The 72,089-nt window shown below is 42.2% G+C and overlaps 3 protein-coding genes across 5 annotated transcripts in view; 2 read left to right on the top strand and 1 right to left on the bottom strand.

Annotated features, from left to right (window-relative positions):
• The first annotated feature begins 24,330 nt into the window (after positions 1–24,330).
• On the top strand, positions 24,331–32,413 carry LOC144718874 (uncharacterized). Its single transcript, XM_078594455.1, has 7 exons — positions 24,331–24,422; positions 25,107–25,219; positions 26,219–26,309; positions 26,936–27,029; positions 27,179–27,332; positions 29,955–30,132; positions 31,719–32,413. Exons 1-7 carry the CDS (start codon positions 24,397–24,399, stop codon positions 31,885–31,887), a joined length of 825 nt encoding a protein of 274 aa, XP_078450581.1. The 5' UTR covers positions 24,331–24,396; the 3' UTR covers positions 31,888–32,413.
• Positions 32,414–32,674: 261 nt separating this feature from the next.
• Positions 32,675–55,886, top strand: LOC144718873 (uncharacterized). 2 transcript variants are annotated; one of them, XM_078594453.1, is made up of 13 exons: positions 32,675–32,841; positions 33,672–33,794; positions 34,875–35,030; positions 36,147–36,200; positions 38,077–38,249; positions 44,419–44,495; positions 45,154–45,264; positions 46,699–46,773; positions 46,892–46,990; positions 48,381–48,490; positions 50,343–50,414; positions 53,595–53,649; positions 55,272–55,886. In XM_078594453.1, exons 1-13 carry the CDS (start codon positions 32,786–32,788, stop codon positions 55,356–55,358), a joined length of 1,248 nt encoding a protein of 415 aa, XP_078450579.1. In that variant the 5' UTR covers positions 32,675–32,785; the 3' UTR covers positions 55,359–55,886. The 2 variants fall into 2 exon arrangements, with proteins under 2 accessions (XP_078450579.1, XP_078450578.1); XM_078594452.1 differs by having other exon boundaries at positions 32,678–32,841; positions 50,292–50,414.
• A 5,976-nt stretch (positions 55,887–61,862) lies between these two features.
• LOC144718875 (uncharacterized) overlaps positions 61,863–72,089 on the bottom strand; it is a 14,901-nt gene continuing 4,674 nt past the window's right edge. The window contains exons 2-6 of one of the 2 annotated variants that reach the window (XM_078594456.1): positions 67,749–67,882; positions 66,889–66,957; positions 66,381–66,524; positions 64,579–65,551; positions 61,863–64,462 (exon numbers count right to left, since the gene is read on the bottom strand). In XM_078594456.1, coding sequence (XP_078450582.1) covers positions 64,263–64,462; positions 64,579–65,551; positions 66,381–66,524; positions 66,889–66,957; positions 67,749–67,882 — 1,520 coding nt within the window. In that variant the 3' untranslated portion in view covers positions 61,863–64,262. Of the gene's footprint in view, positions 65,552–66,380; positions 66,525–66,888; positions 66,958–67,748; positions 67,883–72,089 lie in introns of both variants that reach the window. The other variant, XM_078594457.1, reaches the window with a different exon arrangement.

Below are 72,089 nucleotides of genomic sequence, written 5' to 3' on the forward strand. Positions count from 1 at the left end.
TCCTTCATCCAGAGGTGGATTGATCATGGCTGACCATGATGATGTGAAAACCCGATCACACCATAACAATGTGTTGTGTTGTGAGCATTTTTAATCAATCGAAAAATAATGCAAATTACTAGAATTGATGAAAAGTAGGAATTAACGGTCACAATCTTGAATATTCCAGAGAATGAGGCCTATGTGCTGCTTTGCCTTGCACTACACTTTATTAATCGATACTCTTGTTTCTCGTTTCAGGTAACACAGCAGATACACAACAGAGGCAAAGACTCTGTTTATTTCATTCAGAAGTTACAAAACCTGAGTCTTCTCACGTTTCGTTCCATGTAATTATTTTAGAGATAATTATCAATGTTCACAGGGGTAAAAAAAATCTATCTTTCTATGGAATTCCACAAACTGCTCCTCATCGATTGATGTCACCAAAACATTTAATGCCTTTCAATGTGGATTATTACATGGGTAAAACCACAATAAAGAAATAAACTCTACTCTGTGTGGTGCCCAACCCCTGCACTCAAAATGGTGCCAGGAATCTGGGCAAAGCCTTTAAAGCATTGCTGCTATTCTTCAAATAGCAGCTAAATGTTTTGCTCTTTGAATCCGAGTGCTAGATCAGCTAATAATTTACATTATTTTAACTTGTTGCTCTGTTTCGTATGTGAAGCTTCTCGTGATGAATTCTGTAAAGATAACAACCTTGTTTTTGCGTGTGATTCATGAGTCATTAGGCTCATTTTTATACTCCACAGATATTGACATTTTGTATGTATATTTATCATGAAAACAGGATGGCACCAACACTGCAATAGTTTGTAAGCGTTAGTGCTTTGGAAACTGGGTCACCATTGTAAAGAATTGGATTTTAATTCAGTTTTAATTGGCATTGCAGCCTGCTTAAATAAAGTATTAGAAAACGTGAAATGTGCCACGTGTTTTTTATTAAAGTCAAAATGCCATAATTCCCTTCCCTTTCCATCGCGTGCCAATTTGAAAAACCGGCGGTAAGTAAAGCTGAAATGTAATTACATGCTTACCAGCCCCACAAATAGCAATTGTTTAATTTTGCACCAAATATGAACCATTTATATCTTTCAACTTGTAACTTCACAAAAGTATCAAATACATGGTTTATGCCGTGAATATCCCATTTGAGCGTGGGAATAGTTTCGTACGTTTAGACATTTTATATTATAGAATCATACATTTGTAACATTACATTGAGCGATTCAACATGAAGTGACTGCAAGCTCGTCATTCTCACGCTTTCATTGAAAAGCCCCGCATGAAGTTACCTTGCTCACACTACAGACGGGCGCCACCACACTTCAAGACACCCAGACCAGAAGTACAGGTTACAGCACAACTCGAGTTGCAGGTTAAGGCCGTGTTTCTTTTCTTTTCTGAATGTACCCAAAGCAGCTGCGCAAGCACTCTGTCTTGAAGGTGCCATGTGTTACCATGGCTACTGCCTAGAGCAGTGATTCTCGACCCAGGGGGTACACGGACCCCTGGGGGTATGTGGTAATCTCCCATCGGGTACGTGGAATTATATCAGACGTGAGAGTAATTAGTGAATAATCATGTATGCATCTGTCAATATAAAATAACTACGGTACAATTTAAATACATATGGTAAACTAGAGCGATACAAAATACCGTTCTAAACTCATTGATGGTAAAAAAAATGTAGGTTTCCAAGAGTAACCAGCGAGCGTGAACAAATCACGCCGTGGATGCAGAGCACCCGTTGATTTTGTATTCGCTTGCTGGCCAGTGTAGGATACCTAACAAAATGGATAATTGGTTAAAATATTGATGTTCATTCTAGATTTGAAGCTTTCGTGACTGCAAGGATTCATATTCTTAGGTTTTTTCGGTAAAGTCACGTAGGTAACCTACGTGATTTTACCGAAAAAACCTAAGAATATATTGATGTTCATTATTCATAAAATGTATTTCTCAGAAGCATGTTGGGTCAGGCAAGGGGCTACTCGCTTGAAACAAAATTCAACAAGGGGTACAGTAGCCAAAACAGGCTTATTTAATACAAAATTAAATTTCCTTCAGGGTGAAACAGTGGCATAGTTATCAGCGCAATGCGCTACACAGCTGGCAACTCGAGTTAGATTTCGAGCCAAGGCTAAACGCACTGACAAGTGACATCTGAAGTGCTGCTAACCTGCCCCCTCCCATTCAACCGACACAACGTTGGGAAGCCATCATTCAACAGTGGATTGACGAAGGCCAATACAGTACTGTGCATTCTAATTTTTTTATTATAAATATACAATTCTTTTAGGGAAGCTGCTGTGGTGGCTACCAGATTGGATTTGCAATGCAGAGGTCACTGGTTCGATCTCCCCCACGGCAGTTGAAACAATGGACAAGTTCCTCTGTCCAACCAAGCAGTGTTTAAATGAGAACGCCACACTCGATTGGCCGGTCACATACGGTGGGGTAAAGTGTCGGAACTCCCACCTCTAACAAGACATTTGGCCAACGTGGAAGAGTAGGCCAAATAGCCTCTAGAGGGGCTCTCATGAGCTCCATTTAGTGCAGGCCCTTTCACCAGCATGTATGTTGAACCGTGCATAGCCAACTACGCTAACTGGAGGTGCGGGTAAAGGACAACAAACTAAACACAAAAAGCAGTCCTAAAGAAATTAGGTTTCAAACTAGATTTAAAAGTGCATAGCTCCAGTGTCTCCCTAATATTGGAACGAAGAGCATTCCAGACGGCCGCAGAAGCACATCTGAAAGGGCGCGATGCAGTGACCGTCTTTGTCCGATGGCTAGCCAAACGCCGCTGCGAGGATGAGCAGAGTTTGCGTGATGGTTTATGCTCCTTGACGAGATCAGCAAGGTATTGTGGTTCATTTGTGGCAAGCACTTTGTGTGGCACAAGCAAGTAATGGCAGTGCTGCACCTTTACCTTTGCCAATTATTGTGGGTGTCCTTGCAGCACTCAAACGAGCCCCCAGCACCATTCACTCAGAGCAGCCCCAGCACGAGACGCCGTCGGCGTGGGTTAAATTGAGCTATCCACCACCTTAATTTTCACAGTACAGTATTTTCTAATTTCGCATCAGACTGTAATTTTCTCTCGCTGCAGGGAAAGGTGGCTCTTGCCGTGAGTCATCATCGGTCGACAAAGCAGCCTACGCAAATGCAAATGTCTGAGTCTGTACCGATGAAACGATTTTCATTTCACTATAGTCAAATCGCCATCATCCGTCATGAGCAATCCACTGCTGAATGATGATGACCTCCTCAAGCTACCACCAATTCCTGAGATCCTGCAATGTTTTACTATCATAACAAAAGTGTAATATAAAAAAAATTAATGCTTGTGCCATGCTACTTTCAACTGCTATTGGATCTAGCAGCATGCGAGATACAGTAACATGTTGATGCATAACACACGATGAAGGCACTTGATTTTAGACAGCAGGAGGTTGATCCATTTATCGACACCCCACTTATTTCTGACGCTCCTCTCAACAGGTAATTAGCTGCAGTCGACAACGCTTTCTCTATATCAAAGTATATAACAATACATCCTCTCTATTGAGATTAGATGATAGACATTGTAGAGACTTTGAAATACAACTTTGTTTCTTATTCTCTATACTGTACAGTAGTATCCCCCCCACACACACCATATTTCCTGAGTAGGATATCTATTAATGGATCGCCCTGCACAACGAGGACCCACTGAGACCACTGGGAAGGGGAGTGGCTCACTTGACAGGTGCCATGGTGCCTGGTATTTCTTCGGGGCCCAGTGGGATACTTTAGGGGCCTGGAATGGTGTTCTGGGGGGTGGTGGGGTGGACTGGAGGGTGGAGAAAGAGTCCCCTTTACATAATTTTTTTTGCCCCCCCCCCCACCAGGTCTGGTTTCTGTTCGCTGTGGGTCTGAGTGGTTCTGATGTTTGGAATGTTGTAAATACAATGGTAACCTACGTAGAAACGCAAAGACGAAACTCAACAACGGTAACACGTGTTGCTTTGCAGAGAGTAAATACGTAGCACGGTGCTGTGGGCTCCAGTGCATGCTCTTCTTGATTTCAGTTATTTAGAGGATAATAGCACACAAAGTACAGTTCGCGCAACGTACGCATTACAAGGGTAATTTTCTAGAACCAAAAGTGTACTGACCATCTTAAGTTAATTGTAAAGTAAAGGCTCAACGTTGTGTAATACTACTTTTATATGGAATAGGCCTACAAATATGCTCAGAAATCTATGTGAAATAAATAAAATATACAATCATGATTATCACAGTATAACATACACATCTTACAACTTTAGCATTTCATTTCTAGTCATTGCTATGATCTTGGGAGTTGTCTCTAATACACAAAAATATAGACTTAACCTTTTGTACTTAATGCACAGAGACCGATATATCGGCCTCACCTGGTATACAGGAGGGTCGTGGGTTCGATCCTGACCCTGATGCCTGTTGTATATTTGAAGTTTGCATTTTCTCCTCATGGTCGTGTGGATTTTTCTCCGGGGCCTCCGGTTTTTCCTCCACATTTAGAAGCATGAATTTAGAGTATTTGGCTGCTATAAATTTCCACATCATAAGCCACTTCGTTGAGCTATCATTTGTGGCTAGCTCACTTCTGAAAATAACTATATAGCTCAGTGGGCCTTACTTGGTCAAATAAAAAAATGTTTAGTTTAACATCGCTTTCTTAGGCAAGTTTTGCTGCTGATGAGCACCTTTACTTACGGATTGAACATTAAATGCCAGGACTGGAATAATCCGCGGCAATATGTGGGGGGGATCATATCATGGATCTTACAATCCACGTCACACCACGGTGGTTAGACTGGAAATCTGGAAATGTGTGTTTGCACTGGCGCAGTGTGCCACGGATTTCAGGAGGAAACGGCTGCACCGTTAGTCCACAAAAGATTGCGTGTTTCTACAGTATTTCCACACACATGTTAAAGATTTTCCTTCAGACAAAAGTGTATTGTGTGCACCTTCCATCTATTTTGTCTTATGTTCTCTCTTTCCACACACACACCTGTTAAAGGTTTATTTGCCTCCATTTCCATGTCACATAAAAGTATGTTGTGTTGTGTAACCGTGAAGCGGTTATTGGTATTGCGTCTCACTTATGGAACACAGGCCAACAGAAAACCTGCATTGGGCCTAAAACAGAATCCATGTGTGGGCCCCTAAGCTTCCTCAGAACAACCCCAATTCCCTGCCTCCTACCAACCCCCCTCAAAATCATCTACAATCCCCCAGGCCTCTACTTTCCACTCTTAAAACTCATTAAAGATTATTAAAAATCTGAGCCCACTCAGAAGGCCTGTCAACCTGGAACATACAGTTTCAGTTATTTTGCATGTATATAACATTCTCTACACTGTGTCACATGCATTGAATCACATTTAAAACTGTATTAAGTTAACTATTTTCGTAAAGATTTGGAAGGATTTACAGTAAATCATCTTCCAATTGCCTACTTACGGGCTTGTTATATTGTTTTGTGTTCCAAGTTCTCAATGCAACCGTGTAGAGTGTGTGTACCTCATTCAATAGTTAGCAGTGCATGTTTTGCAACAAATCTCAGAGTTGGAAATAAACATCTTGTCAATCAATGTTACTTTGTTGAAACAGGTTTAACATATTGCCAGTTAGTGAAGCTAATTTTAGATATTTTGAGGTGTTTTACAGCTTCGCCACGTAAATCATTTTCCTTCAATCTCTGATTCCATTGTGGAATTCTTTCTCAATCAGGTGTTTAACTAAAGGTAAGGCCCAATGAACTATATAGCTCTTTTTCAGAAGCAACCTGGCCATAAAGGATCGCTCAACAAAGTGGCTTATCATGTGGAAATGTATTGCAGCCAAATATTATAAACACATGTTTCTACATGTGCAGGGGGAAACCGGAGGACCCGGAGAAAAATCCATGTGACCACAGGTAAAACATGCAAACTGAAAATATACAGGCGTCAGGGTCGGGATCGAACCCACGATACATAGCGGGCGAGATATTTAACATCTCACCACCGTGGCACCCCGATGTTTAATTATTTCACTGATTTTAAATTTTATCGACACTGTGCAAGATTGCGATTAAGTTGGGTTACATTATTTATGTACCTTGATGTGATCTGCTATTATTGCACCTCAATAATAGTATCTACCAATGGGGTGGAGCAGTGGCGCATTTGTTCTCACACTGCACTATAAACCTGGCAGTCATGGATTCAAGACCAAGACCCATAGGCCAAGACCGAGGCCTAAATACCTTTAGGTTGAGGCCCTTGTCAAGGTCAGGTCAAGGATGAGAGCTGAGGCAATGTCTCTGAGCTGGTCTCAAGGCCGAGGACTTGGCTCGAGAACCCGAGACTGGGACCTGGCAATTTGAGTTAAATTTCTGGTCACAGGTAACATGTGATATCTGAGTGATCCTCGGCGCCCCCTTTACTAATCTGCACTTACAAGTGTGGTGAAGTATGGTCAAGAAATCCCAACGACTGACATGGCATGTTGACCCCTCATGCAGCACTGTATTAACAAAGGGTTGTAAATAATTACAGTATTGCTATTATTATCTAAATTACAATACAGCATTACCTTCAAAGGAACATTAAATGGCAATTATCCATTTAGTGTATTATCACTGTTAATTACTCTGCATCGGATATCTTCCTTTTTCTGAGCACTGCTAATTTCCTAGACGTATTTATTTAGAAGAATATTACTCTAGAGGCCATCTAATTTGTGCATAGAATAGAGGTCAACAAACCACTCTCTTCCCTTTTTAGCAACAGTCAACTGCACTGTAATAAAGTAGCATTTGTAAGCACTACTACAACACACTAGAACAATTCTTTGGAATTTATTTGACTATTTGGATGGAAATTGCCTATTGTTGAAGTAATTTTTACGTCCATAGTGCAGTTTAGTATATCCTCAAAGTACAATTAAAGCAACGTATCTCCTTACTCAAACGAAATGTAATACTGTGGTGCCACGGCCTCGAAGCCACTCTGCAAGCGCCACGACCCCCCCTGGCCCCCACACTGAGTACACACACGCAGCGTACACACGTAGTGTCCTGGTGGGGGATTGCTTGGCACAACGGGTTTTAATCCGAAGGGTCCCTATGAGGAATGTCCCACGGTTTCCCGGTACCAGAGGATTGGCTGACCCTCGCAGGACAATTTACATCGCGGGGCCCCTGAGTTGGCTTAATAGTGTGTGGGCGCAAAGATGTTTACCAGGCCAGCCGCGATGAGTCCTTCACGAAAACGGGAGAAGCTGGAGTGGAATAAGCGAGAACGGCAGACCATGAGGTCAGGGGTGCGCAGCGCCACGACCCCCCCGACCCCCCTACCGACCCCCCCTACCAAATATATATTCGCAGGGTATATATTCACCAGTCGGGCGTTATTCCGAATTAACGAGGGTGAGCAATGCATTCCTGAGTACGGACGGGCAGACAATGGATCGCAGAAGTACCGGCTGCGACGCTCCATGTAAGGGCAAAAAAGGGGGAAAAGCGGAGCTGGTACCACAGGTCGGCACACGATTGGCCGCGCGGTACAACACGACCCCAGGCCTTTGAAGTCAGTGGGGATTAAAGGGGAACTCGGGACCGTTCGAACAGGGATCTTCAACATCTTGCCCCCCCCCCCCTGCTGTCCTGCCTTCTCGAGCCGCTCGCAGCACCCGTGTGACGCCAGCGAGTATCGCTACGATGCAGTGATAGGCAAGGCGTTTTCGTCCTCTTCCCTCCGCCTCTCACAGCGTCCGTGTGACGCCGTGAGTACAGCTACGAGTTATGTGGTAGGGCGTTTGAGTGACTGGGGACTTAGGCAGCAGTATCCTCCCCCCCGAGTAGTGCGTGGTTTGTGCCGAGAATAAAAGTTAGCACAGAGCATAGGTGTGGTGTCTGTGATTTCTGTGTGGAGCGACTGCGTGGGGGAACGCGCGGCGAGAGTGATCGCGGAGCCGCAGTATGCGCGCGCGTTAAGAGGCAATAACTCGCAGGTACGAGCGCGTTCGCGGCCCCCTTGTGTTAGTGATAGCTGCGGTGTGCACGGGCGTGTGGTATAACTCCATGTGGCTCCACAGCCAGCAGCACGAGTATGTCCCTCGGAGAGGGCACGAGCCCGGCGGGTGCCAACCGACGCGGTGGAGGAGGGATCGGAAAGGGGGCGGTCGTCACGCCCCACTTGCCGAGCGAGGGCGGTGGGGTGAACGTCGTGCCCCACATTACTGTGCAGTACTGTTTTGTAATTATTAGCACAGTGGGTAATGTATATGGTGGATGTCAAACTCGTCAAAATGTAAATAAACAAAGTCAGTTCGTGTTACTTCGCTGGAGTACAACCTCCCCATAGATCAACTAAGTGCCGGATTAAGCTAGTGCGGGACCTGTAGCATATGTTATGAAAGGGCCCTACATTTTTAAAAAACACATAAATATTAAAACACAAATTTTGTACTTGCATAGTAAAGTAATTGTATGTTTTCATTTGATATACAGCCAGATAATACGACAAATCTATAACCTTAAACACCCAGCCGTTCATAACAGTTGAAGGCAATATAGTATTTAGTGCGGGGCCCTTGAAAGTGCGGGGCCCGTAGCATATGCTACTTTTGCTACTAGGATAATCCGGCACTGGGTCAATTATTGGATCTCCATCAGGCAGACGTTGGGATGCTGCCAGGCTGTGTAATGGTTAGGACACTGAACTTGCAATCCCAGATGTCACCCGTTTTGATTCAGTCTTGTGGGATTGGCAGTTGAAACAGTGGTGCAAGTTTCTTAATAACTCTAGATTTGAAGCTTTCGTGACTGCAAGGATTCATACTCTTAGGTTTACTCAGTAAAGGCACGTAGGTAAAAAATAATAGAAATAAAATAATAATAAATGAAAATAAATCAATTAAATCACGACGTTTCGGAGACAACACAAGTCTCCGTCTTCAGGTGGGACCGTAACAGCTAAATTTACTATTCACTTGATACAGAAAATTTGGCTGTGACAGTCCCACCTGAAGACAGAGACTTGTGTTGCCTCAGAAACGTCGTGATTTAATTGATTTATTTGCATTTATTATTATTTTATTTCTATTATTTTTTACATACATGACTTTACCGAAAAAACCTAAGAGTATTTCTTAATAACCTCCAACGAGAATATATGGATAGACCCTAGCAGATCGGTATAAGTTGCCTGTGGTGGGGTAATGTGTCGGTACCACTTCCAAGACGTCTGGCCAGTGTGGAAGTAGTGGTCGAAAAACCCGATGGAGGGGCTCTCTAGAACTCCCTCTTAGTGTAGGTCCTTCCGACAGCAATGCCGTGAGAAAGCAATTGCAGGGCTGTACTTATACCTTTTTCTTTTTTGGATTGTGAGTTTTCAGAACCTAGATTGATGACACTGTATATAGCTAAACATGAAAGAGACATCACTGTACCTTAGAGTACTTGTTTTATTGTTCGCTGCTAAGTTACACATTTACTCAAAGTGTACAACGTCAGCTTCACAATTTATGCCCTCACTTTTTCCACAGCACATCAGATGCTTCACACCTTGTACACTTTTCTCCACTTCATTCTCTGCCGTCCATATCTCGAATATCCATATATCCTACCAATGCCACCAACTTTTCACGTATTCATAAGCATTCTCTACACACACAGACATGCTTGCAATGCTCACTGTCCTGTCCACTTTCCTCACATGTCAAACATTAATTCCCTTAAGCCATCCAGTCCACTTTTCACACATTTGACTGTGTCACCACCCAAATCATTATACGCTCCACACACTACACTGCTCCCAACCAATTCACACCTTTCCCTCACTCGTGTCACAGGTTAAATGTTTTCAGTAGATTAAACTGGAATGTACATATTCTTTATGTATTGCACTGTACTGTATATGTTACGGCACAGAATACAATGTTCACATTTGAAATATCACATTTGGAATATCATTAAATCTGGAGGATTGCTTAATCTCGTTGCTATGCGATCAATGTCATCCTGGGAAGGAAGTATGCTGTCAGCATGGCCATCACGTATTTTATCTTTATGTCATGCGCCACAGATTATATATGATGTTAAAATTACAGCGGGAAGAGCGGTGCCACAGTGGTTAGAGCACTGCTATCACCCGAAGGCCTGTGTGCTTCCCCTTCACCAACTCGCACTGACCAGTGTGGTGATGTTTGGTCAAATAAACTCTCATGAACAACCGAGCAGTGGATTGTGAAAGGGCTGTAAATATAATAATAAACATAGATTAAGAATAATGTTACAATGTTACCACGTAAGCACTCTCACAGAGACACACGTTATAGGCAAGGTTACCCAGTGGTCAAGATAAAAACAAAGTACTTGGGTAAATAGACACGTTTGGCATTTTGTAGTGCAATGATAATTTGGTTGCCCAAATGGGAATCAGATGCCAATTATGTGCGTTTGCCTGGTTTACGTAAGATCACCCAAAAAAATACCGCATGGTTACAGCTGTTCATATGTGAATTTATAGATTCTCTACTCATATAAAGTGTGACAATGAAAGTAATGATGTACTGTATTATGTAAGTATCCCTAAGTATGTAATCAATGTATACAAGGCCAGCTAACCATTCAATAGCATTTACAACGCAAGTGCAGTAGCGTCAGTGCATGTTTGCTGCTTGTTATTGTGGTGCCACGGCCACGGAGCAACTCTGCAAGCGCCGTGACTCCCCCCTGCCCCCACCCTGAGCACACACACACACGCAGCACACACACGTAGTGTCTCGGCCGGGGATCGCCTGGCACAACAGGTTTTCATCCGAAGGGTCCCTAGGAGGGAAGTCCCGCGGTTTCCCGGTGCCAGCAGATTGGCCGACCCTCCCAGGAATAATCACATTGCGATGCCCCTAAATTGGCTTAAAATTGTATGGGCGCACAAAGGTTCACCGGGCCAGCCGCAATGAGTCACACACGACATCGGGGAAGGGGTTGGGGTGAAATATTAAGCAAACAGAGCAAACGATAAGGCCAGGGGATTCCAGCGCCACAGACCAAGTACACACTAGCCGGGTGTGTATTCGCTACGGACGGCCTTCCAGATTGAACAGGCTGAGTCAGGAATTAATGAGGACGGGTGCAGAGACAATGGGCCGCAAAAAAACGTAATGTAACGCTCCATGTAAGGGCAGAGAAATGTTTGAAATATCACAGGTAGGCGTACGATTGGCTGTGCCGAATAACGTAACCCTGGACTTTTTTTAAGTCAAGGGGCCTAAAAAGGGGAGCCAAAAACCGTTCAGGACAGATCTCATCTTCAACAGCTTGGTCGCCAAGACCCCCCCTGCCGTCCTGCCTCCTCGAGCCACTCACAGCATCCGCGTGATGCCAGCGAGTGCTGCTACGAGGCAGGCAGGGGCGGTTTCTTCATTAGGGCGATTGGGCGACGCACCACCAATGTAATTCAACCACAGAGCTATGCTAGCCGTTACTGTGCCTCTGGATATAGTCCAATCAGCGTCATGTCATGTTCTGTGGAGTACCGCCTCTTTTTGGGAGATTTCACTCCGGCTGAGAATCGCCCAGAGTGGTCCCATAGACTTACATTCAAAGATGTTTTTTTTCGAACGGGGGGCGCTGCAATGCATTCTCTATGGCTTCCGGGAGGGCTCGCACTAACGTGCTTACGTCATCATACGTAAGCACGTTTCATCCAACAATATTATTTGTCGCCACCTAGTGGAATCTTTAATAAAAGAAACTTCAGTGGATTTTATTAATAGTGAGTATAGAAACAAACAAGATGTATTGTAAGAGTCACTTTATTTTTCATTAATATTAAAGAAGTGAAGTTGCCTTTACATGCTTAAGCTGTTAATTTATCCTTTGCATGGGTGGACCTTATCCTTATAAATCATCCAGACATTTTCCCCCCCTGAGAGATTTTGCAGGAGCCGCCACTGGAGGCAGGGATAGGCAAGGTTTTTTCGTCATCCTCCCTCCGACTCTCACAGCGTCCATGCGACGCCGTGAGGACAGCTGCGAGGTACGTAATAGGGCGTGTGAGTATCAGGGTTTTGCGCCGTGAATAAACGTTAGCACAGAGCATCGGTGCAGTGTGATTTGTGTTTGTGTGTAGAACGGCTGCGTGGGCGGACGCACGGCGAGAGTGAGGGCTAAGCCGCAGCACAAGCGCTCGTTAATATAATTGCCTGCAGGTGTGCGCGCGTTCGCACCGCCGCTGTAGTGTTAGCTGTGGTGTGTGCACATGTTCGGTGTGTGTGTTCGGATATAATCGCTCGCAGGTGTGGGCGCTGTCGGACTGCTGTGCGCTGCGTTAGCGTGAGTGGTGGTGTGCACACAAGAGTGATCACGGAGCCGCAGCGTGCGCGCGTGTTAGAATAAAATCGCCAGCAGAAGTGCGCACGTTCGCGCGGCCGCGTTAGCGTTGGTGTGTGCGCGTGGTAGGACGTAATCGCCGGCAGGGGCGCGCGCGCATGCTCACCACCGCGTTAGCCTTAGGGGTGGTGTGTACGAGTGAGTGAGGACTAACCCTGTACGGCGGTAAGCCAGTGGTTCAGCCATGTCTCTCCGAGAGGGCGCTAGCGCAGGAGGGCCGATCACCCGATTGGCGGGAGCTGAGCAAGGTGGTGGAGGAGCAGAGCCGGCCCAGCCACTAAGCGACCCTTGCAATTGCAAAGGGCCCCGTGGCCAGCAGAGGGCTCCCTAGAGTCACTGCTAGCTAGTGGGTGAAAAAAATCATACATCAAAGGGGCCTCTAACCAAATTTTGCTTAGGGCCCCCAAAGGTCTAGGGCCGGTTCTGTGGAGGAGGGAGTGGAGGGGGCCAATGTAGCGCCCCACCTGCCCAGCGAAGGCGGTGAGGCGGACGTCGACCCCCACATTATATTTAACATAAATGTAATTCACCATTGGAACCTCATTTGCCAGTAAAAAATATGATAATTGGTTTTTTACCCTTCTATCTGGCAACAAAACTGACACCATATTCTCAGGTTTTTTCGGTAAAGTCACGTGACTTTACCGAAAAAACCTGAGAATATGAATCATTGCAGTCACGAAAGCTTCAAATCTAGAAAACTGACACCTTTTTTTTTACAAGGAGTCATGTTTGCATAGACCACAATACCTGCAGTCATAATGCAAACAAAAAACATAACTCTGATAATGTATGCACTATAACAGAAGCATTATTTTTACGAAGTGTTTTGCACTTTTATTAGTAATTTATTACTGCCAGCCTTGTGTTTGGGATACAGTGTAAAAGTTTTGGTGCTACTGTTCTGTAATGTTTTGCACACTGGACTTGCAATCCAGAGGTCACTAGTTTCATTCGATCACCCAGCAATATCAAACGAAGAGAAAGGTCCGACTGTTGGGGAAAGTGCTGTTAGCGAGCACTTATGAAGGTCGGCACGGCACACGAGGAGGTGGGTGGCTAACACTACGCCTGGCCACCTTTGTCTCTCTTCAGGCGATGTTTAAACACCGCACTACGTACTCATTTGAAGCTGAGTAAACCTGGCGGAGGCCCAGCAATATCAATAGGTACACCACAGTCAATCTGTAGGTCGCATGTGGTATGTTAAAGTATGCATTCTCTCATATATTTAAAGACGTCTGGGCAGTTTGGAAGAGTAAGAAAAATGCCATCCAGAGTGGCTCTCACGAGCACCCCACTCGTGAAGGCAGTGGTGTGAGCAAGTAAGTGCCTTTACCTGCAGTGTAGCTGTAAGGGTTTTAGAGTATTTGAGCATGCAGCACGTAAAGAACTACGTTGTATTAAATTAGTTCACGGACTCCCCTGCACTCACACTTTATATTGCTTCCTTATTGGCGTCAACGTGAACGCGTCCTTATTGTTACAGTGCAATCTCTGTTTGTGCAGTCTGTGTGCACATCTTACGGTGACTGCCACAGCTGTTTTCCGATCCACGGAACATCATTGAGGGCTGATGGCAGGCTACGTAGAGTGTGTCATGGGGTGGGGTGGGTTGTAACTGTGGAAGTCGTCATGCATGGTTCAAGCAGTTCAAATCACTCATTTAGAGCTGTAGACCAACGTCCATGGGTCACTGACCAAACACTGTTGATGTCACGTCATATACGGTAACTTGGCAGTCTCTGTGGAATTAATTAGAATAACTCTGGTCTCGATGGGTGTAACTATTCACCCCTATACACCACCTCCCTGGCGATTCAATGCATTTTCACAATTCAGGGTTGCAATTAAATTTGTGGATTTTTTTTTTTTACAATGTAGTGAATGGTCATCATGTGTAAGTGTACGGTATTCCCTCGTTATTCGAAAGGTATACGCTCTGGAGATGCATGTGAGTGGATAATGATATTGGCCTATGAAAACCTATTTTTGTAATGCATTATCTTTCTCTCTCACCACTTTATCTCGTCACTTTATCTCATCACTATATCGCTCATCACTTTTTCTCTCTCTCTCGATGCAGTCGTGTAGAGTTCCAGATGCGATTAGCGGATATCCAAAATCGCGGATATCAAATTCATGAATAACGAGGGAATACTGTAATGCGCCAGTGTAGCCCATTGACATTTCTTGTGAGCTCTCCAACCTTGTTAAATTTTTTAAGTATGTTTTACGACAACAAAACGTGCGCCCGATACAACGCGCTGAAAAATTAGGGACCTCGTTTCAAGGGCAAGATGAAGATTTTAATGGGGAGGGAAAACAGGCGGGGGGGGGGTGAGAAATAACCGGCGTACTAAGGGAAAGCCGGGATAGGGGGGAAGAAGATGGGAGGAGCGTAGAACAAAGAAAAACCCTAAGAATCAAAGCAACATACAAGCTGCTCTTCCATCATTCCTAATTCCGCTCCCGGTTGATCCCTCAGGGGCTCTGTCCCTCTTTTTCCCATCCCTATTTCCTGACCTCGTCCGGCCTGGTCATTTAAGACTGTATAGGAAAGGAGATAGCCTGGCTTAGAACTCCCATTCCCTCCCTTTAAGATTGTGGCTTCAGTGCTCCATGCCCACCTGTGCTAGGAAGGTAATCATGCCACTGTTTTCATGAAGGGGATTGTTGGTCCTTCCAATTGACCAATATGGTCTCCCTGGCTATGATGAGTAAGGATTGGAGTCGGGCATGCTGATATCTCGTAAAGGTATCCGGGTTTCAGGCCCCACAGAGTCTCGTCGACCAACGGAAAGAGGTTAGTGCCACATATGTCGTTGAAAAACCCGTATAAAATGTATACAGTTTTGCAACTTCCAGACATAGCTAGTCAAGCGTGGAAGAAAGTTTGGACCATGTCCAGTTGGGCGCCTTGGACAGTCTGGGGAAACCTCCATAATTTTTTCTCCAACTTTTGTTGAACGCACAGGATGTTTTGGTTGGAGAGCTGAAGAGAAAGATTAATGGTTTGTATTGGCACATTACACCTACACAGGATGACCGTGTCATCTCCCAACTGCCAAACGACCAATACTCCAGCAAATGGATTTCAAGTTTAGTTCGCTAATCATGATACCACAGGGTATATTCGTTGAAAATAACTGATTCTTACACGTGCTTTGATGCATTTAGTGTGAACTTAATAATCAATATTAATCAATTCATTAATCAATTCATTGATTGATTAATCATTACAATCCTACTGATCTCCAATCATTTCCCATTTCATCCATTAGTCCATCACCCATAAAAAAATTAAGATGTATTGTATTGACGTGAAGGACTGCCACATCATACATGAAGTCACTGACTCACTTGGTGTGCAGTTCTAAAGGTCACGTAATTCTCAGAATCAACAGGAGGTTGTGAATTTAAAATGAAAGAAGTGTTGTTGGTCAGTCACGTTTATAAGTGTTCAAATATATGCAACGACTGTGAAATGCTTTAAAGTGAATTCTGGACACAAATATAAACTGATGGTTACACGTGGTTTGGAGTTCTGAAACAATGTGTGTATTGTGTTGTAAAGCTATCTGTAAATAGAATAAAAGGGGCCGTCCATAAATGACGTCACGCGATTTTAGACGATTTTTGACCCCCCCCCCCCATCGTCACACGGTGTCACAAAAAGTCAGACCCCCCCCTCTCAAATATGACGTCACAAAGCTCTGCCCCCCCGCCCCCCAAAATAAAACATGCTTCAAATCGCTTTAAACTATTGTCATTGTAGTGCGTATTTAATGTGGCTGTGACATCATATTTCTCACCCCCCCCCCCCTCGTCACACATCGTCACAATGTCTGACCCCCCCCCCCCTAGGTGCGTGACGTCATTTATGGACGGATGGATCAATTCTGTGCGTGATAGATTCAAATTGTGGTGAGGTATACCTGATCTTATTCTTTGCCCCCGGTTTGTGAAATCTTGGCTGACTGCATAATGTTCCACCGAGTCGAATGCCTCTTCACTTGACATAATTTGAAAACAGTAGTGCATCAATAATTATCCGGTGGCTTCAGGGGGGAAGGGGTGGCGGACTTTCAAAAGCGCTGGATAATCACATCATTATTTAAAATAGCTTATTTTTGGACATTCTTGGATAACGTGTTTTAGGTGTTGTGTGTTTTTTTAGTGTTTTAGATTTGTTTACTTATGAAATTGGCATAAATAAGCATACAAATCGACACAAATAAATATCCCACTGTACAAAAGTACTGTATTTACTATACCGTACTTTACCACTCCAATCTCGAAGACTCTGCATGGGGTGATGATGTACATACTTGGCTCTTAGTTTAACAACCATGTATTTGATGATCGCTGGACTGATGTTTTTCCGGGTTCGCCGGATCGGCCTGGGATCACCGGATAATGTTGGAAAGCCGTATAATCAAGCCCCGGATAAATAATCTATGGTCTATTGTATATATGTGGTCAATGGTGGAAAATCCTTTCCTAAACCCATCTTACTCAAGTGGTTTGATGGCCTCCACACTGTCAATTACGTTTAATTCACCATCTTGAATAGATGGGTCTGTAATTGTTAGGGTCAAGTTTGTCTCCTTTTTGAATAGAAGAATTATTGATGCACCATTGCATGATTGAAGCATTTCATTTATGTGCAAACATTTAGTAAATAGGTCCACAAACATATTTAGAAATTCTAAATACCATTTACTAGGATTGAACAGCAACACTGAGATTACATGAAGAAATTAAAAAAACTTTATCAGAAGGGGCGTCAGACAACTAGACACACTTTGATCAAATTAATTCACAGTGAAATTACAAGATCTTTCCAAATAGTGTATATTGGAAAATAAAGTAATACATATAATGGAGAAAATCTTAACAATCTCAGATTTCCTTTAAACTTAGTCACTATGGCAACAGCTGGAAATAAATTACAGGCAAAGACTGATGATCTCAATAAAGAGGATTGCGAGGTTGTGCTCAAGATAAATGAGCAAAACAAAAGTCACATGCCAAACGCTCACGAACCATTTTTTTATTTTTTGAAGGGACACAATTGGTAAACACAGAGAGGATATAACTAACACAATTATTGAAGGTGGTTTGGGATCAAAATGATGAAATTATTGGACTGAGAGCAGGTGTTCGTGCACTCAGATAACTTAACTTAATTATAAAAAGCAAAATACCGTGTGACATGTGTCTGGAGAATAAAGTTTTCCATCAGTGCATATCACCTGCTATGACCTATGCGTTGGAAAAACAACAAAGGAACTGGAGAAACAAAAATCGCAACACTGTGCAAAGAACACTTGAGAGGCACGTGCTTGAATTCATACTCAAAGATAGTAAGAGGGAGCTTGTGGATTGGTTAAGAGGGAAATTTGAGACGTGATATTTATTCGCCACCACCCAACACAGCCAATTAGTAAGGTTTGTCAAGTTAACAAAACGTGCCAATTAGTTACTACTTCAGCACACTGCTGTGTTGGAGAGTAAACCCACAACAATTAAAATTATATTTTGGCGATCTAACCCAACAAAAAACGCTATTATGGATAATATTGGTTGCGAAAGCCTAGGCGTTATACTGATCATATTGACTGTTAAGAAAAGTAAGTGGCCTTAGGACACATTGCTAGAAGGAATGATGGCTAATATCTGAGAGTGGTTCATGCTGCCACATTGGAATGCATGCTGCATTCCTGGTTGTTTTTCGTTTTTGCTCTGTGAGATAAAGAGATTTTCTTTTTTTAAGTCTCCATGCACACATTTTTAAAATAACCCTTTTATATGGTATTTGCATCAAACACTTAAAGAATAAAATACATAAATCTTGACTTAAAGATTCCGTGACTGCAGGAATTAATATTCTTTGGGTCTTTCGGTAAAGTCACGTAGATAGGTTCAAAGAAAATAATAAAAAAATAACAAAATACTACGACGTTTCGATCGCAACACAAGCGTTAGTCATCTTCCTGATGACTTCCTGATGACGAACGCTTGTGTTGCGATCGAAACGTCGCAGCTTTATTTTATTATTTTTGTTATTTTCTTTAAACCTATCTACCTGACTTTACCGAAAGACCCAAAGAAGATAAATAAAATAAATGTAAGTACATTTCAGCAAAAATGTATATGTTTTAATGATTGCTATATTTTATCTGAACTGCTAGGTACTAGTGAATTTTGATCAAGCTCACCAAAGTTGAGAGTTTAATGTAACATGGAAAATATATAATGTACATTTGATGGGTGATGCGGTAAAATATGAACGACTACCAATGCCACTATAATTAGACACAAATCAGGAATCCAACTCACTTTTTTTATTTGAATAAGTGCTGTTTATTCATTTTAATTTTGTTTAAAATGTTATTACTACTAGTATGTCCTTTCAAATACACATTGTCTTTACAAAACAGCAAACCCTTTATGTTTTGTCAGGATGAAGTGAATAGATCTTAAGTAAAACAAAAGCTTCATGTTATTGTCCAATCAATTTCGGTTCTACTCAGGACTGTTAAAGATTTCGTTCATCAAAGTACACAATGCCAGTCGTGGATGTAAAAGAGAAAAACAATAATTTGTTAGTTACTCAGTTTATTCAAATAAAAACGGTAATTTTCATTCCAATAAGTTGAGGTATATCTCCTACTTCATATTAGAAACCCAACGATAGCAGTATCCAATTAAAGACCTCGTGGACCTCTGTGCACTTAGTCGTCTGCCCAAGGGCCTGCTCGATATTGCTGCAGTGTGGAAATTACACTGACCTTAATCAAGTTTGGATGTCTGGTCTATTTATGTAACGTTACTCTTCTGGTCCATGTTATAAAGTAATGCTTTAACATCGCTATTTAAACCAAGATTACCTGGCTGTAAATGTTATGTACATTTTATTTTACAGAAACAAGCAATGCAATGTTAATGTACTGAAATGTAAATCCACTGCGAGATGAAGTCCTCCACATGCCACGGTGGTCACTGTACTTCAGAAGGGGGGTGTCCAAAACCGGTTCACATATCGGCCACTGATGTTTGCCAAATTCATCACTGGTGTTACATTGCGCGAACCACGGCATCACCACTCCACTCCACATTATAATGCACTGGCCAAAAAGGACTGCCGATGCCTGTATCTGCCATCACCACTGCAGTTTTATTCAATTACATTGTCTAGAGTAGACTGTTTATTAAATTGTCCTCTTTTTTGAGCATTGCTTTAATCCTGCCTTATTTCCGCATTGTGTGCTATCCCACGGGCTGTGAAGGGGAGAGGCTGCTCTTTTCAGCTGTCACTTGTGGGTGAGAGGTGAGCTGCAATAGTAATTGGATGTCCGTGCAGTTGACCACCAAAACAAGCTTCTGAAGTACTATCACAAGAGGACAAACATGTCAGTGCAGAAAGTGGCTTGAAAAGCGGATGGGGATGGAAGGGTCCTCTGAGCCCAAGAGACCTGTTGGGGCTGTCTGCTCTATAACATGTAATTATATAAGATACGCAATCTACATGAGAAAATACGAGTAAAAATTGCACTGTTGGTGTGGTACTTACCACTGTATATACGGCATATATGGGTGTCTCGGTGGCAAGATGTTAACTACCTCGCCTGGTATACAGTAGGTTGTGGGTTTCTGTATATTTGGAGTTTGCATGTTTGCCTCATTGTCGTGTGAATTTTTTTTTATCCGGGTCCTCCAGTTTTTCCCTCCACATTTATAAACATGCGTTGAGAGTATTTGGCTGCTATCAATTTCCACATGATAAGCCTTCTTTGAGCTATCATTTGTGGCCAGGTCGCTTCTGAAAAAGAGCTCTATAGCTCAGTGGATTTTACCTGGTAAAATAAAAAATAGTTTCATATGAAGCAGAACTATTATGTCGAGTATAATGACATTGATCAGTCCGCTGCTGAATAAAGTCACTCACAGGGGTTGTTTGAACATACTTCAAGCTGGTCAGTACGGGTTGGTGAAGGCGGTGAGGGGATTCAGGCTCAGTTCAAATATCATACACTCGCCACTGCGAAGAACTGTGACTGGGAATCGACCTAAATTGGCCAGCTTCATCGTGAAGTGTGTTAACTACTATAAAAGCACTCCACCCTATAAAAAAAAATGTTGAACTCTTATAACTTTCCACGATACATTTCTAATACTTCTGTAAAATAATTAAACATCGTAAAGCCCTTTAATTTACATATTTATGAGATTAAAGTAGAAATAATGTTCTTCCATTTGTAGTGAGTCATTCAGGGACACTATTTAGGAGGCAACAACGTTTATTCTACACTTTACGCAACACCGTTACACATGGGACTAAATACACCTATTCCCACTCTTGTTACTCATAGGACCACAATACACCTATTTCTCTTGCATTCGAGATAACTATAATCGGGTCAGAGATGCCACGTGCTGCCTGACCCACGATGTCAAAGACGGGGACGAAGACATAGCACTTGGGTTCCACTTCACCTGCAGACAGCCTGGATCTGTGATCAGGGCCTCCCTTTTTAAATCCTTTATATTAAGTTCACTTGCTTGCGCGCTTACGACCGTGCAAATCTTTTGGTCGTTTTTTAACCCACTTCCCGTGATCCAATCGAGCTGACATTTTGCACACAGACTCGTTGTGCTTGACAATTTATTTTCGTGAAAATTTTTTTCCATAACTTTACACTTTTTAGGAATTTTTTAAAATATTTAATTACCAATTGCTTAATGGTGGCAGGCAATCATCTGACCCATAGGTGGCAGCCATCTCAAGCCAGAGGACGAGAGGACTCTAGCCGCCACGCATATAAAGGATGTATAGTGAAAAACTTTGTTTTTACGGGTTAATTTTTATCTCACTCACCACGGCCTGGCTCCACCCTCGGCCACGCCCTCCGTCCAGAATATTCCCGACGGCTCCAGGCTACACCGCACCTGTTCCCTCTCTGGCTCCGTCCTTAACCACGCCTCTTTCGGGAACTCTCCAGACGTTCTCAGCTACTCCCCCCGTGCCCCCTCGTTCGCCTTTGGCCCACATTACTCACCCCGGCCCATCACGTGCTTAACCCGGTGCCGGGGTGACTCGTCCTCACATGGCCCCAACTACCAGCCGCCCCCCACCACACTCTCCCAGTGGCCCCCTCTGGTGATTCCCTGGGGCGCTGGTGGAGGCTGCAATCCCCTACTCTGTCGGTAGGACTCATCAGACAAGCACCCAGTACCATGCCCCTAGTGGCCCACTGAATGTGTTGGCCTTTGCGCCTGTTTCAACGGCACTTAGTGCTACGCGCCGTAGTGATCAATTCAACGTCACTACACATTTATAGAGAAAAACGCATTGAGGAAATACTGACACCTAATGGGCAATGTGTGTCAACAACATAAAACAAGCAGTCGTGGCAATGTGAAATTTACGAGTTCAAAGCGCAGTCAGGGTTCGACTCAGACTATCATTCCTTTCAGATACTTTATACATGTACGATTGTTTTTGGTAAACAGTGGTTATACTATGCAAACGCTGCTCCCTGTAAGTTAAATTTCGATTTAAAGCTTTCGTGACTGCAGGGATTCATCTTCTTGGTTCTTTCGGTAAAGTCACGTAGAAGGGAAGTAATAAAATAATAAAAATAAAACATCATGAGAAACATCGTGAGAATTGTTTTTTTTATTATGTTTTATTTTTATTATTTTATTACTTCCCTTCTACGTGACTTTACCGAAAGAACCAAGAAGATGAATCCCTGTAAGTTGATAACAGAATTTCACAGTGAACGTTAACCATGATCTTTCCGACTCTTGATCCTGAGATGCAACAATATTTCTATCACTCCATCTTTTCAGTTTGCATCCTCTTGCACACGTTCCATTCCTTTGTAACTCTTTCACTTGATCATTGGCTATCAACCCTTCTCGTGACGCGTCCTACCCAACCCACTTGTCATAACAGTTTTAATGAGAGTTGGCAGTGCTCCGGCCATCTGGCTCTGGCTCCAGAATGGCTCCAATAGTTCAGCTCCGGGCTGGTTCCACAGCTGAGGAAGACCTCTCTGCTCCATCTGCAGCTCCAGGCTGGCTCCAGCAGCCCCTGCTCCAGCTCTGGAGCTACTCAATTCCAGCTACTTTTACCCGGCTCAAATTCTGGAGCCTTAGGAACCCATAGTCGGCCATATATTTTCTTGACAGTAACAGCATCGTCCTCTTGCAGTTTAAAAACAAAACATTGTACATAGTGTAACCATGTGATTGTTTAATTTAGAATCACGCAAGGGCGTCTTTGGGAGGTGTGTGCATGGCGTCTGACCTTCACGGTGGCCAGAAAGGCGTTTTCAACAGCGCAGTTGTTTATTGTCAAGGTGTTTTCTTTAATCAATTTGTAGTTTAAGTTGTTGAAAGCAAGTAGTTTAAGTTGTTGAAAGCAACACAACTTTACATGCAAATGTCCCTTATATTGGCGCCTCGGAATGTCCTGTTCAAGTTCAAATGGTGCCCGTTATAAATGAACCGTATTGATGAGACATTTGGCTTTGATTGAAAACTTGCGTGACTGCAGGAATTCATATTCTTTGGTTCTTTCGGTAAAGTCCAGCTCCAGGTATGAAAGCAACTCCTAAAATAATGGTGTTGTACTGCCCTCTGCTGCCGACCACGTAGCTCTGCAGCAAGAAACCCTGAAATATCCTGCGAGCAGGTTATCTTGCACAAACTATGAAACTATAAACAATTTTTTATTTTTACCAGGTAAGTCCCACTGAGATATCTATCTTTTTTTCAGAAGCAACCTGGCCAACAAATGATAGCTCAACGAAGTGGCTTATCATGTGGAAGTCTGTAACAGCCAAATACTGTGAACGCTCGTTTCTAAATGTGGAGGGAAACCCGGAGGACCCGGAGAAAAATCCATGCGACCACGGGGAGAACATGCAAACTCCAAATATACAGCAGGCTTCAGGGTCGGGACTGACCCCACCACCTCCTGTATACCTGGCGAGGTAGTTAACATCTCGCCACCGTGTTTAGCTTCCGAAATTGAATGAGATCGGGAACATTCACACATGATTTGGTCACAGGCTAATAATAAATCATCATAATGTCCTTTAATTAAATTATGCTGAAGGGATTACAGAGCATTTTTTTTATGATGGAGGGTATTTTCTTGATCATTTTATCTTCTTCGTATAGCTGATGTTGACGTAGAGCAACAACTATAATTTTATATTGAGGTGGTTGAGCCGGATAACGTATCTCATCTTATATTGATTTATGTAGTGCCTTATTCCAAGGTGCTTTGCAACAATTATGGAAAAATAGTACATAAAATGATAGGGCTTGAAATAAAGAGTGGGGTCATTAAAGGTGATGGTGTAGTTATGGTGATAGAAGGAGGGGTTGGGGTATAAATGGTGGGGCTGGGTGGGGAGGGAGGGGAGGGTGGGGAGGGGCTGGGAGGGGCTGGGAGGGGAGGGTGGGGTGGGGAGGGGCTAGGTGGGGAGGGTGGGGGGTGGGGCTGGGTGGGGAGGGGCTGGGTGGGGAGGGGCTGGGTGGGGAGGGGCTGGTCACCCCTTGGTGCTCTTATAAAACTCAACGTTGAACCTACTCACGCCTGACCCTGGCCATTGACCGAGCAACCCAACGTCCCTACCAGCTCCCTCCGCAGGAATGTGTTATATCTACGCGATCTAACCCAAACCCAACTTCAATAATGACGTTCAAGTTTGCTGTGCGTGACGTCCCCGCCCATTGACTTTCGTTCCCTTCCTCTCTCTGCCTCTCGGCGCGCCGATTGGTCAATAAACTAAAGCCCCGCCCCCCCACCGGCGCTGCTTGCCCTCCGATTCGCCAGTGGAGAGCGACCGCGCGCTGATTGGCTGTCGCGCGCTTCCCGTTAAAATTCAAATCCCCCCCCCCCGCACTCGCGTCTCGATCCGTAGAGAGCGAGGAATTGGGGCAACAAAATGAGCGCTGCGGGACAAGAGCGCGAGTAAGCGAGTTTCCCGCGACCAGCGTTTCGGTGTTTCTATCCCCTTCCTCTGGTCTCTTCCCCCATCACGTTTACCCACCTCTCGTTGTTCATGGCGTGTGTAAAATGCTGTCTTTGCATTGTGCTGTGTAACGTTTGAATGGAATCGCTCGCCCGTGTTCACGGTGGGGGACGGGGGGTGATGCAAGATGACGCCATCTTAGGATGTTGTTTTTGGGAGCGAGGTTGCATTACTGATGTTAAAACATATCATGGTTGCTGATTCGTAATTGCGATTGTTCGTAAGTCTAGGACCGTGGTGAGCTGAGATCGATCTCGCCCGGGATGAGGTCGCGCGTTAGATCCCAAAAACCCTGACGTCCGATTTCCCCCTCCACATTTAGAATTAACATGCGTGTTTGACAAATGATCGGACACTTTTGTTGAGATATCATTTGTGGCCAGGTCGTTTCTGAAAAACTAGCTATATAGCTCAGTGGGCTTTACCTGGTAAATAAAAAAAAGTGTTTCGTTTAGAGTTGAGATGCTATTTAAAGCCAAATTGCATCGTTTCGTTATTGTATGTTTGTGATGTATCAGTAGCTTTGCCTTAGATCCTACACAATACACATCCACATGTTGACTGCCACACAAAGCAAGAGTGTGCATGCTGATAGTTGTGGATGTCGTGATTTGTGTTCACAGAACTCTTACCAAAGCGGTGTCCTTGATGCCGAACAACTTGGGCGATGAGTCTGTGATCATAATCAGCGATGTTGATGATTTTAACCAAAGCAGCAACGACTTGTCCACACGGTGTAAGTTGCGGTGTGACTATAAGTGATGCTATCCGTGTAATTGGATGTGTCATTGTGTCTTGGGCACTTGCAGGATGGTATGATTGCTCTGGTTGCTGCATTATATTTCATGATGCGATATAATATTAAAGTTATAAAATGCTTAACTGTAAACGTTTGCAAGAACTTAAACATTGTTTCTTTATGAAGTGTCGTTTTTTTATTTTCTGAATTTTATATAAATAGAGAACTTAGAAGTTGGTAAACTGCAGTGAACGCAACAAGCTTTCCATAGGTATTTTAATCGTTACAGCTGACATCACTTATAATGAACATGCTACACAGGACATGATTATATAGTAAAATATAATGCATGCAGTAACACCCCAATGTATGCCCTTTCACTTTACGTACTTTAGCTGAAACGTACTCAATGACTGGCGGACTATGCTGTTCAAAACTAACGTTAGACTTCGTATTTATTTTATTGCCGATTTTCAACTGAATTTTAAGTCAAAGGGGACATTAATTGCACCCCCCCCCCAATGTAAATAGTTTAAAGGCTCGGTTTAACACGGTAGGCTTTCGACCAATATCCATAATAGAGGGTTTTTTTGGATAGAGCACTGAAATATCAACGTGTCGTTAAACTTGTTCAGCACACTGGTGTGTTGGAGAGTAAACTTGAATTGTGAATGTTGTGGCTTTACTCTACAACACACCATTGTGCTGAACGAATTGGCATGTTTTGTTTACGTGGCAAATCTTACTAAATGGCTGTCGGGTAGTAGTGGGTTTAACGACATTTATATTTACGCGATCTAACCGGAAACGAACCTCTTATTGATAATTCAAAGCTTCTACCCCTGGCTTTTAAACAATGGAATATTGAACACAGTGCATTTTTAACACAGGTAATCAATGTCATAGCATTGACAAACCGCCAATAATTTCAACTATTGCTTAAAAGTTTTGTGAAATATACTGGTTTTTTTCTTGGTCTTCACATGTGTATATCAGCTGATGCAGACGACAGCATCATTGTCACCTTCAGCAAGAAGGCTGAAGTCTTGCCTCATGCCCGCAGCGACTGCACATCCAATATTTTCGGGTGCTCTACATACACTTTAATCCATTTTTGTCTTGAGTAACTCAAAATAAATAATAATTCGCGTCCGTTGTGGCGTATACAAATAACGTTTTCTTTTTTTAATAGACAGACAATAGATATTTACGATATCTTGTGTCTCCATGTAAAAAATTGAAGACATATCTTACATAACCGATCAGCTGCAAAGCCTTCTGTTTCATCAGCTTGCATGGAGCAATGCTGGTTAACTGCTGATCATATTGGCAAGGACCCATCCCCCAGTTATAGGCAAAAAACATAACTAAAAATACAAACAACTTAAAATAAACATTCCTGTCATGGAGAATATTAAATAAAATAAAAATGCAGACCGTGTCTCATTTTTTGCATATCCAGCTCTCAACATAAAAAAATGTCTTTCTGACAACCCATCAGCCGCACGGCTTTATGGGAGTGCATCATTTTAACAGCAAGAGCTGAATCGGACTTAAAACAATTAAATTTGAAAAATATTGGTGCATGGAAAAAGATTTGGTTTATGTAAAAAAAATTGCGTTCATCACGATTGTACCAGTGAAAAATTATGTGGAAATATTTTTTCTCTGAAATGCTGAACAATTATAGAACGTGTATTTTTGTATTTGCAGGCCTGCAGAAAATGAACTTTCTTGCCCATTGAGCATGAACAGTGCATTCTGTGAACAGTGTTACTGCTACGTTTGCGATGGCCTGGCTTCACAGGTATTTGGGCGTGCATTTGTTGGGCCTGCACTAACATAAGCAATTAAATGAGTTGCCTGCAAAATTTTATTATTTCCCATTTGTATCCCAGTCCACGTTGTTGGTGCACAGGTTGTGAAATTAATTATTACAAATTTGCCCTTTTTAAGTGCAAGTATTGGACAACACTTGGAATGTTCCACTGCAATGCACACAACAAGAGCAGTTTCTGGAAGAAAGCGCGGAATGCGGCTTCTAATGGCGGCATCCTTGCAATGTTCAACCTCAACTCCGAGCTGATTGATGCTGACATAAAAAATGCAGGTTTGTACTTGTAATACATCTAGGTAACACTTCACGTAACATTTTATTACTTCCCTAATTTGTGTTATACCAAACTTTACGCACACTCGTTTTGCCACTGAACTTGCTGCCTTGACTAGAGACTAGTGCAGCAGTTCTCTAACTGTCGATCATACCCCTGGGTAGGCCTCGGTAAGGTAATTTACCCTTTTTACCGGGTAAAAGGGTAAAAATGTCGACATGCCAAGGGGTAAGGTAAAGGCTAGGGTAAAGGTAGCTCGGAAGAATTACCCGGTAGGGTAAAGGTAGCACGAAGTATTACCCGGTAAATACAGTACCTAGTTTACCACTAAAACCTCCATGGCGCAGTCCGTGGCCTCCATTTAATGTGTAATATTAAAACAAACTTTATTAAAAACACGCTTTTATAAAATTTGCCAGTAATGACAGAACTCCACGACTCCAGGAAGTGGCCCCGAAGCTTGCCATAACTAAAGGGGCCGTGGACAATTACAGCCAACGTCAGTAGACCGTGGACAATTAGACCCAAGCCGAAACATAACATGTAAAAAAGGATTTTATAATTGAATATAGTGTTGTCATCAGTGACATAAGTATACCAAGTTTGCAGTCGATACCACATTAGGAAGTGGGTAAAAATTTAGTTGCAAGATTTGAGGATACGACGACGACAACAAAGACGACAACGACGACAACAATGACAACAACAACAAGCTTGTAAAATTGGAATCCTCGAGAGTATTCTATATGAATAAAGCGTTCTACCTAACATTTACCGTTATAAACCTTGTTCATGTGTAGTTCCCTAGTAATTACCCTGTAATTGGGTAATTTAGATGGGGTAAGGGTAAAAGGTAGGCTCGTTGCTTTTTACCTTACCTGCTAAAGGGTAAAAGGTAGGGTAGAGTGGTGGTATTGTGGTAAGGTAAAAGGTAGGGTAAAAATAGGCTCGTTGTTTTTAACTTTTACCTTGCCTTGCCGAGGCCTACCCCTGGGTGCACTGGCGGAGCCAGGGGGGGGGGGGTTGGGTGGCACCGTGCCTCGGGATTTCGATCAGATAATTGGGGTTTATTAGTAATAAATCGTTATTTTGCGTCCCCCACTGCCACTGTGTAGCATATTATTGTGTGCCAGGGATTCTGAGATGGTAGGACAATAGTCTCAGTCCAAAATTGACAATAAGTAATGGCAAAGCAAGTGATTCACAGAATTGTGCGCAGTTGCGTATACAGTACGCGACTTCCCTGAAGGCATAACTTCAGCGAGCGCGATGCCGATCACACACGGTTCGAATTCGACCCTCGATCAATGGTTGCGCTATCGCCGCACACGCGTCTAATAAAATGCAAGGGACAAGTCCTTACTTACTAACAACTCCTATCATTTTTCATTGCTGAAGGGGTTGCCCCCTCTACCTGAAAATCCTGGCTCTGCCATTGCCTGGGTGGCATTACATTCTTGAGGGGGGAGGGGCATGCTGCAATATGGTTACTGTTCAATTGGGAGAAGTTTTACAATTATTTATTATCGAAGTTTAATTGAGCCTTCACTTAAAATGTTCAATCTGGTACTATGATTGGAGTCTCAATACAAAGGGTGTTTTGGTAGGGTAATACTGGTAGGAACGAAGTGGACCAGACCACCAATAGATTATATCGTCCGTCCATCCGTCCGTCCGTGTATCAACATCGCCCCCTACTGCAAACACTTGGCAGGACCCTACAAAAACCTTTTGACTCAGTGGGGCTTTCCTGGCTTAACAAGTGTAATAATACATTATGTTTATATTCTTTGGTTATTCGTTCCTACCAGCCCACCCCGCAGGGTCCTGTTTTTTATACATTTTCATGACTTTAGTAGTCAAATATTCAACAATGCCCATCCTATACGGTACATGGTTGCACACAATCTTTAGAATCTGTCACTTGATTCAGTCAGATCAGGTCAGATGAAGTAGCCCAATACATTTCGTTAAAATGAAATAAATCTAAATAACACATTTCCATATTTAATGCATTTGCAATAACACGAGCATAGTGTATTGCTTTTGATATTTTAAATACTCTGCCTGTTTATTACATACTAGCCTTTTCCCATCCAAGGATGGGTGTATTGCAGTAAATCTGAAACTTGCAAGCGAAAATCAGACAGCGACGTGATATTCATTGCATCCATTCGTGTGCAATTTGTAATGCCCCGGTTACACTTATTTCATTTAAAGGTTATAATCCCTTGTTCATCATGACGTCCTTTTTACTTCTACGTCTCAATAGCGTTACGGAGATCGCGTGACGTGAGGGTTCTGCCTTTATTTGAGGGTTGTAAGTTGACGCTGAGGAGGGGGGAGGAGGTGCCTCGGTCCCCCATGTGGCATGACGTCACCCGCTAATTATTATTAATGGAGGGGGGGGGTCCATTGAGGACGTCACCTGCTCATGATTATTAATGGTGGGGTGGGGGGGTCTCCATGCGGAGTGACGAACACCCGCTCATGATTATTAATGATGGGGCTCTCAGCACAGTAGGAAATATTTTTTTCCCCTTCTGAAAAGGGGATTTGGTCATGTTGGTACCGAGTTGGATTTGTTACTGATCTGTGAGCGATATGTCTGGTGCATGCAGAAAAGCTCCTGGAGACGTTCCTCGTGATCTTGAAGCCTTTGTATTGCCAGTACTTTATCGGTACACGAGAGCCAGGAAATGCATGTACCTGCACTTGCCACGATGGCGAAGCCAGCAATCTTCCCGTATCACCCTGCCAATTCTGCAATTTGCACCACTTCACTCTCAAGGAGCATTTGTAAGATAATACACATTTAAAAAAATATGATTTAATGAGTTTAACCTTTGTAAAATTTAAAAGAGCATATGTATAACACTGCTAAAATATATTTTTGGAATATGCATGTACAGCTGGTTCGGAATTAATTTTAACCAGCATCCTCATCGGATGTGTTATATTCTCCCCGTACTTTTAAAATGTCTCATGATTCTGTGATATGACAATCCATCTCACTCCTACATATAAACTGATCAAATAGCACCTTGGATTAGCACGGTTGGCTACGTACAGGGCGAAAGAACTTCAACATACATCACTCCATGGCTGTTGTCGTTTGAGGTGCATTCTACTTTTTGTCAAGCAGGCATCATCCCTTTTAGCAATATCTCATACCTGTTAACCCCTTATCAGTGCCTGTCTTATTCCAGACCAATTCGGTCCTTATTCGTCACCCCGTACCCTCATACATCTCAACGTTCATCCTACAAAGTCCCCATTACAAGAGAGAAACGCAAAAAAATGGACAAAAATTTGCTTTTAATCACGTTCCCGTACAAGAATACGTGTAAACCGTATGGGTTAGGTATGCAATATGGTCCGGTCTACTTTTATTCATAATCCGTATGGCGTCTGACTTGCATTTGTTCCAATATTTATGTGCCATTAGCCATTGGTATAATTAAGTCGTCCTTTTAACAGAACTAGAAGTATGTTTATCTAGGAATAGTTTACCTATATTCTGATTAGTTTTACATTCAATGTTTTTATATTTAACATTACAAGTGTACATACAACATTTATTTTATTCTACAGATCTTCCATACAAAAGGGATATGATTATTGTCTCTTACATGCTTAAATATAATTTTAAAAAATTGTTTCAAACAATAATAAAAATGGCAAAATTGATAATACCTTCAGAAAGTACATTTTATTTTAGAAGTCTGTTTGTCCAGGAACCGTTAACCTAATTTCTTATTAATTTAACATAATGTTTTTATATTTAGCTTTAAAAGCACGCATGAAACATTTATTTTCGTTCTATAGATCTTCCATGCAAAAGCAATATGAATAGTGTCTCTTCCATGCTTAAATCTAATTCTAATTATACTTTTTTTTAGAAACATTTTTTTAGATAAATGTATAAAATGTATAATAGATGCAAAATAGATGACACCCTTAAAAAAACACTTCATATTCATGTTTTAGAATAATGCAATTGTAGATGAGGAATGTCCTTAATTAGGTTTTTGTTTGGAAGTGTACATGTACAGCCTCTTTATCAATCCTCTGCTGGATGAGGGCCTCCCCCCGCTTAATGTGGACCAAGGAGCATTTTTTTAATACTTTTAGCCATGCTGGTCAGTGTGCGTTGACAAAAGCAGGGAGCAAAGACGTGGAAACACAGCAATGTTGCCTCACAACCGAGCCCCCACAGCCCAATGACAATCTGACAACCTGTTTTGTGCATATCAAGACTCAAACCCTGCTTACCTTCCGATAACTGATGAGATTAAGTGCATTCCGGGTGACTTGATTGTATCGGCTTGTCATATGTATACATTAATATATTTGTCAAAATATGCCTTGTTATCTGGCTGCAGTTACCAGCCTGTGTTTTCTGCAGTGGAGTCCTTCCTCAACGTCTTGGGTTCTCTCGGCCCCAGCGGGCAGCTGCTGGCCATGCTGGGGGTCGCAAAAGAGATCATGCTGCACACGGAAATGCCGATGTATGTAGCCTTGCTGCAGTCATGGACATTAACGTTTTTTTAAGTTTTCGAGCATGGAATAGATTACCCCCCCCACAATTTAATAAATTGTCAAAGTGCGATTTAAAGAATAAAATTAGTTTTTAAACATTGTAGTGAATGTAACGCTTCCTGTGGCTGCATAATTTAAATAATGCAATTGCATGCAGTATTCAAATGGGATATAAGTGATCCTTAACCCGATTTGATGCATGCACCTTGAGCATAAGAATATTTTTTTTATAAATTAATCCATTGTTGCCTGCAAAGTGATGGAACATTAAATCCAGCTCTTAAAGGATAGGTTCACGAGTTAACACTTACTATTATTTCTGACTTCAATACTTTGGCTGCAATAAATGTATCGTAACCTAATGTTCTCTACATCTAAGATTATAAAAAATATATTTTAAGTATCAGGGATGTGGATTATCTCTTAATTGTCCCAAGACCTTATGAGTTGCTCATTAATATTAATGGTTTAATATGCTGGATGAAAAGTATGCTACAAAATTACTTGTAATAAATCATTTTGTGGTATCAATAATGAATAATATGGTTTGGTTGTAAATTCCAATCAATTGGTTTTGTATAATTTTGCACAATTGTCTGTTCATTTGTAAAATGGGTGAATTTCAACACTGTTTAGTCACTGGGAATGCGCTCTTCAAAAAACAACCAAGGAAGCCTCATGCGTCCCATCAAGTTGCTCAGTCTGTGACTAAAAAAAGAAATGGAAAAATGTAATGTGTAATCGGTGACAAATTAAGCAAAGATCGTTTCAGTTCATGTAAAAACGTGATCTATTTTATGTGTTGGTGCTCTACATGTGTACATCGGTAGCATTTGCGATGATGTATTTAATTTTACACGTATATTAAAATAATCATTGGCAGTATTGTTGCTCTAGGACTTCTTCTCGCATGGGGTTAAGCTGGAAAAATTTGTTAATACCAGCTGTCGTGCACTTGATGGAAATGTAAGTTTGATTATTTGCTTTCATTTTAAAGTCTACGTAACATAACTGGGGCCTTCACCAACACACACTGACCAGTAGTGAATTATAATCAAATAACCCCCACGACCTGTACGGTGTGCATAGGCCCTCTTCAGTATTTTCACCAGTGCTATTCAATTACATAATTCAATAAATATGTATTAAATTAACAACCTCCTGGGGTATATAATGATCTTGTCTATGACATACCTAAAATATGTATTCATTTTAAATGGTTGTCTTACATAAGATACATAATAATACTGATATGGAAGTCGTTTGGGTTTTGTGCTGTTATTTTGCATGCATTAAATAAGTCTGGCTTAATACAGTTTAAATATTTGCTTTTGGCTGTTTGCTTTAATGTTATGCAGGCCTTATTATTTTACAATACTGTATAATAAACAAATAAGTCACCTTAAATGTTTCAAGTGTTTCCTTTGGAATAAAAATGTACATCGATACCTTACCCACATATGCAATAAGCCCAATGTTTAAAATGGATCTGTTTAAACAACGATTTACCAGTGAGATGAATTGGCTCAATGAAATGCTTGTTCTTTTTGAATTAGAATGTCTGAACAGAGGTGAAATTTATTTGAAATATTAATGGACATTAACATATTTCTTCCGTAAACATATTTCATCCACTGACTATTATGTTTCATGTGTCGACGGTGAACTAGGAAATATTTGTCTATTCTACCTACATCTTTCCACAGGGAATTTATTCAAAATGACAAAAATTAGCTTAATAAAGTATTATCTGTACTAACGCTCTGCATTGTAACAATTGTATTATTGTTAAATAGGATCCAGTTAAAGGCCCGCATGATACAGGTTGAGCATAAGCTGCCACCTGCGTTACTGAAGGGGCTGAAGATCTTCTTCTCTGGCCTGTTCTTCCCAATCCACTGTCTTCGCTTTTTGAACAGGTGAGATGGGTCGGCACTGCAATGAGACACACACTGGTCTCGGTCTAACATGGCAAACAATAACTGTTACCACCATGGCAGATACAACCCATTTTTATAATTCTAAATGTGTCAACCTGCCCAGTAGTTCGACATACCCATTTACAATCAGCTATATTATGAACAAAAGTATTTTTTTTCTTAAAACATTATCATTCAGATGTGACCTGATGCCTGAGATGGCTGAGACTGTCTGGGGCACATCTCATGCTCTGCTAGAATAATAGGTTAGAATCTTGACAACCATTTGTAATTAAACTGGTTTTATTTTCTCAACCAAGTTTTCACTTAATATGGATCACATTTCTATTTTGATTGAAATGTAAACAATACCTCTACAGCAGAGCATGGAGAAGGTTCAGAGAAAGAGGCACGTTCAGGGATTTTAGAGAGTGAGGGTTTTCAGTTTTTGTTATATAACCTTGGCTGTTCTCAACATTCGGTGATAAAAAAAATAACCTGGAGGAATTCTAAAGCTAAAATTGTATTCTTATGACATGACAACAATTTATAATGAGCCAAACTACTTTGATATCTCATCTGAAACAATTCTACCAGTGATCCAACGATATGTCATTTTGGATTTTTTTTGCTGGTCTGGTTGGGAGAATTAATATTTTGACTTAAATAGCTTTGATCCCTTTATCCATAAGCGTGCATAAGCAATATAATTTGTCTCGATTTCCGTGTCAAGTTTCATGGGTTTTCTGTTTTACCAAGTGAGAACTTGCCAAAACAAGATAGTTTTTTGCAACAAGTTATGATATAGTAGGTCAAGTTAATATATTTTTGCTTTACGTGGGGCCTTTTTGGCAAAAATCTGCCACCCAAAGTACCATCACACCTATAAACATAAACAATGTTGTCCTGTTTATAGCTGTTCATAACTAAACTTCGATTGATACATTATTATATGAGTAGGACAAGTGAGGCAGTATGCTGACATTGCTTATTTTATCTATTTTATGTAATGTGCACATTTGTTAATTGCATGTGTCTTTGATTTGTGGCATAGAATTTTGACTCTTTTTCGCTTGCCAGCATGTTTATCATTGGCTGGGATGAACCCATGATCTCGTCTGTGATGAGGGGACAGAACATTTCTGGCATATTCTACATAAAAGGAAAGCGGCAACTCCTACATGAAGACTTTGACGTGGTGGTGGCTCGCAAAAATAAGCTGGTGCAGGAAGAAAAGTAAGTCGTTTTTGTTTCATTCAAATGCACACTACTGTAATTGTGTGTAATTATGAGACTTTTTCGATTTAAAGCTTTCGTGACTGCAGGGATTCATATTATTGGTTCTTTCGGTAAAGTCATGTAGAAGGGAAATAGTTAAATTAAAAAAATTAAACAATAAAATTATCACGACGTTTCGATTGCAACACAAGCAATCATCATCAGGTGTGAAAACCCACAGCAAGACATTTTTTGGAAAAAAAAAAGTCTTAAATTATTTTTTCTTAAAAATAAATATTTTTCTTTTAAAAAAATTCTTGCTGTGGTCTTCACACCTGATGATGATTGCTTCTGTTGCAATCGAAACGTCGTGAGAATTGTATTGTTTATTTTTTTATTGCCCTTCTACGTGACTTTACCGAAAGAACCAATAATTATTGAGGCTGTCGAAAAACTACGTATTAAGTTTGAAGGCTGGTTGAATTCAATTTGGGGCAGTAGGAAAACGCTGGCATGACCTGCACAAAGCACTTGGGATGACCTTTGCACCTGTTTATCTGAAGTAAACCTTAACCACAACAAACACGTTAAATTAAAGTAAATGCCTGTGTATATTACAATTGCTATTTAATAGCATAATCATATTTAATAGCCATTGTAAACAGTCAATGTATACATTTGTAATGCTTAAAATATGCTAATCCACATAATTTCCCAAAGAGTGAAAGCTAGTGAGTTCACGATGCACAATAAATGCCCATGGGCACAAGCCAGTGAATGTGGGTGCATTTTTGAATATGCTAACTTCATCCATGAGACTAATGTTAATTTGAACCTTTTGGGTCACATGCTTAATGGGGTCCTGTGCAGCCTGGTTCTTCATTGAACAGTCACTTGATTAAAATGGCTACTCTCAGCGATTTTAATAAAATAAGAGTATTTTTTTTCAATGATGTGAAATGTGACTAGTTTACCGGTGTGTATACTTATCTATGTTTTTAACCTGGGTGAAATGTTATCATGTGCTTTTGGTTTCTTTGATTTCTCTTGCATCAAAAACGAATTTTTATTTTTAAGGTTAAATATGTTTGTGATATTTAAGAGAGCTAATTGCCTTTTTGATCCTGTGCCCAGGTACCAGGAACTCATTAGATACCTCAAGGTTGTGCTTACGAACAACATGAATGGGTAAGGGAATGCATTGAACAATAATTTGTATAAACATTCTAAGGTTCAATGTGTTTATACATTCTGTTCGTTTGTCTCAGGGCGTCACAATAACGTTTATAAACATGATCTACTGTGCATTTTAGATAAGTGCTGATTTTACATTCATTCTCTATACAAGACCAGTCAAATTGTTCCAAAAAAAGGGGCACAAAGCGAAACTTCTTGAGATGGCTGCCTCCCAGTAGCGCATAGAGTACAATAACACCTCTATTTCTGGAGCTACCTGCCTAGATTGAAACTTCCTATTTTGAATAACTTATAATATTTGTACTATGAGGATGTATTTCCAAACTTCGTAACTTACCATTTCACACTATAAACACTGCATAACTTTCCATACATATTATAAACAGACAATACATAAATATAATATACATGACATAAATCAAAGAAACGGTGTACTGTACAGGCATGTCTCCCTTATTGAGCACTCTTTATACAAGAATTCGCTATCACAAGCAATTTCATTTTAGACTCATTTGTTCGCAAAATGTTCGTTTTTCGAACATTATGGTCGTGTGGGGGGGGGGGGGCTCATGGTTGCCACTAATGAGTGGGTGGCAGAAGGGGGTGGATAGTTGAGTGGGGAGCGGTGGTGTAACAACCACAGCCTGCAGCGTCCTCAAACATCCACAGCCTGCGGCGCCCCCCAACAACCACAGCGTGCGGCGGCCCCAAACAGACTGGTCAAGTAAATCCATACGATCCACTCGCACAGTGTGCGGTGGGCATTCATCCAGCAGTGGATTTAAGCACAAAAAAAACTGCAGTACTAATTCTAGATTTGAAGCTTTCGTGACTGCAAGGATTCATATTCTTAGGTTTTTTCGGTAAAGTCACGTAGGTAAAACATTAAAATTAATAAAAATAAAAAAAAAATCACGACGTTTCGGAGGCAACACAAGCTTCCGTCTTCAGGTGGAACCGTCACAGCCACGACAGCTGTATCAAGTAAATGAGAGATTGCAAGAGCTACCACCTGAAGACGGAAGCTTGTGTTGCCTCCGAAACGTCGTGATTTTTATTTTATTTTACTTTTATTAATTTAAATGTTTTACCTACGTGACTTTACCGAAAAAACCTAAGAATATACAGTACTAATGTAATGGACAGAGCACGGCTCTGCCTCAGGGCAGCAGTGGATAGAGCGCGGCTCTCCCTCAGGGCAGCAGCGGACCGAGCACGGCTCTGCCTCAGGGCAGCAGTGGAGAGAGGTGCGTCTGGCTCCCTCACGGCAGCAGTGGAGAGCAGGGGGGTCCCTCGGCAGCAGTGGAGAGCAGGGGGGTCCCTCAGGGCAGCAGTGGACGGAGCACGGATCTGCCTCACTCTCACTCACCCGTCTCCTCACTCTCACACACCCGTCTGTTGCTCGCAGTCACGTGACGCACTTCAAACAATTCGTGCCGCGTTAATCACAGGCACAGAATAAAATAAATAATGACAGATCTGGGTTATTATATATTAGGATGTTTTCGACAAGCATGGTGCAATTTAAAAAAATAACCTGCTTGTAGGTAATTTTTTTGGTTAAATGTATTTGATGAGTATGCATGAATTTTATTTTGAACTCTGGTTGTTTTTATGCCATTGATTGTCAACTAACTGGAATTAAAACTCGCAACTATACTTTATGATTGTACAGGTTTTAACAGTTAATAAAAACAGTTTTAATTGACGAGCATTTATACTCGTTGGAGTAACTAGACTAAAGTAAAATTTGTTTAAAGGGGGAAAATGTTATTACTGTGTTAAGTGACCATGCGGGGGTGTACAAATGGATATATCTTCCTTATTTGCTTAACTCATCTCCTTGTACCCTCTGCCTGTGATGCAGATTGCATAAGCTACAGTATGAGATCCCAGTGTACCTTTGCAAAATTAACAAGATGTTTGATGCCTTGCGGTGGATGGCATCATCCCCAAAGTGCACCAGCAATCTTCCTCCCACTGTCATCAAGACAATGATCGTTAATGCCTCCGAACTCATCCATGACACAGCGGCTCCAGGTACCCTTGGTTAATGTTTGCTCCTTTGCACAATTGTATCGTTTCTGTATTAGCCGAGTTGCTATCACAAGTGAAGCATGAGCACACTGGGCTAGCAATCCAGAAGTCGCTGGTTCAGTCTTCAAGTGCGACCATTAAAATAATGGGGCAGGGTTTTATTATTGCGGTTTTGTGTGTGTGCGACAAATTAATTTGGAGTGCAATTTGAAATTCATGGGGTTGTATTTTTAATGTTTGCAGCCGTAGCACGCATGAGAGTGGCGCAGATTTTAAGACCGCGAAAGATCCCCACACGCACCTCTCCCTCATTCTGTCTTCGTCTGCCACTGTTTACACTCGTGCTTTCCTTTACAGTTTTTTGGACTTGCGTACTGTGCAGTATAATATTCCTTTATATATTGACTAGCAGAAGTACCCGGCGTTGCCCGGGTGAAAAATATATTTCTTAATAACCTTACATATATACACACCCTCACCACTCACCCTCACCATTCACCCTCACCACTCTCCCTCACCACTCTCCCTGACCACTCATCCTCACCAATCACACCCTCACCAATCACCACTCACCCTCACCACTCACCCTCACCATTCACCCTCACCACTCTCCCTCACCACTCTCCCTCACCACTCATCCTCACCAATCACACCCTCACCAATCACCACTCACCCTCACCACTCACCCTCACCATTCACCCTCACCACTCTCCCTCACCACTCTCCCTCACCACTCATCCTCACCAATCACACCCTCACCAATCACACCCTCACCAATCACCACTCACCCTCAACACTCACCCTCACCACTCACCCTCACCACTCAACCTCCCTTCACCACTCACTAATCACCACTCACAATCGCCACTCACAACCGCCCTCACCATTATATTTTTGCCCCAGTCAACGCCGGATATTTCCCATTCGTAGCAGTTTATATCAACTCTATAACCAACTTATATTAAACAGGAAGCGCGATCCTAAAGTAATTTACAACCTTCGATTAGTCCTTTGTGCGATTCAAAGAATCGATTCCTGGCATGTTGGGGTTTACATTTTGAATGATAGAGTTTCATTTTCATTGGTATGTTATGTTTTAATGTTTTCAGGAGTTTTTAATTACATTTTTGCCCCGGTCAACGCCGGATATTTCCCGTTCGTAGCAGTTTATATCGACTTTAACCAACTTATAGTAAACGGGAATTGTCCGAATCTAAAGGAATCTACAACCTTCGATTCCTTTGCACGATTCAGAGAATCGATTCTTGGCGCGTCGGGTTTAAAAGTAATTACACAGTTGTATTTTCATTGGTATGTAATGTTTTAAAGTTTTCAGAAGATTTTAAATGTATTTTCCCCCCGGGCAACGCCGGGTATATCGAGTTTATACCACAAAGTCGTCGCTTGACACGGGTGGGGTGTCGAGGCCTAGTACCGTGCAGAGCCTCCGGCCTCGCCTAGATTGCCTACCCAGCTGAGGCTGGGTACTGGGGCCGTTACCCCCCCCCCCCCGCGCTACAATAATACTGTCTAATTGCACACATTGGGGTGGGGGGGGGGAGTGAAGAGGACGTGAAACTTTGATGAATTTACCTCAGAGTCGCGTGTTAATGCGTGCGCATATTTTTAACGGGAATTCAAAATGGCGTCCACCCCGCAGCGAAGGCGTCGCTTGCCGTTGCCAGGGGCAACCGCCGTGGGCCGCGCCGGTCGTCGGCCAACGGGCCAATCGCAGCGCTAGGAAAACCAAACGTACCAATCGTGTCTCGCAAATCCCTCACATTTCGTCCAATGAAACTGCGTATGGTCCGGCGACACACAGACACACACACAGACAGACAGACAGATTTGCGATTTTATATATATAGATATTTGCATTTGACATGTATTTATGTTAATTCTTTTAAAAGGTTAATTTTATAACAATCATACTATATAATGGTGGTTTTCGACCTTTTTTGACTACTGTACCCATTATTGAATTTTGTTTCAACTGACTACTCCTTGCATGACCCAACATGGTTCTGAGAAATAAATGTATGAATAATGAATGTCAGTATTTTAACCAATTAACCATTTTGTGAGGCATCCTAACTAGCTATCAACTGCAAGTGAATAAAAAATGCAATGGACGCTCTGCATGCACAACGTAATTTGCTCGCACTTGCTGGTTACTCTTGGAAACCCAAATTGTCTATGATCAATCGGTCTAGAAAGGTATTTTATATCATTCTAGGTTACCATATGGATTAATATTTTATTGTCGTTTATCTTGGCGTATTCTTACATTATTATTTGCCAATGATTCTAATGTTACCAATATAGGTAATTTTTGGTCTGTCTGCGTGTCTGTCTATATGCGCGGGTACCTTGAGACGTTTTTAACTGACAAACTGTGGGGTTTACATATCAAAAAAGTACACTGATACCACGCCGTATGGCCCGGGACGAAAAAGCTCTTTGTATTTCACATCTGTCAAGTTTAAAGTAGTTAAATTAACAATGCATTCCCTTTTATAAGCACGGGGTGGTGCCAGAGCACGCATCTGCGCATGTGTAGTGGGTTTGTATGGAGACGGAGTCTTCTTAGGAGGCAACACGTATCCTAATATAAACACCCAGGTCTGTCATTCTGTCATTGTGACTAACACGGCACGGATTGGTTGAAGTGCGTCACGTGACCGGGACCAAGCAGCCAACCAGAGGTGTGCCCCTCACAAACATGTACGCCCCTGAACAGGCACGTGTGGGATGACGTCCCCGACGCGCATGTATGGGCGGTGACGTCAGCTCTCTTTCACAACGCCTCAGCCGCGTTCGTGTGTAAAGACGTCACGCCTCCAACCACGACACGCGCACAGCCTGCGGTGGGCCTTCATCCAGCAGTGCATTTGAACACAAAAAATTAACCCGTAAAAACAAAGTTTTTCACTATATATCCTTTATATGCGTGGCGGCTAGAGTCCTCTCGTCCTCTGGCTTGAGATGGCTGCCACCTATGGGTCAGATGATTGTCTGACAGCATTAAGCAATTGGTAATTAAATATTTTTAAAAAATTCCCTAAACAGTGTAAAATTTTGGAAAAAAAATTTCACGAAAATTAATTGTCACGCACAACGAGTCTGTGGAAAATGTCAGCTCGATTGGATCACGGGAAGTGGGTTAAAAAACGACCGAAAGATTTGCACGGTCCTAAGCAAGCACGCAAGCAAGCAAGTGAACTTAATATAAAGGATTTAAAAAGTACAGCACTCATGCACAGTGCTGACTTTTTCCATTATGAAAGTCAAATAATATAACAAACACACAGTTCTGTGTGTCATTCTGTCTGTCATTGTCACTAACGCGTAAACTTGCCAAAATATTTATATAGAAGAAACTAGGTTGTTTATAACAGTAATAACGGTAACACCAGGTCCCTAACACGATGGGGTATTGGCCCCTTCTACCCACAACCTAAGGAGGTACAGCCTCCAGGCTAACGTGCCCTAACCACTGGGACTAACCACTCTTCGGCCTTCCGGCTAGCGGGACCGAGGGGAGGCTGACCCGACCCAGCCAAGGTCCTCGGGTCTCGACCGCTGGCCCACACAGACCTGGCCCTGAGAAGGACGTCGGGTCGGGGGATCCTCGGGGTCCTAGGCTATTGACCACTGGCCTCACTGAGCCCCGGCCCTTATAAGGGCGACGGGGCTTGGGGTCCAGGGTCCTATCTTCAGGTGGGCTTCTGGGTCCTTCGGTTTGAGACGGATTGACTCGAGCCGCTTTGGGGTCCGGCTTTTATGGGGCTCCCAGGGTCACTCCTCCCCTGGTCTCGCCCATCATCTGGAACCTCCTGGAGGGACCTGGATTGTTGCGCAATCCCCCCCAGCCCCCCACCCGGGGGCCTGGGGTGTCCTCCGGTTCACAACCGTCCCCCCAGGTTGCCTGACCCACGAGTCCTACTTGGCACAGGCCGAACTCGCTATTGCCCCCTGTTGGCCCCTGACTGGAGGGACCTGCTCAACCATAGTGGTGGCGGCGTACTACGCCCAACAATTACCCACCAAACATGCGCGAGAAAGCCGGGTCCGTGGTGGTCGTTGCCCTAGCAATGCATACACGCAATCGGTGTGGGGGGAATTCTCATTTGCGTAAAAAATACATAAGGCGGAGGTAAATAGTTGACAGTGTGATATCCTCGTCTCAATATGTGCACTTATAGTCCGTAGATAATATTATTGTAGGGCAGGGCGATGGTGGGGTGGGTAGCAGCCCAGCCTGCAAAGGTGCCACCTCGGCTAGCTGGACAATCTAGGCAAGGCCGGGGAGCTCTGCACGGGACTAGGCTTCACCACTACACTCTGTGAAGTTAGTGTTATAGAGTTGATATCTAGTATAGAGTCGGTTTCTATGACTAGAGTAGGTACATACTACTGTAGAGTTTGTAGTTACTGCTACTATAGAGCGGGCATGGGGGGGGTATAGCAGCCCCACCCCAGCCAGCCAAGGTGCCACCTTGGCCGGCTGGGCAATCTAGGCAAGGCCAGGGGCTCTCCGCGGGACTAGGCCTCACCACGCCACTCTGTACTTATTATAGAGTCGATATATACTATTATAGAGTTGGTAGATACTACTGTAGAGTCAGGAGATGCTACTGCAGAGTCAGTAGATGCTACTGTAGAGTCAGTAGATGCTGCTATAAAGTAAGCAGATACTGCTATAGGGTTGGTCGTTACGACTATAGTCAGTGGATACTACTATAGTCATTAGATACTACTTTAGAGTCAGTATTCACTACTATAGAGTTAGTTGATACTACTATAGGGTCAGTAGATACTATTATAGAGTCAGAAGTTACTACTATAGAGTTAGTTACTACTGTAGTGTTCTTCACGGAGGTGCACACTTTGACTTGGAGGCAACACGTTTATTACAAGACCCCAACAGGGCTACTACATGAACGTACACACGCTAACTAGACCCCAACAGGGTCATTACAGTAGCATTCTTGTGACAGTGGCTGGCGCGAACACCATAGTGACACCATTAACGTCACTACGCTACTCTAGTCAGGGGATACTACTGTAGTGAGTTCAACTGAGTCGCACACTTAGACTTGAAGGCAGCGCATTTATTTAGTTCCAACACACGGGGTAAACCTTCCCCTTAAGACGATAACAACCTAGGGTGGTGACCACCTGGCTAACTACACTAGTTAAGGTAACTGGTAACTACGGACCAGGGACCAACAGCATACTGCCCGGGTCCACGTGCTGGAATACTCGGAGGACGGAGATCGTAGACGAAGGGTTTCCTTACCGGGATGAACAACCTCGATCCCTCGCGGGACTTGACTTATATTCTTTGCGGTGAGGCCGTTTCTGCCTTTGGCCACGCCCTCCTTCCAGAACTATCGGGAAGAACCTGGGATCCAATCACGTGACCCTCCTAGCCCCCTCTTGGGGGCCCCCCTGTCATCTCAACCAGTTACGTGTCCTCCCGAGACAACCAGAGTGCCATGGCCTCACATGACCTTCCCCTTAGGTCGGCACACACACACCGTGCCCCTCTAGGGCCGGTACTGCACCCACAGCATGGTGAAATCCAGCGATGTCACTCCACTACTGTAGAGTTTGGTAGATACTGTTATGTAGTCAGATACTACTACAGTCAGTATATACTGCTGTTGAGTTGGTATATACTACTATAGAGTCAGCAGATATTACTTTAAAGTTAAAAGTTACTACTATAGTCAGTTGATACTACTATAGTTATTAGATACTACTGTAGAGTCGGTATATACTACTATAGAGTTGGTTGATTCCACTGTAATGTAGCTCTCAGACACCGTCTTGTCTTCTGTATATTTATTATGAATGAAGTCCACTGACAACTCAACAAGTAACCGCGAGTGACTCTGTACACTTGGGTAGTGAGACAACTCTATTCAGAGACAGCATAGCTTCTTGTCTCAAGACAACTCGCAGACGATGGAGACGACCTGATCCAAGGTGACGACGACGGTTTCCCACAGCAAACAGCCCACAGCTCCGGCTCGCGCTGGTTCTTATCCTCGCTCGGTCCGGCCACGCCCTTATTCCCGAATTATCCTCGCCGCTCCTTACAACATTCGATGTCCTTCTGATTTTTTGTGTATGCCAGCAATCTGTTTTATCCATGCCTTCACAGCATCCCGTGAGAAGGCATCTTTGTTTCTCAGTCTCGCACTGAGAATAATTTTTCTCAATGAAGAACTCAAAAATGACGTGAGTCCTAAAATATACGTAATTTCTCTTCGCGGAACTGTTCATTCATTCATCAATGCCTATTCTGGATAGCAATTTCAATTCATACTTTAAATACAGCTTGACCTGATACAAACTTGAATATAAATATTTTATTTAAATTCAAATTTCCATAACTAAGCCATGTTTTTGGACATGTTTCCAGGCATTATCGGTTTTTGCACGTTTATTATAGGTGGTGTGCATGTTTGGACATTCCTGCTGATTACATAAATGCAGTGATTTTTGTGAACAAGTTTAACGAAGTATCTTGAGATTCTCAAGCCAAACACATGCTGTTAGCGAGTAAGCTAAAGATCAGCTTTTACATCCAGAAATGTATTCCTTTTATTCAAGTGCTGTGAAGTTGCGCTGCCCCCCCCTCTGCTCACATAAACAGTGGTTTGTTGAATTACTCTTTGCCTTAGCAGGAGGCTGCCATTATAAGGCATTTATCTTATCACCTCACAGTGATATGTGAAGCTGTAAATATACAATGCATTACTGGGTTATGATGAAACACTGGCCAATGCAATATGACAGTTTTGTGTACAGAGCTTTGTTTCCCAGTTAAGTATATGACTAGCATTAACGTTACCTGTTGAGTGCTTTACTGCATGTCTCTATTTTCCCCATACAGATTAACTCCCTGGTAGTGCTGGTCAAGTTGCTGTGTACCCCTCCAACCCCAGCAGGTACTCAATGTGCACACATTCAAGCCCTCGGATGTCCACCACCAGAGCTGTTTGAGGCAAGTCACACCTATCCGTGTCAATTCGTACCCAAGCAAGGTCATGACTAATCGCGGTCACAGTTCCTTCTCACTCGTGTAGATTTTGAGTGGAATATGATTTCAGTAGTTTAGAAGATATGTCCAATCTGCCTGTTTACTGTGCCACTTTTCAATTATCCTGGCTGCTGACACTCACATGCCATAATAAATTCTACCTGCAGCTGTTGCACACTCGGCACCCAATCTCCTGAGTCTGCTTCTATAGTTTTTGCCCCCCATTGGTTGTATTTCATGTCAGTGTTGGCAATCCTCCAGGTGCGCACCCCAATGCCTTTCTGTTTGTCTCTTTCTATCTTCCTTTACATTATCTTGCATCATGGTTCTCCAACTATTTTCCAGCAAACCACAATAAATTGGCATGTGCTGGCAGTACATGCGGTGTCATTAATAAGGTCATGACATCCTAATGTCTACATTTTACCATGAACATGTACCTCCACTCCAAGTTCTTCATCTGTCTCTTATTTATCTTGCTTTTGTTTCCCTATATCTGTATCCCTTTGTCTCGGTGCGCTATATCTCCCGGCAGTCTACTTCAAAAGTTAAACACCCCTCAATTGTGCAATCTCTGCAGTGCCTTTCATTGTATTTTTGTTCACAAATGTGGTAGGGGTTTATGCAGCTGTTTTGTATGACTCCAGCTTGTCTTCCATGGCTTATCACCGATTTAGTAATGTACTCAATACCGCATTTTGTATACTGCCTGATCTCTGTTAACTCCGCATTATGGAAAAATCGCGTTATAATATATATAATAATATTGAGTAAAGCACAGCCCACAATAACACGTGAGATGCTTATGCAGGCTGAACAAAGACGGGCGCGTGGGTAGCATCCAGCAGCATCCCGCTTTGTGTGATAGTACGCCGAGGCAATTGTACAACCGCTTATTCCTACTCGCGTGACGTAGGTCTGTTCACTCAATCACGTTATATCCATTTCACATCCGCGTTATTAAAAACATTTTCCCTAATCTATTCATCGCGTTATATCCAATTCGCGATATGAAAACATGCTTTATAAAAGAACAGACTATTTATGTTCTCCTTATTGTTTTATCATAATTACGTGCAATTGATGCAAGTTTACTCTTTTACACTAAGCATGGTTGCTTCAGTTGTTAAGAAGACCATGCACATTTGCTGCAGAATTTTACAAAAGTTATCATGCAAAATGGGGAGGGTATCCCCAATGCGGTTTGCCCAGAAAATGTATTACTATTTTATTTTGAAAGTCATTGCTGCATTCATGGTTAATCAGCATTTTAGCTCATTAAAGGTAATTTACCAGTGTGAATTGTAATGTACTGTTGTAAGTTTGATCTGCAATGGCAAGGGCAGTTGGTGAGTGAATTGTTCTGATGTTGTTCTCTCCCCTAATACATGCATGCAGAAGTCCCATGCTATTGAAGGCCTGAATGAAGGAAATACACACATCCCCTCCATCCCAAATGCCTTCTCATCACTGGTAGAAATTTTACCTTTACTTATACAGTTTCAGATTTTACTGCCCAAAAGTACATTTTCCTCCTGAATATATATTCTGCATTGATATTAATCACGTACATTCGATCCTCATTTGGCAGGCTGGCTGCGTTATCATCGCTACACACGTTATTGTCCAGAACTTCTCCTTGCAACTGTTGAGGCCTGACAACTTTTGGAACCTGTTGCTAGCCTATGGGGTATGTTTTTTCTGAATACTCTTGAGCATATTCATTGAGCCAAAGCACTGATAATGTTTCTTTTGAATAACCACAATCCTATTTTCATCATGCTATTTTGTTGATGTAATTTTGCTAAGATGGCAGCAGAATACTATTTGTATCTACAAGTTTATCTAGAAAGATTTGTTTGTTGCACACGGAGTAGAATCCTGGGTGACTCAGAATATTGAGGTCGAGCAATTACAGCAAAACATCAGCAGAAGTTTAACATTTCAGAAAACCAATGTTAGCCATTAAAGGCAAGAAATACTTGTGATTATAAAAAAAAATAGCAACTGTATTGATGGTAGAAACATCGGTGACAATCACTCGTCTCATAACTCGTTTTTTGGAGGGCACTGCCAAATGTTTACAGGGGGTGATAAATACTAACGTTTATTTAATTGCATAATTTACAGATCATTTTTAATATTTAGACTGCCAGCACACAACGGCCCTACAGTTGCAAACAACCTCGTGGGATCTTTAGCGTCCAGTGTAGAATAGACGGCGCATACTATTGTCATGGTCAATACGCCCACAGTATTGATCAGGGTGGCCTCTGAATTCAGACAGTGATCATCTGCAACAAGTTTCAATTGTGCTACCGCTAGGCCATGTCATTATAATGATGTAGTTTGGTGCTTTTGCTCACTTCTATAACATTGACAAGGATGTAAATAAATAAGTCAATTGTTTATTTTCAATTTAACCATTATGGTAATTGATCTTATCGTTATACTAGCCTTTGTAGACTGAAAAATCATTAAACCTAAGTAGAAATTGATGTAGTTATCCAAGTGCTCACAAACCAAAGCCTTAGATAATAAGCAAGATATATTCTTGGAATTGCATTGAGATAAACACGGAGTAGAGAACATGTACTGTTCAATAACATCTAACGGTTAAAAAAAAGGTAGGCCTGGGCAGCACACGTCACTAGAAAGATTGATCGATCAAGAATAATAATGGAGTGGCAGCAAAGGAATTCAACTTGTCTGAGAGCACATCTATCGAGGAGATGTCACTTTAAAATCACCTTATGTGCAGGTGGTGGGTGGACTATTACATTGCAGGATAGTTATCGATGATGGCGGCTTGGGTACACCTTAATCCATGAAGCAGTGGATTGACCATGGTTGATGAAAATTATGGTGAAAAATTTAAACTTAGATGGGATTTCTAATAGCTTTCCTGGGAACATAAGCTACTTCGTTGCATGACCTAGAACTGGCATGCAGAATACCTATCAACTAAGAATTGTGTCTTTGGGATATAACTTAGAAAACCTGAGCTGGTTCTGAAATTGCAGTGTTGTGACTTGTAATAAGTAAAAAGAATAATGAAGAAACTTGTTATATTTCCACAGCCAAACATGTGGGCAGTGGAGTTTCTGCTTTCCTCCATCCGACATTGCCTCAAGTGGACCTTTGTTGATGATATGAAAAACTTCGCCTACCATGAGGGGATAGTCGAGAGGTGATGCTCATTCCATTGCACATTGGGCTGACTTTGTGCTGTTGTGGTGCTTTATGGATTAAAGCGTATATATATGCAGAGTGCTTATGTAAATATTGTCTCCACATGTAAATATAAACTATGATCGTTCTCCACAACAATGTAAATTACTTCGCATACAATATAGATTTTTTTTAAGTGAGCATGGCTCTATTATTTATATGGAGTGCTTTTGACAAAGCAGGTATCCCCTACTATAACTTTACACATTGTTGTTTTCCGCATGTATGTTGCTGATGAATCAGGGAACATTTGTTTATAAGTTTAATGTTACGCATGTGCCTTTCTTGAAAAAAAATGACAAACATTTTTCATGCAATCTAGATTTTAAGCTTTCGTGACTGCAGGTTCTTTCGGTAAAGTCACGTAGGTAGGAAATTAAAATAAATTGCGACGTTTCGATTGCAACACAAGCAATCATCATCAGGTGGGAAAAAACACAGCAAGAACATTTTTTTGCTGTGATTTATTTTATACCTACGTGACTTTACCGAAAGAACCAAAGAGTTTTTTTCGTGCAATTTTAAACTCGGAATCCACGCGGTGGAAAGGTATTATTTTGTGATGTAATACTGTATTGTACACGCATAGCATTTCCCAGGAACGCATTTGTGCATCCATAATATATAGTGCGGGATTCCTGTAATATCCGTTTTACAACTTTGACTGACGATGAGACTGAGAAAGTCAAAACAAGTCCATAGTGCTGCTAGATTATTTTTGCCTGGAAAGCCAATAGGCCGATTGACTAAAACATGTTTTGACATTGCTTGAACTTGCTAATGTGCTTTTCTAACGTGCTCTGTTCTGTTTACCTGCAACCATTCTGGACCATGCCGGTTGAAGTCATAATTTGCCACATACAGTCCTGTAAATCATGCCAAATTAAGCTACGCAGAATTTTTTTTCACGTAAAATGTTATCGTCATTTTGTGTTTGTAAATGTGTCCAGCAGCTATAATTGTCAACCGAATACTATTCAAAAATACAATTATATTCATCTTCTTGGTTCTTTCGGTAAAGTCACCTAGAAGGGAAGTAATAAAATAATAAAAATAAAACAATAAAATAATTCTCACGACGTTTCGGCCACAACGCAAGCAGCCGTCCTCAGGTGAAGAACAGGTCTGTCGGAAAGACAGCGTATGAATGAACACCACCACGCTTGGCAGCGTATATTTTAAGCTGAGTTGGAGGGGAAAGAGCGCCTTGACAAAGGAATTTGCATATCAAGAGGAATTTAGCATATTTATGGAAAATGCAGATATGGGATTAGTCACTACTTTTGGAATGCGTAGGAGGTGGGCGGGGGGTTTCAAAGTCATATTATGCCCGTGCATTATGCAGTATGCAGGATTAGCAGCAACAAAGGGAGGGAGTAGGGTTAGCTTAATAAAGGGAAGGAATGTTAATAGTATGGAGCTGCAGCAGCTAAACCACCACGTAAAAAACTAAAATATAAACTACATCTGTGTCATAAAGATACTAAATATACTCTCCAATAAGCTGAGCTACTAACAGTACGTGACTTTATCGAAAGAACCAAGAAGATGAATCCCTGCAGTCACGAAAGCTTTAAATCGAAAAATGCAATTATATTGTACATCTATCCACATAATGATCCTGAAAGTGAATTATTTTGGACCAGTTTCTAAAAAGAAAAAAAGATTGGGTACATTTCTTCTGCTAAATAATTAATCTTTGGGGAAAAAGTCCAATGTTTCGCACCTGAACTCTGCTTCATCTGCTGGATTGCTGACAGGTTGGCTGTGCAGCACCGTCAACAAATTTGTGCTCTGACTGACTTGTTCAGGAAGGTCGACCATGCAGAGTTCAACCACCTTGGCATTTACTTTTCAAGCCTACTCTTCTTCTTCATAATGAGGTAAGTGGTACTGAAGCAGTTTTTTGCACAAAAACCGGTGGTGAGAAAGACAATGTTTTACTTGTACCATTGTCTTTCACGCCATCATGTATACGCTTATGAAAGAGCCTCTGCATGACGTCATATGTCGCCATCATGCGATGCATAAATTGCGTGAACTCCTGTTTATCAGTTGATTTTATTACACCGTCTCTGGTAGATACCTACTCAGGCGTGTTCCCTCTTCTGACTGCCACTCTTATGAGTCTTGACTTGTGGCCATCCATTCTAGGGACGTGTCCTACTCAAGCCCACTTAACTGTTCTCAAGTCAATGTGTTTTATTTTATTACCATGTGATCTCAAGTGTAATTCCAAGCATGCACTTCTCCACAATTGGGAAGTGTTCCTGATCCGTATGTCATAGCAGTGCACCAACTAAAAACATTCTACTGTAGGCATATAGGTATATGTTGTTTTTAAACACTTTATAACTGAGGTTGAATTATTACATTTGTTTACTCTTTCTCAAGATGATCTGGTAAAGTTGATTTAATATGAATTGCATTTTATTTTTAATTTTGCCCTCCTGTTAGAAATCCTCCTTTTAGATAACCAGGGTTGTGGTACTGCAGTCAGAGTGAACCTTATGGTGTGACCCTGGGGTCCCGAATAAACGGAAGTAAAAAATTTAATATATTTATTTTTGGCGACTCCGTCCCACCGCGCACATAAACGCCGCGACCCACCGGGCGCGGATCATTCTGTTGTCATGTCATCCAAGCGCAGCGAGGACAAATGCGCAGAAGAAACAAAACTTTGATTAGTGTATCGTGTAGAGCTCGTCGAGAGGAATAGATTGCCGTATCGTTCGCCTTCAACAGACATGAAATTACGTCGCAATGCAGTTTTTGCGAGAGCCAGGGGCTTATGGGACCCGCCATGAGGTTCAAATGCTCGGTTAATCAAATCGTTATCAGAGGTTGACTCCACCAAATGTTCCATCCATGGTTCATGATTTTACATTGTAAACATTTATGCAAAGTGACAATGGAAATCCTATGGAGGTGTACTCCCCATCAAGCAGATTTTCCACTACTGGTTCAGGACCTCCCATGGAGAAGAGCACCACTTCACACTCATATCAGTAGGAGGATATTGGCTCTTTGAGTTTCACAGTAAATAACTGGTGGCCAAACCTCAACTCACAACCTGCATGGGCTGCTGAGCATTTCAAGTGCAGCTCGATGGAGATGCAGCATTTGTTTTTACTTTTCAATGCAACCTAATTAGAAACGGGAAGAATCTACATAAAGGGAGCGGCAACCTGAAGACTTGCCCCTGGCAGTGAAGGCAAACATGAGATCTCCCATGGTACTGCCACATTTCTAAATTCAAAAACTACACAGCCAGCTTAGCCCCCAGTGAATTGGCCGTGTGGTCACCGTTTGGCTCTTGTAGCTCTCGGCTGTATGAAGATATGGTTTGCGATTCATAGTGTCAGAAAGTGTGGCCACCCGTTATGTATAAGATTAAAAATATTTAAATTGGACAATTGTTAAAATAATCAAAAGACATCACAAATTAAAATTCTCAAAAAGCAACTACAATACTTAAGCGTTTTTTTATATTAAACTAGAAGTCAGTCCTCAAAATTATGGATTTTACAAAGCACATGATAGATTTAAGGTCCAGGTATTGAATTTCACAATGCAAACAAGTACAGTTGTGAGATTTTTTCAATATTTGCAGATAAATATCTCTCATTCAGCCCTCATTCAATCATTTCTACATGTAATTGATTCTCATTATTACCTTAATTACTTATACTTATCAATCTTAATGTACTCAAACCTCTCATTCACTCCTCATTCATGCATTCATTTATTCTCATTCAATAATTCACATCTCATTCATTCTCATTCCTACCTCAATCACTCATTCCTCGCATTAATTCTTACCTCATTCAGGCACTCATTCCTATATTACCTTGTACAGTGTTTCTCATTCTTACCTTATTCAATCAATAATTTTTATCCAGTACCACCCACCAGGATTACTGAGGCTCTCCTATGACTTCCTGGCCCAGCTGTTGCTATGAACACCATTGCTAGGGACACCGTTGCTTGGGAAACTGTTGTTAGGGACGTTTGTCACGAGGCTGACTGTTGGTCCTCGCAGCCAGGACAGACATTTGCTTTCATAATGCACAAGCTCGTTAGCATAGCGGGGTTTTCTGTTTTGTAGTCCACTTTGTGCTTTTGTTTTTGGTTCATAATTCGGCACGTGCAACCAACGGGTTTTCGAACGATACCAAATTTGGGGCCCGTAGCAGCTAAGAAAAAAAAGTGGATTTGTATCAAGTTTTAAAAGTTTGTACAAACTAACAAGGGGTGAGATTGTATTCACATAGAAGATAGTTACTCAGAATATATGCCTCGTATATAAATTGTTCTCCCCGTTATATCATAAGTTTCCATCACTCGTGTCCATTATCCACGTATCCATAACCCTTGTGCTCTCCATTACCTTATTCGCGCATTTTTTTATTAATTTTGGATATCATGTTTTCTTATCTTTTATAAAAAAAAAAAATTCACGTCAATTTAACGCATCTTATCTGGATTTTGCCCAGTAAGTATCATCTATTTTTAATAGTCTGTGATTAAATGTTTATAATTGTTATAAATGTAAAGTTGCACATGTTAAATATGAAATATTAATCATAATACAGTTAATGGTTTTTATAACCCATCCATGAAATGTGTATGACGTCTTGGTGTTCATATTCTTTGGGTCTTTCCGTAAAGGCACGTAAATAGAAAAGATATATAAAAATAATAACAATATCACGCACGACGTTTCGATCGCATCACAAGCAATCGTCATCACGTGAAAAAATATAGCGGGAGAGCTGCAGGGGCAGGACGTTATAAACGGTTGATGGGTGTAGCCCAAGGGTAAGTGGGCAGAGCTAGAGATGAAATTTGCATATAAATGCAAGATCTGAGAGCTGAGCCATACCCACGACGACGAACCTGTGTGGGTGGCCATTGTATTGTGAGAGATTAGAATGTCAATGTAAGAAATTTGCATGTAAATGTAAAATCGGAGAGCTCGCCCAAGAGCCAGTCTTGATGTTACATTGCATTTCTGTTCCTGAATGTTTGGGGGCTTTCTAAAATGTTTTCTCTTTTAAAAGGAACACTTCCACTGAACTAGAAAAGGAAAATGTCAAAAAATGGATGGTGTCCACGGTAATATGCAAAAAAAATCACTGTTTTGCCTATTATATTTAAGAAAAACTAAGGAAATAAAAGCGGGGTTTTTTTGACAGTTAACAGAGAAGGGAAGGTTGTAAAATGCTTTAATTCCAATTACAAATTTACTGCATTGTCCATTTTAATTGTTAGGACTACATGTAATTCTGTTGATGATTGTGTTATTAGGAGCTCAATTCTTGCTACTTTGTACTTAACACATTTCAGGCCAGTAAATTATGAGTGGTGCATCTTTCACTTTTATGTGCCCTGTTACAATATAACAGAGTTTTAAACCAGTGCAGTACTTCCAACTCTCACTGCTGGCAGTGGGTGTCAAATATGATTTACAAATAGCCCTGGCTTGCCACATGAACACACCTTGTCACTGAAATAAAAGTCCGTTACAGAGAGATGTGGTTGCATTTAGTTAGATGCTTTATATAACCAACTTGTATTTGTATTAATTTTGTTTTGAGTCACGGCATAATCGTATAATATAACTCAATGGCCACAGTTGGAAGGTTGTCACAGTTCATATGGTTCAAGTGGCAATCCTTTCAGTGCTATTGAAATTGGAATATTTATTTCTGAAGCCAATTTCAGATGTGTCAAGCTTGGGTGGGGTCATGGGTAATTTTAGGCAAAATTTAGCTTGGTCCAGTTTGAGAATGGTACCGTATCTTATGATCCACACATAAACATCATTTATCTGACATGAGCAACATTCTACATAGTTTCTAAGTACATATTTATCACTAAAAGGCATGTAATGATTCAACCCTCTTCAAATGAGTTGTTACAATTCAGGATTGCCATTCATCCTAATAATCCATTGCTTTTAGTCTTGTATTATCTTTCTTATGTTATACCTTGTTTTGTACGTGGTCTAAGATGCAATTCACATATAATTTGAATTAAAAGTACAGTGAATAGTCTCATGCAGCAATCCCTCGCCAACCGCGGAAGTAGGTTTCCTGGAAAAGGTCACGGTAGGCATATCCTCGGTTGGTAAAGTATCATAATAAAATATAAACATTAAATTAACTTTCTATTCTTTAATATTGGGGGTAGAAGTTAATGATTATGACAATGAGATGATGGGGGAAGGGTGGTTAGAAGGAGGTGCTCAGTCCACAACAAATAGAAGCAAAATATGTGGTTGCGATAATCACAACAAATCGGATGGCTGATAAGCTACCACACAGCGCCACGGATTGCCCGGTGGCTCAGGGGAGAACCGCGGCCCCGCAAAATTTGTAGATGCATGTTGTGGATATTCAAAATTGCCAGGCCGCGTTTGGCGAGGGATTGCTGTACAGATAATGCACCGTGTGTACATGAATTCCGCAGTTGGCAAGTCCACAGTTGCCGAGGGATTGCTGTACACGCCATTCTATGAAAGTATCATGAGCATACGAATCTATTTAAATAAACAAATTGTTCCATACCTAAGCATTAGATTCTGCAGTGTAAAGACAAAATGTGTATTCAAATACAAAAAAGACAGGATTTTTTTTTTATCCTGTGGGTAATTAATCGATAAGTAAGAGATGTGACTTGCCTTCCCTGCCGTTGAAATAATGGACTGTTTTGTGTCCCTGTGTGTCTGCATCCAGGTGATTCCAACGTTGGTTCGTTTAAATACGCAAGAGAGCATTGAGCTGCAAAAAGCAGTTTGGCATTTTTTAAACCAACCCAGCTAATGAACGAATAATGAATGCTGCACCAATCATCGCACTTCCAAACCATGTGAACATTTTGGTGTTTTGTTAGATTTTTGTATTGCAACAAATGGTTTGGTAAACAAACGTGGTATAGTTCCACCCAATGACTTGTTCGGTTGTAGTTTGCAGCACGTGATTTATTTTTATACTGTTGACTTTCACATGTTTGCCATAATTGTTACGTAACTTTAACAGTGTTTCTGTGGTTTACATGTTTCCCAGATGTTTGATTTTTTTTCCCCAAAAATTCTTAATTGTGACCACAATATTGTCAAGTTATTGGACTTCTGCTTTTCTTCTTTACTTTGGAGTGTGTGCATTGCTTAGAATTAAGGTAAATGTGACATAACCAGCCACCCTCTCAGCCATATTCTGTGCTAACTGTGGTGGCTTATCTTGCCGAGGACGTGGCAAATAAAATAAATATTGAAGCTTCTGTTGAAGCGAAGCAACAATTCTTGATTTTAAAAAGGTTATATAATAAAGAGCGAAAAGATAATTAAATAACCCTGGTTTCACTTTTCTATTGCCATTTATTCTCCCGTTCATAACATGACAGGTTCAAGTTCATGGGTTTTTGTCATCGTGTTGCCATATCACGAAATAACCTTTCTCGAATTATGTATTCATTATGTGCAGTGCTTATTAACAGAATGGCAAGTGTTATTTAAGGTTGCAATGATTATGTATGTTGAACTTTTGCACTACGTAGCCAACCGTGCTAATCGGAGGTTCGATTAGTGGACACCAGAAACGTTTTACACATGGCACACCACGGGAATGGGAGTACAGACAAGGAAAAAGATATAAAAATGTCATGCTCGTGTTCAATGGACTGCATTTGAATAACTTAAGTAATCATCCATATTGCAAATACTGAAAAGCATAAAAAATAACATTGCAAATTAGAAATATTTAGAAAAAATTTCGGAAACATTGCAATCATTGTAAAATGTATAACAATTTTATCGTGACAATTGCGTGGAAACCCGTCATGGATACTTGCCTACGATTTGGGCATACAAAATACGACCGACAAGGTGCCAAGACTGAATGTAGTGTACAGTGTGGGACCACAGCACAGGCACCTTCCCGTCTTGGTGCTGAGTGTTTATTTCACCATTGGTGGTGGGTGGGATCAGCGTGTTCAGGATTTGAGAGGCCTCCCTGACCTCACTGCAGAGTTCTTTAATTCCACTCAGAGTAAATGTCAACCGCAGCAGCGTCGTGTCACCATCGTGTACACTGGGCAAGTCTGTTGCTGCACGTGGGAGCCCCTCGCCATTGCTTCCCATGTTCCACGAATAGGTACTACCTTGCAAGCTCCCGTGAGCTTGCTATTGTGCATTTTTACTATACGCACTGCCCTAGCTTGTAAAATTGCCATTAATCGTGGCTCCGAAGCGTTCAATGAGAGAGGGGAGTACGTCTGCACTTTCCTTATTGCATCTCCCGAGGAGTCGACCTGAATTCCTCACCATTACCACCACCTCCATTGTCAAATCATCAAAGTTAATGGAAAAAAGGTATTTATTAGTCATTGTTATTAAACATTTATCATTCCCCCCATGTTTGTGGGGCTGACGTCCACCCCCACTTTCGTCGCGAGGTAGGTGGGGCACGACATTCGCCCCTTTCACTCCCTCCACCGCGTCAGTCGGCCACAGCTCACGCGGCGCACAGCGGTATGCCCACGCCCGACATCTGAGAGCGATTACCTGCCCGCTTGCCCGTGCCTCGGCTCCGCGTCCACTCTTGCAGCGTGTTTTCCCACGCAGTCGCTCTACACACAAATCAGACACCACACCGATGCTCTGTGCTAACTTTTATTGGCGGTACAAATACACACTACCTCGGGGAATATTTTGCGAGAAGATCCTAGCCTCCTGCTACCTAAGTGCCCAGTCACTTAAACACCCTACCACGTACCTCGAAGCTGTACTCACGGCATCGCACGGACGCAGTGAGAGTCGTAAGGGAGAAGGACGAGATAACGTTTTACCTATCACTGCCTCGTAGCAGCACTCGCTGGCATCACATGGATGCTGCAAGCAACTTGAGGAGGCAGGATGGCATGGAGCGAGTCTTGGTGGCCCAGAGGTTGAAGACAAGAGCAAGAGTTGTCCCGGGCTCCCCTTTTTATGCCCCTAACTTCAAAGGCCTGGGGTGATGTCGTACCGCGCGGCCAGTCGGGCACCTACCTGTGATTATCGTCCCCTACTATTTTCTCTTACATGGAGTGCCACAGGCCAATCGTGCGCCTACCTCTGATTACCGCTCACTTGGACCTCGTGCCATGGGGAGTGGTGCTGCTCCACCCACCCATTGTTCTCCCGTGCTCATTAATTTTGACCTTGTCTGCCCTTCTTGCCTAATATTCCACCCTCAGCATCTCCCAATGTCGTGAATGACTCATTGCAGCTGGCCCAGTGAACCCTTTTGCACCCATACAATTTTAAGCCAACTCAGTGGCACCGCAATGTGATCTGTCTTGCGAAGGTCGGCCAATCTCCTGGCACCGGGAAACCGTGGGACTTTCCTCCTTGGTGCCCTTCGGATTAAAACCCGTCATGCCAGGCAATCCCCCACCCAAGACACTGCGCTGCGGGTGTGTGCTCAGCGTGGGGGCTGGGGGGGGGAGTCACAGCGCTGCCGAGTTTCTTCGTGGCCGTGGCACCACATGTTCACCCGTACCAGGAACAGAACCACACTTTTTATCTGTGAAACAAGGATTCTGCATTTGCGAATCTTGCATTCCCAAACATTTTCAAGAACGTAACCCTGGCAAATAGAGGTTACTGTTTTGTTAATTTTGCACCATGAACCCTGCCACCTGAGTTTGATTTCTCGGCCACGGTTAACATCAGTGGCAAGTGCTGTAATATAAAAATCTGTTCTCATCCATTTGTGGTGGTGGGGGGGTTAAGGAGAATGTGCTAGAGTGTACTTGTTGCAATCATTCAGAACAGGTGGCCGGAAGGTACTGTTATAGTTTAAGACACGTGCCGTAGGGGTGTGCAGGGCACCGTCCGATCAGCGAGGGGACCGAGCGGGTATATTAGGGGAGTGAGGCCTGCGATCTGGGTGCTTGACTGGGGACCCCAATGACCAAATAAGGTGGACGACATTGGGGCTGACCGATCGTGTAGTAACAAGGTGGAAACCATCGGGGCTGACTGATAGCGGAGTAATTACTGGCAAAGTTGTAATTACGTTCGAAGTTGACACCGTACGTTATCTTTAGAAATAAACTTTACCTTTTTCGAAAATGGACGTCTCCAAGGAGCTTCTTTATACATTGATGTATTGAAAATGGCTGAATTTTGTTTTCATTTTAATAAAATAAAGTTACTTGTGGTTTCACTTGCTTGGTATATGGATGTGTTTTTAGGGGTTAAACCACAATCGTGTGCTTATCAGTGCCCAGCATGTAAGACGTTTCCTTTCTGGATTTCCAACCACATTAAGGGGTCTTGATAGACTATACGTGCTTAACTGCTGCACTCGTCAATGCTAAATGGTAGTTCACCATCGTTTAACCTTTCTGCAGTGCATTCTGTGGTGAATACATTTTAAGATAAGTCTCGTGGATCTGAATGATTGGCACGCCTTGGAGAGGCCTTCAACTCGCAGTGGATTGACATGGTTATAAAGTACTATGTTAATTTGTGAATGGTGGATCGTGGCATTTGTACTTTATCTGCAGTCTCTGCAACAGAACACAGAGGTTTATGCATTTTACTGCCAAATAGGAAGCCCTGCAATACACCCAGTCAGGCCATTTTACGTCTGGTTTAGATTTTATTTTAGACTAGCGGGAAGTACCCGGCATTGCCCGGGTCTTAAAAAAATGTCAAAACTACTCTTAAAAATCTAACAGCAGTGCGTACTAACTGGTGGTACCTGCTATGATTACAGCAGTGCATAATGTGGTGGTACCTGCTTTCACTGCAGCAGTGCATACTTTGGTGGTATCTGCTAGGATGACAGCGGTGCATACTGTCTATGATGGTACTTTCTATGATTACAGCTGTGCATACTGACTGGTGGTACCTATTACAGCACTGCATACCGACTGTGGTGGTACCTGCTATCACTACAGTAGTACATGCTGACTCTATAGCAGTATTTATCGACTATAGCATAAAGTACTCACCTGACAGTGGCGTGGTGAGGCCTAGTCCCGTGCAGAGCCTCCGGCCTCGCCTAGATTGTCCAGCCGGCCGAGGTGGCACCTTGGCAGGCGGGTTGGGCTGCTACCCCTGACCCCCCCCCCCCCCATCCACGATCTCCCCGGCCGCTCTGAAGTAATATCTACGGCCTATAGTGGTAGCATCTAGCGACTGTATATAGTAGTAACTGCACGCATCGGGGTGGGGGGGACATCACAGTAAAGATTTAAGCTCAGCGTTGCGTATTTTATAACATTTTTTACGCGAAAGAAAATGTCCCCCTCACTCCCACCGAAGGCGTGCGACTTGGCATGGGCCGTTTTTCCCACAAAAAGCGTGTGAGTTGGTATGGTCGTGCACGCGTCATAAATAAATAAATAGATAGCACGCAAAAATCTCACTAAATCGCTAATGAAACTAATTTAAAGTTAACGGATGTGAAAACGGAATAGCGCTTGCTCACGGCGGGGCTTACGGTGTGGTACCTGGCAATTTTTATTTAACGTAAACCCCACCATTGGAGAGCCAAATCCTTCGCAAGTGCGCGAACACACACAAAGCCACACACACACCCACAAACAGACAATTTTTTGCTTTTATAAACTGTAGATAGATTACAGTACACCGTTTGCATCGATATTTCAGCCAAAGTATCAGACATTAAAAAAGCACGTTTGAATCATAAAAACAACCATATTCACAAAGCAGAATGGTGATTTGACCAGTTTTATGCAACAAAAATGTGGTTAAAATTGCCTTTCCGCGAACACATTAAGCTGTACCTTTAGTTTTGGTAGAATAAATAATTAGGAGGAAATCTCCATGCATTTGATCACATTCCAAAGCACAATTCAGAGACTCATAGGTTTATGTATATCTTCTCATATATGGCTTGAGTAACATACCTCTATGCCATTTGGAAAAAAAACATGAATACAGTATGTACAACCGTAACCGTTACCTTAAAAAAAATTCATTCACATTACAAAGAAAATACATTCAAAGAACAATATAGGATGGTAAAGGCATTCTCATTACGACAAAACATTGTACCGTTTACATCATTAGACCTCCTTTGCCAGTACCAAAATATAATAATAGGGGTTTTCCCCTTTTTCTGGCAACACAACTGAAACCTTTTTACAAGGATTCATGGCTGCATTAACCACAATACTTGCAGTTCAAAATGCAAACAAAAAACATACTATGATAATATATGCATTGTCCTTGAAACTGATTGGTCCACACAAAGGGACGTCTTTCTTTTGAGCCTCGACCCAATTGGTGCACGACCAGAGGACGCCAAAAGGCGTACAGCTCAAAGACAATGCACTATCAAAGTAATGAGGGCTCGGGGTGAGCATCTAGATCATTAGACCTCCTTTGCCAGTACCAAAATATAATAATAGGGTTTTTTCCGCTTTTTTCTGGCAACAAAACTGAAACCTTTTTACAAGGATTCATATCTGCATTAACCACAATACTTGCCGTTTCAAGGACAATGCATATATTATCATAGTATATTTTTGTTTGCATTTTGACTGCAAGTATTATGGTTAATGCAGACATGAATCCTTGTAAAAAGGTTCCAGTTTTGTTGCCAGAAAAAATGGGAAAACCCCTATTATTGTACCGTTTGTAAATGATGATTACTGATTGTAAATAATGATCATTATTGATTGTAAATGATTGCTAATTTTAAATAATCACTGATATATAATTACTGATAATATATTATGATTCACGATTGCAAATGATTATTAGTGATTGTAAATGACAATGATTAATGATTGTAAATATCAGCAATGGCTGCAAGTGCTTGTTACGTATATAATTCATGACAAAGATTTTGGAATTATTTGCACTCTAAACTCATTTCACTCTTGGTGAGTTCAGAGAACATGGTGTAATTTCTGACAATGATGAAGCTCAACAAACAGGATAAAAAAATATTCAAGCATACATTTTAATAAATACACGGTGCTTAAAAAAATGTTAACACTTATGAGAATTTGCAACAATACCACAAATAAATGTGCCTCCAGGCTTTGGAGACCACCTGGAGAAGATTCCGGACGTGTTGACAACGATGGCGAACAAGTGGAGACTGACTTTTTGAAGCTATTAACATACATTTGTTATTATGTTACAGTGTACTATCTGTTCTTTTTCCATCAAAAACGATAGTTCCATCTAAGTGTTAACATTTTTTTGAAGCACCCTGTTTATCACTGGCACATTACAGGAGAAATGCTTAACTTTCATTATATTCACTTTTGTGATTGTATACGTTTAACGTCCCCCCCCCCCCCCCCCCCAGTTTTATCCCAAGTATGCTTTTGGAATTATGTCACGAAAGATAAAGTATTGTGTCCATTTTAATTACCAACAGTGCAACATTCACCCTGCCGTATTGGAGAAGTCCGAGAAAAGAGATCACAGAACTGCTTCTTAAATCTATTTAAACTAGCCTTTTGCCTGTCCAAGGACGGGTGTATGTCAGTAAATCTGAAATTTGCAAGCGAAAAGCAGACCGCGACGTGATATGAATTGCATCAATGCGCGTGCAATTTGTAAGGGCGCGGGGACACAGACCTATTTCATTTTAAGGTTATAATCCCTTGTTCATCACGATGTCCTTTTTACTTTGATGTCTCAATAGCGCAACAGCGTTACGGAGATCGCGTGACGTGTCTTTAGCGTTGTAAGTTGACGCCGAGGAGGGGGGAGGAGGCGCCTCGGCCCCCATGTGGAGTGACGTCATCGGCTAATTATTATGAATGGAGGGGGGTGTCCATTTGGAGGACGTCACCTTATAATGATTATTAATGAGGGGGTCCATTCGATGTGGAGTGACGTCACCTGCTCATGATTATTAATGACGGGGGAGGGTGCTCCATGTAGAGTCATGTGACTTGCTCATGATAATTAATGAGGGGGGGGGGGGTCCATATGGCGGACGTAACCTGTTCATGATTCTAGATTTGAAGCTTTCGTGACTGCAAGGATTCATACTCTTAGGTTTTTTCGGTAAAGTCACGTAGGTAAAAATACAGCATTCGTGCTGTGACGGTTCCACCTGAAGACGGAAGCTTGTGTTGCCTCCGAAACCTCGTGATTTTTATTTTACTTTTATTAATTTTAATTTAATTTTTTACCTACGTGACTGTTCATGATTATTAATGAGGGGGGCTGGTCGACGTGGAGTGACGTCCCGAGTGTTAAGGACAGACATTCCTGGGTGATTCTAGTAGGTATGGCTGCTTATGAGGGGGCAGCACTTTCCCATCCACCTTGCGAGAGAGATATGCATCACAGTCAACCAGCATTTTATATGCTCACAGCTGGAATTTTTTGTTGTTGCCAAATTAGGTGCCGAACAACATCTGAAATGGGGTCGGTGTTATTGCGCAGTAATTGGTGACCAGGCTGAGAACATCAACTCAACACGTTATAGAACTCGAGATCATCATGGGCGGCTGCCCGGATTTGAACTCGGGAACTCAACAATGCCACTTCAACATTTACCTCCTGAGCCACCCGGGTGACCTCGCTGAAGACATGCATCATACAATCACTCTCAAACAAAGCTTGAGAATGATTTTTGAATATAACACGAAGCTATGATATCCAAGTGTTGTAATACATTCTACGGTGAGCATATACGGTATATAGCCAGTTGTCCACTTAAAGTAAAATGTAATTTACAGTTTACATTTTTCACAAACTGTTCTGCCCTTCGGCAAGCCGCTGCTGGATGACATCTTCCATTATTGATCGTGGAGGATGTTTGACGGCACACTGTTCGGTGCAGACCAGTTCAGATATATCACTCGTCACTGCTGATAGCTATGGCTGGGAATTTAACTCTGATCACCCGATTCATAGTACAGCATGCTAAACACTGCACTATCACTCCACCCCTTAAACTTATGGAACAAAGTGTCTTAATTTCAACTCTAAACTTAAGATGTGTCATTGCTCGCTAAATATTATTCTTATGGCATTGAATAGAGAATACAAGCTGTTCAGGTTATTACTTAGCAGAATGGCTGAGAAAATAATTTATAACTGCAATGTTTAAAAGACAGACTTAATGACTGGACACTTAAAATTGGCTGTGTAAAAAAATGATAAATAAAATATCTATCATGGATTTTTGGTAGTTTCCACGGAACAAGATATGTTACCTTAAGCTGAACTAAACAGTAGTATTATCATCTGTGGGACCCTTTGATAGTATCAAAACGATGAAAAAAGAACAGTTACCCTTGCCCGAAATAATGCATGTGTTAAGATGTTAAACACCAAATAGACACTTATGGCAAGGCATCAAGACCGCATTAATCACACGTTATATAACTGCTCAATCCGAGCCATCAATGCTTTGACATTTTCATTGCCTTTGTGCTGTTCGCCCTTTGGCCGGCCAATCTCTAGTCTAACACCGATGAGACAAGGCCACAAATGAGGCTCTCTCTGGTGTAGGCCAATCAGTTTCAAAGACAATGATTACATTTTATATCAAAGCATGTTTTTACCACAAGTATGTGTGGGTAATGCAGACTTTATGCCTTGCACAGGGTGTATATTTGGTATTTTAACATCTTAACACCTGTATTCATGCCAGAAAAGGGTAAAGGCTTTTTTTTCATCAGTAATATCACAATGCAACTTCACATATATTTCGATAACTGTACAATATAAAATATTAAAACGTATTAAACACACGACATTCGATTTTTGAATTTTTAAAAAATGTTGTAACTCCTAGTACATTCTGCAAACACCCCATATAAATCCCCATTATCAAAAATAAGACCGTGTCTGTGTGAACAGCGCGATTCGCTGCAGAGGTGGCACACTGATGACGCTGATTTGCTGGCTTAAGAGGATCGATCGGTGGCCCTTCTGCAATGGAAAAAATATGCACGTTTATTCACCCCTTTGTCCACTTCATCTCAATCAGTGTTGAACAATTTAGCCTGAAGGCGTATGTTTGCCACGATGCCTGTTTGCTTCCGTACCATTGTGGCGCTTTGCTGGACGACGATGATTCTCGGAACTTGTGGGTAGCTCGCGACCAATTGCCAAGGTGGGGACAGCATCTAATCGCTTGGCTTGGTGGTCTGTGGTCGTACCTCTGCTCGTGTGGCTCGTGCTTTCGGTGGGATGCGAAGAAATGTTTTTTGACGGCCTGGTGTTCGACTCTATTTGTTGGCTCTTTGTGCTCAACGAGAATCTGGGTTCACTCGGACTTGCAGCCGAAAAGTTTCCAATAAAGTGTGGCGTGCCGGTAGCATTTACTTGCTTGTCGGGAGATGTGCTGAGATTGAGATCGCTGTCTGAAGTAGCTTTCGACGGTGCAACAGTTGCACCGCCTGTACCAGTCTGGGTAGAATCTACGGACCCGCTCACTGTCGTGCTGTCGAGGTGAATGCGTTCATTGTTTGTCGATGAAGTAACGTGAGTGACGAATGAGGTCAAGAGAGTCGAGTCAGAGGCATAGGAATCCGTGGAGTTTGTCTCCATGGGTGGGGTGGCCATCTCCCTGTGAGACACTGCGCTGGAGGTGATGATGGGTATGGGCTGGGCTGTCGCATTGGAAGCTGCGGTCGAATTTAAGATGGACACAGTTGTCGCGTTCACTTCGTCTAAGGCAATGGAAATGGTGGACATGTTGTGGACACGATTGAAAGTGCCAATAGTCACGCTCTGGTCTAAACCACGAGCAGCTGTGGTTTCGTGTTGATTGTCTAAATACATGGAGGTGTTGGTGGTCAAAGTCTCGTCTGAATACGTGGCAGTGGATAATGAAATATGTGTGTTACCTGTCACTGTCGGGTTTTCAGCATGATGTAGGAATATGCAAGACTCTAAATTATTTTGAAATGTTTTAAAATCGGCTATATATTTCTCCAAAGAGCCTAAAACCGATTGTAATTTGTCAATAAGTTCTGAAGGAAATATCTTTGTCTTGCTGTAACTCTTGGTGATTTTCTGAGGAACAAAAACATTGTTTAACCAAATATTCGCTCATAGTGTAATTGCAATATTTATTCTTTTCAACTCTATGACTGGCAGTTAAAAAAAAAAACGAATTCACGTTTTTTGGCTGGGATTATTACAGCTCTTATGTACGCATGCATGCGTATTGAACTTTTTTTTCGCACTATATGTAGCCAACCATGCTAATCGGTTAGCTCATTAATCATAGCAGGTTGATATAGTTTGTTGTCCACCCCCGCACCTCTTATTAGCAACATACAGTAACAAGCAGCACACCCGTCCTTGACATGACTGTCAGTCCTACCCTGAAAAATCTCCCAAGCACATGGAGTGATACGTCGCACACAATTCCGAACACCATGCTGTATAACTAACCGGAAAGTATTAGGAGAGCGAATCAGCACAACCGCAAAAATACTGCAAAACCCTACGCAGAAGAAAATTGAGTTTGAGTTTGAAGTATATCTTGGATACTCTTTGATTGCGTTTGTCGCTATGCACATTTGGCAGTGACAAATGTTTAACGCGACCCAACAAGCGACCTCCGTATTGATTTATTTGGGTCCGGAGAGTGGGTGCGTTTGTTATATCATCACCACTTCATATTTATCCCGTGCCTCCCATTGAGGAGCCCCGTGGCAGGGAACCTCCCGATGACAGCTGTCCCCATCCAGCACTGGCCAGCAGGTGGACATCAGGCTGCCAGCAGGGGGCGATGTTGCTTAGTGGTTTCTCTATTAAGTCGTTTTTGAGTAATTTGTGAAAGTTTCCAAATTTGGACGTGACACCGAACATAAACGGGCAAGTCTTAGCTTCTTACCTTTTCCTTTAATATGTCGAGGATGCGCATTTCTTCTAAAATATAGTTAATGTTCGTCTTAACTGGATGCTCTTCATGCAGATGGCTTTTGAGATGTTTCAAATCGTTGTTCAGAAGGTGGAAAGACAATCCAGTGGTACATATCTGGTTATGACAAAAAAGAAACGTACAGTAATTATACGATACTCATGAATCAAAATAATCTTTCTTTTCCACACTGTAGTACTTTTGCAAAGTGTTCCCTCTGGGGTGTATGCCGGGCAGCAAAGCAAACATTCCACACAGCCCTCATGATTCCACCGCCGACCTTCCAATATATGTTGCCTCATTAGCATATACATTACGTACTATTGGTATATTACAATGTTCATGGATGGACTACAGGCGAGTGGATAACATGAGAAAAGTAAACCTATATGAAGCGTGATAGGAATATTAAAATTTAGTTATCAAATATACGTGTAAGCAGCATACAAAATGTTCTGCTTTTATACACGGTGTGACTCACCTCATCCTCCGCCTTAATATCAGGCAACACGTTGGTCTCTACCTTGTAGTCCAGTGGAAATAATACCATCTAAAAGTACAAAATGTTTGTGGTTATATATTAAACAAAACCCATTTGAGTGTATACAATACCATTCTCAACACTGAACATCGTTCATATCCTGCACTACACTGGTGTTCGCGGTTGTGGTGTGCAGCTCTCCGTTGTGTTTTGCGTTGTTACCACGTGATGTTCAGCGTGATGTCCGACGTTTTTTTCTCCACATGCTGGGAGCTTCGGAAATTGAATTCAGCAGCTCAATAGAGTACACGAGTTACTAAATGTAATCCCTTTAAGAAGCTCTGAGCTCGTGGAACTAAACGTCGGACATAATGCTGAACAACATGCAGCGCAACCCAAATACACAATTATTAATAGGTACCGAGTGTCACTGTGGCTTAAGTTGCTATTGATATATCAGCCTATTATATCTTCTTCCAATATGAAGTACTTTACTGTTAATTTGTATTAAAAGACAGTGTAAATTGCATGTGTTTGGAGTGTGGGTTTTCAGTTATTCCTGCACACCATTGACAATTCAGTCTTAATATTTTCTCGAGTATCAACTATTATGCTTAAATCAAATGTGAATATTCATTTTGGAAGGAGATATTTATTTTATAAATCTGGATTGTTAAAGGAAAACTAATGGCCCTGACATTTCTTGCTCCACTAGGGGGAGCTTTAGAGAGCCATTCTCGGGAGTATTTTGCTTGCTGTTCCACGCTGGAATTATTTAACAAATACGTCAATAATCAATGTGAAGTAACTACACTATTGAGTGAAACGACTTGTGTAGTAGTGAGCTAAGCGATTCTTACCATGTTGTTTTTGAATTTGGCCACCGATACAATGTTCTTAATCATTTCCAGATTACCAGAAGCATCTTCATTGGCAGGATGAGCGTTCGTACCAGGCACTTGCCGGTACTGTAGTAGGAGGAGAGTGAAAAGTGCTGTGGGGAAAGAAAAATACTAATTATTAGATTACATGACGATAATATGTGATCTCTTTTTACCTATTCAACATTAAGTACATGGATTCGATGTTTTAATCTACAAAATATCTAAAGTTAAAACATGGCTTTTAAAAAACTTATTTTAATCGAGGTTATTTTTGTTAGGGTTAGAGTAAAAAATATGTTTTACCAATTGGTAAAAAATACTATTTTGTTAAACCATTGCTTCCACGTGCAACACAAACATGAAGGAATTTTTTTGTAATCCAATTATGTTATTTGTTACCTTTGGCCAATTTTTTGTCAGATAAATATTTAAAAGCACAAGTAAAAAAAGGAAAGCATTCTCCATCATTATTATAATCTTGAAATGTTTATCGATGCTGACGCCATCCCTCACGGCCCAGTGCTGCTGCCATCCTTTTCATTCCCCGCACATGAACCGATCTCATCGCTGCATCTCTGTGGTGGTCGTCCTCTTGGACGCATTCTCTCCTTTGGCTTCCATTCGATCAACAGTCTCATGGGTCGGCCATCATCCCCATCCAGCCATGCATCCTGCCCAAGCCCATTCAATTTCTTCGTTGTCAAAATGAGCTCTGCTTTGTCTTTGCTTCAAAATCGGCATGCCAGTTGTCTGTCTCTCAGTGTAATAACAGGTATGCATGTCTTCAAGCTTCTTTACTGAATGCTAAACTTTTGTTCCATTTTTTTTGCCTCCATGTGTCTGATTAATGTCAAAGCCAGCAGTATGTACTGATTCAAAATGGTATTCTTCATATACATTAGTTTGCTTCTTTTCATTATCATGTTCCACTTCTCAAAGACACTCCACCCTGTTTTTTTTTCTCTGCTTTATTTCATAACGTTCATGTCTAGCTGCTTCAATAACAGTCCGAGGTACATATATAACGTCGTGTTTTTTTTACATTGTGTCCCTTCAACGGTAATTGTTATTATATTGAGCAGGTACTTTTTAAAACATTAACAAAAATCAAGCTATAAAAAAGTTGACGTGGAAATTATCTTTAAGTATCAGCATTTATTTAGTCTCACATATCAGCTGATCGTGATGCCCACTGCTGCACACAAAAGTCCCAAAACTTCCCCGAAATTACAGTTACGCCCAAAAAGTATTTTTTTTAAATCACCTAAATTTTCTCTTTAGAACAGAAACGTACAAAGTCTGATTAATTATAGACTAGATAGGTAAGAAAGTATGTCACACCAACTTCATGTTACATCAGTTTGGAATCAATATCCTTAATACCATTCATCATACAGAGTGATACATTTATAGATGTCCTACTGATTTATAATGACCCTCTATATTTCTTCTTACTGGTAGGAACCTCCTGGTTACACCAGCCCACAGGGGATTATTGTGTCCGTCCGTCCGTCGTGCATCCAAAAATGGGAGGGGTGGGGCTGGGTGGAGAGGTGAGGGGTTGGGTGGGGATGGGAGGGTGGGGAGGGGCTGTGTGGGGAGGGGCTGGGTGGGGAGGGGCTGGGTGGGGAGAGAGGGGCTGGGTGGGGAGGGGAGGGTGGGGAGGGTGGGGCTGGGTGGGGAGGGGAGGGGAGGGTGGGGAGAGGCTGGGTGGGAGGGTGGGGAGGGGCTGGGTGGGGAGTGGCTGGGTGGGAGGGGAGGGTGGGGAGGGGCTGGGTAGGGCTGGGTGGGGGGTCGGAGGGGTGGGGCTGGTCACCCCGTGGTGCCCTTATAAAACTCAACGTTTAACCTACTCACGCCGGCTTGTGCCCGCCCTCACAGTCGGGCATATTTGCGGAATACACCACGCCGCCGTTGACCCTGGCCATTGACCGAGCAACCCAACTTTCCTACCAGCTCCCTCCACAGGAATGTGTTAACAGCTGACTGAATATTGAGTGTTCAAATGTTCAATTATTGTATTGAGTTTTGGTGGCAAATGTGTTGAGGCTTGAAATGCAATGTTTTCTCTATCATGATTCCCTATTATTGTAGTGGGGTATCTAAATTAATCACCCCCACAATACATTTTGGGATTTATATCGCATCTAAATGCAACCGCTTCTCAACACTATGATACTGTAGAATAGTACTTCTTGACACCAAGGGTAATTGTAGAACCAGACGAAGACGAATATTCTAACTTAAGGCTGCTTGCCGTTTATTCACTCATACACACTCTGGCCACCGTACACTCACTGCTTGATTATACTCTCTGCACTGGACACTTACACCCATTATGGCGCACGTCAGAACTCTGTCCTTTATGCGGACATCCCGTCAGCTATTTACGCCCGGGTACGACTCCCGTTTGTCTACTCCCCTCGTCTGCCCCGGGCGGGGGATCATCCAACACCACCCGGCGACGAGGTGAGACCTCTACATCTCGAGCCCTTCTTCTTCTGCGGCGGCTGGGATGTCGTCCACGCAGGCTCTCGTTCCTCCCTCTCCCAACGACGGCGATTTCACTCTCCCCAAGGCGACCCAGAACTCACGCACACTCCTGCTTATAGAGCCCCCCTCATTCTGAGTCCGCACGTGCTTCGATGGCGACAACCCCGTGTCCCCACGCGCCCAACTGCAGCCCCCAATTGCCCGCACTCACAGAGAGACTTGCGCAAGGTTGCATCATGCATGACCTTGCACGACCTTTCCACAACTCACACTTCCCCGTGCTCGTTCCTCGAGGCCCTTCTCTACAATACCACTGTCAAGCAAAAGATGGCCGGATTGAAAAACATAGACATGCAATGCAGTGTATTTATGCGTAGTATCATATTTTCACTTTTTTATATTCTGTGTATTTAAAGAAGCTCCAACAGCACATGCAGCGAAACATCAGACGTCATTAAGTCATTCAGAAAATTGTAAGCGCACTAATTGGACGTGCATAAAGAGAAAGGTCTTAAGACAATGACGCCGATATGCAGCGAAGTCCGGACGACTGGAGCTGCGACAGAGAATTGTCGTTCGCCTTGTCTGCTTCGAGAGGCCACGGGCTCGACAGGGAGGCCACTTGATTCAGATCGTGCCAAACAATACGTGGTACAACCCGCAAATAGCTACGCAGTCACTGCATTCATCACCCAAAGCCATCCGAACAAATCTGTCCGCCCACTGCTTGCTGTGGCAGGTTTTTGTGTGGAGCGTAGCATTACCTTCAGCATGTCTGGTTTTATAGCAGAAGAAGTCAGTCCGGATTTGGAGGGGGGGGGGAATATCTAACTGTTTATCATCACATACAGTATTCAACTTTGTGCTTGAAAAGTCTGTGGAACATCGACAGTTGATTATACCAATCCATAACTACACTATCTGCCTTGGATGTTTGTAAAAAAAAAGGCATTTTGCTTAATTCATGTAAAACGCATAAGCACTAATTTAAGGATGGGTTGTCCAGTGGTTGCAAACGCACGAGAGCGTCGCGTTCCTGCAGTTGGTAAAGACGATGTGAAAATGTGTGTCCTGTGGACAGCCAAAGGGCTTCACCAAGGAAATGTGCAATGTTGAGCCAACGTTGGTATGTGCTTGAAAACATTGGACTAACTTTGGCCCAACGTTCCGTGATTACTGGGATCCATTGTCTCACGGGTTAAGACATTCATTCAAATTTGGCATTCTAGGGATTTAAATACTCATCATTGCTGGGACCGTTTAGTTTGCTTCAATCTGTAGTAGCAGCAGCTTTCAATTGACTGCACTATTTTCTACTCTGCAATATGCAGTACTACTTTACAGTGTATGTAAAAAAAACGTCTACAGGAATGTAGGCTGCAAGCAGCAATGGCAGAATGAAAACAGAATGTGTAGATGACTACGGCCAAACACCACACAATTGTCGCCTTATTTTTGCTCGTCAAGAGGAATTTCCCGTACAAATATACCAAAAATGAACCCGGGAAAATCCTGTGCAGCAGTGTGGCTGACTCAGCTCTCGCTAAGAACTTTCCAGAATGCGGCCACCATGACATCCAACGACAGAACCACTCCCAGAGATGACACTTGAATCGTTTGTTTGCATGTATTTTCCAACAAATGACAGGCTATTATTTATCTTACCAGGTAAGGCCCATGAAGCTATATAGATATTTTTCAGAAGCGACCTGGCCATAAATGATAGCTGAACGAAGTGGCCTTTGTGGACATTTATAGCAGCCAAATACCCGAAACGCCTGTTTTTAGTTTCTAAATGTGTGGTGAGGGGGGGGGACCGGACAA

This window comes from Lampetra planeri, chromosome 5 (genome assembly GCF_965212315.1).
Source record: "Lampetra planeri chromosome 5, kcLamPlan1.2.h2, whole genome shotgun sequence".
Taxonomy (NCBI): Eukaryota; Metazoa; Chordata; class Hyperoartia; order Petromyzontiformes; family Petromyzontidae; genus Lampetra; species Lampetra planeri.

Bases quoted from the DNA above. Each gene is read 5' to 3' on its own strand.
- LOC144718873 (XM_078594452.1), top strand. From the start codon at position 32,786: ATGGGGTTAAGCTGGAAAAATTTGTTAATACCAGCTGTCGTGCACTTG. The intron at 36,201-38,076 runs GTAAGGGAATGC...CCTGTGATGCAG, and splicing joins CTTACGAACAACATGAATGG to ATTGCATAAGCTACAGTATG. The intron at 48,491-50,291 runs GTGATGCTCATT...GATTGCTGACAG, and splicing joins CATGAGGGGATAGTCGAGAG to GTTGGCTGTGCAGCACCGTC.
- LOC144718874 (XM_078594455.1), top strand. From the start codon at position 24,397: ATGAGCGCTGCGGGACAAGAGCGCGA. The intron at 27,030-27,178 runs GTATTTGGGCGT...GCCCTTTTTAAG, and splicing joins GCGATGGCCTGGCTTCACAG to TGCAAGTATTGGACAACACT. The intron at 27,333-29,954 runs GTTTGTACTTGT...TGGTGCATGCAG, and splicing joins TGCTGACATAAAAAATGCAG to AAAAGCTCCTGGAGACGTTC.